We start from the raw sequence: 72089 nt of genomic DNA, 5'->3' as shown, positions 1-72089 counted from the left end.
ATGAGGACAGATTGAGAGTTGGGGCAGTGCAGCCTGGAGAAGAGAAGGCTCTGGCAAGACCTGATTGTGGCTTTTTAGTATCTAAAGGGAGACTATAAGAAAGAAGACAAATTCTTTGGTGGGATCTCTTGTGATAAGATGAAGGGAGATGGTTTAAAACTAAAAGAAGAGAGATTTAGACTGGATATAAGGAAGAAGTTTTTTACAAGGATGGTGAGGCACTGGTACAGGTTGCCAGTGGGATGTGGTGGATTCCCCATCCCTGGAGACACGCAAGGTCAGGCTGGATGGGGCTCTGAGCACGTGATTGAGCTGTAGGTGTCCCTGTTCACTGCAGGTGCGTTAGACTAGAAGGCCTTTAAGGGTCCCTTCCAACTCAAACGATTCTATGATTCTATGATTTTTAGGTATTAACTACCTTGCTAGCATCAGTTTGTACCTAAAAAAAAGACATCTGGCCCTCTCTCTATTTGTCTTTCATTATTTTCTTCCCCTGCTCAAAGTGGCAGAATAATGTGCAAGCAGGGAATCCAGTTTTCATCTTCCAGTCCCACACAGCTGGAATGCAGAAGTATCTCTACATCCTCTGGTCCCAAAAATAGGCCCATGAACCATGAAATTTGTATTGGCCAAAGCAGCCCCAACAGTGGGAGTATTGATGGGAAACTATACTTTTCACTCTGTGCTGTTGCCTCTGGACCTCTAAGTTTGTTCTGCTTGTATTGTGAGAACCAACACTACTGGCTTTATGGGCCTCAGGGTCTTCCTGTGAGAGATATGTTAAAGCAATTACAGAGCTTGAACAGAGCTCTGCATGTCTTACCCTTTTCTGTAGTACCTTAGAGTATTGTTGCAGCTTGAAATCTCTGCAAGATGGAGAAATCACTAAATAATGCTGTTGTACATGACACTTGACTTATTCTTCTGGAGGGTGTGATTCCTGTTGTTAGAAAAATGCAACAGCACTAAATCATAGGGCCATCCTCTAGTTTCTACCTTTGTATAATTACCTGTCTCATATACGTTGTATATACATCATTATAATCTGACATCAGAAGAAAGCTTGACACCCAGGCACTGTTCCATTTCTCAACAGAAACAAATCGTGTAAGTTTATTGCTGCCATAAAAATAAGTGTAAAACAGAAAAACAGCTTGATTTTGCTATTTCATAATGAAAAATAACTTGAAAGCCTCTGCCTCAGTTGTTTCTATGTCCATGGGAATGTTGCCAAATCCTGTAGTGACTTTCCCATTATCATTTGCATACATTAAAAAATATAGGGCAAACTTCTTCAATACAGAACAGAAACTGTGCCCATATACATCTCAAAGCAGGCTTGAGAGCAAGGATTTGTTACGTTCTTATCTTCTTTAACAGTTCCCCTAGAAGTTAATGTTCCTCTTGAACTGAAAAAGGTTTTTTGCATAAACATCTGTGCAAAAAAAAAAAAAAAAAATTCACTGCGTAAATATTGAAAACTGAGCGATGACTTTAGACTTCTTCTGAATTTTTACAACTATAAAATATTTTTTTTTCCTTTTCATTTCTTTAAGTAAAAAGGTCAAAAACCTCTCCATCTGAAAATTTTCTGACTCTCTCGAAAGAGAAACCTTAGTGGCTGCCTTTCAGTGTTAAATGATTAGTTTTATATAAAATCAGTTCTATTTTATTCTAAGTTATGTGCAAAGAAAAGACAGAAGTTTTCTCTTGTTTTAAGCAATGAGGTGCTCAGCTGATTTATTAAGCTAGTCTGTATGTATTGATGCTAACTATTCTGCTCTTTTTTTCTCTTAAGCAATTACTTCTTGAGGCTGTGTAATTTCAGGATACTCTGGACTTTTTTAAACAAACATATACTTTAGACATGAAGCAAGTGCAAATTTTGTGAATGTAAACAAAATTTATCGCTAACGTTGTAAAAAAACCAACAGAAGAACAACTAAAAGAGGAACAAAATATAACCCACATCATCTACTTTAACAAATGTATATTCAAATCCATCTTCTGATTTTATTGGGTCTTATTTTTAGTTTACAACAGTTTTAGGATTATTTTTTAAAAACTAGTAAATAGAAAGTTCTCATTTTTAAGTTCCTAAATTAACTTTAGATCATTTTGAATAAAATAGTCTAAAAATATATAATTCTATCAAGATAAAAAATAGATTAACTCTTTTTTGAACAATACTCTGTCAACAACACTCCTCAAAAAATCATCCAATCTAGAAAACAGACAAAACCAACATAAATCATTGGCATCAGAATTATAAAGTGAAAGTGTAATATAAAATTCAATTCTCAAATTTGTGGCAGTCAATTACTTTCTTGTGTTAGTTTATCAGTGGAAATCAGTAAATAAATATCAGCCTTTTCATTCACTTTAAGTATCTGTCCAAGAGAACAAAAATCATAGAATCACAGAATCATAGAATGTCTTAGTTTGGAAAGGACCTTATAGATCATCTAGTTATAAACCCCTGCTGTGGGCTGGTCGCCTCCCACCAGTTCAGGCTGCCCAGGGCCCCATCCAGCTTGGCCTTTAATGCCTCCAGGGATCGGGGACCAAAAGCTTCTCAGAGCAGCAGTGCCCTCACCGCCCTCTGAGTGAAAAATGTCTATCATCTAATTTAAATCTCCTCTCTTTTAGTTTAAAGCTATTCCCCCTTGTTCTATCAATAGGGCAATTTATTGGAAATACAGTAAACTGTAAGGATTTGTTGTTGCCTTTTTTTTTTTTTTTTTTTAATTTAATTGAGGGCAAAAGTGATTTTGGAAACTTGACTTATGTGTTTGTAAGAGCGATTTCTGTCAGACTGGAAAGTTTGTATTACATTTTCAGGCTCCCTGTAACTCAGGGCTGCCATTCTCTGGCATTAGCGAGCACTGTTGTCCAGCTCCACAGTAAAACACTTTGTTAGACAATTTACCACATTGTTTTGGGCAAGGGCAGCAGAAAATCCTCTCATCAGTGGTTATTATTGTCTGCTCTGTGCTAGAAAAAAAACAAGTTTTTTCAATGTCAGAGAAAAATATAACTAGTTGTTTGGTATAAATATTTCAGACTGTTTCCCTGCTTGCAAAGAAAACTGCCCAGCTTGGAAAGATCTCTGGAAGCTCAGGCTAGAACAAAGGTTGAACCTTTGGTCAGTTTGAAGTGTTGTTTGTGACAATATTTTTCTGTCATAATCTAAAGACCACCTTGCAAATAGTTCTGTACTAAGAAATCATCTGACATAGCAATCATCCATACAAAGACAAAAACTTTTCAAATGCCTTGACAGAAGCTATGAATGTAACAGAATGTGTCACTACAGGAATCTTCAGGTGTTACCTCATTAAATGCCCTATTACATACCTGGCAGAATTTTAATAATGCTTTAAATAGCCACATGATCTGAAAGAATTATGACAATTAATTCTTCAAGTTAAAATTACTTATTTTGGTTTTCAAACTGTGATTCTCTAATCAAAAATAAAACCAAGAAAACCTCTCCTGTTCAATCAGACAAAAGATCAAAAACCAAAAGCTGCACAATACTGGGTGGATATATCATTCTTCTAAGCAATAATAATGGGGTTGGCAATGATTTGGCAAGTCCCAAGTCTGGAAAGGAGTAACCAGTGTATGGGATGTTATACTGCCAAGAGCAGGAGCCAGAGTTATTTTCCACTGGATGAAAATTGCTCATACGAAACATTTTCAAAACAATCTTAGATCCTATCTTCTGCACCTAGAAGTGCAGAAGAATACACACTGTACCCCATCAGGGAGGGAGCTCAACCTTATTAGGTGTCTGTATAGACTCAGTGTAGACTGAAAAATGAATAATAATGTTCATAACTGTTTTCCTAGTTTGGTGAATCACAAACTTTGTTCCCTCATCCAGATCAGGATAATCTTTCTTACATTTCTAGTTTAGTAGGTGAATTGTTACAGTGAATAAAATTGCAAATAAAAATGATCACATTCATCCCTGCACTGGATAAAAATATCTGGTTTCAAATGAAGTTACTATCAATGTAAAGGCTTGAAAATTATTAAATGCCCCTTCCTTCACTTCCACCTCCCCCCCCCCCCCTTTCACCCCCAATCTTCCCCCCTTACAATTTCTGAAGATATTTTAGTCTTAACATTGGCTTAAGGGGCAGGCCTAAATTTCACTCTAAAAGTGATTTACTGTCTAGTTACCCATTGCCAGGAAAATTACTATTCTAGTCTGCCTGACTGGCTGGAGTAGTCATTACTAAACTGTAGGCATGACTAATTATTAGGAAAGTAGAGTGCAGAAGCAGAATTTTGGAGATTTATGTTGCTTGGTACAAACATTTCCTATAATAGCAACAGTCCTGGTTTAGCATTCATGGCCATATGAGGTACAGAACCATTAAAAATAAAATAAAATGAGAGAGAGAGTGAGAGAGAAAAGGAGTATTTACTGGAAGAACTGAATGCCGAGTAAGAAAACCACTGAGGTTAGCAGTCCCGCAGCTTCAGTAACTACTTAGTCATACAAGTGTGTTCTAACTGAACTACTCCTAGCCAGAGGACATAAAAATGCTTTCTCAAGCAGCTATGTGCAATTTTAACTAATAAAACCAATAGTACAAATGGGTAAACCTCAAAAGATTCACAGTCTGGACTCAGTTCCAGTAAGAACACATACACATTTGAGAGATTGTCTCTTTCATATCTGCAAAATTGGAATGGAATCATGACAAAAAACAACAAAAAACAAAACAAAACAAAAAAACCAAAAACCCAAACCAACAAGCTCTCTTCTTCTTGGACAACTCAGCACTTCTAGTAATGACTAAGAAGTAACCTTGCATCTCCTGGGATAATTCATCAGTTTAAATTGTGACTGAAGAAGGAGAGGAATATTTAACAAACAAACAAACAAACAAAAAGCATATACATACATAGGAAAAAAATCTTCTGAAAAAGATTGCACATTTTTTTTTAATTAATTCAACCTTAGTCTAACATTATAAATATTGCTGAAAATTAAGAGAAGCCTACAAGTTCTGTTTTCCAAAATATTTAAAGTACATACATACAGATGCTTATCCAATATGAAAAACAAAAATGAATTTATGATTTCTGGAGAAAAGAGGAGAAAATAATCAGCGTTGATGCCTTTTCCAAGCATTTTCTGTGTGTCTGCAAACTTGATAGCTGAAGTCCAATCAGTTATCAAGATCAGGAGACTCCTAAATATTAATACTTCTATTAGTTCTTTAAGAAGGAAAGGTTGTTTTACATGGTAAGTCATTTGATTTTGCATTCAAACCCACCATAAAAGATTATATAGTTAACTGTATAGATACAGTTACAAGCATTAGACTATCATACAATTTGATTTGACTATTTGGCATATTTAGAGAAAGAGTTTGTATATTCACAAGCCCATAATAAACATTGTGATCACTGAAAACTTAATATTTGATTGAAAAGCAGCACCAAATACACAATGAAACTATTCTGAATAAAACTCAAGCAACACACTAACCTTAGCCCTATGGCTTCTTTCTAGGAAAAAAATTTATTTGGTTTACAACAACAAAAATAATAATAAAATAATATCTAATACGAGTTTCACTGAAATCTCTAAGACCTTAGTTTATTCACCAAATTGTATACAGTTATCTGAGTCAGAAACTCAGGAATAGGACCTTCCAAAATATCTCTACCCATGGTTAAAATAGAGATAATTTCAGAAGATGATCGAATCTCTCTTCTACAGACATGTACTTTTCTTCTTAGATCAAGGAGATGGTCAAGTGTAAGCACTACCAAAATGTGTTTCAGTGAAGCACCTGAATTGATACTTAGGAAGTCACAGATGCAGGATAGATCCCTAACAGCCTTGATTTACTGTAGTTGCAAACTGTGGAGGTAATTATGCAGAATTGGAGAGGAAACGCTACGTATGTTAAACAATCAATTGTTTATAATGGAAACTTTTACCCTGATTGAAAATATGTGGGTATATCTGGATCTGGCTGAGCAAACTTATTTTCAAAAGAAATGTAGTGTTCCTGCTCTAGAAATAAACATGTTTCTGTAAACTGTATCAGGCACCAAGGGCAATTTTTTTCTCTATCTTTTTGAGAGTCATGTTGTTTCAGAAACATCATATGTGAAAATGTATTCACAAAAGATAAAAATCTGTCAAACTGTGAGATCAGTGATGCTTACACATCCTCTGTGAAAGTCATGAGACCATTATAAACTAACAACTACAATTAGATAGACCTGATGATTTGGGAAAAGTTGCAAAACTTTGCACAAAGCTGCAAAGCCAGAACAAGGTATTTTGTGGGTAAGGTTTGAAAAATTTTTCAGGGTATTGACATTTTGAGAGGATTTGAGGACAAATAGTTAATGGCTGTTGCAATGCAGGAAAATAATGAATTGTAATTAAGAATTACTGTAATGAAGAAAGAATGATGAGTTCAAAGAACAAACTTAATCTTTGCAAAATCCTGACAGAATGGTAAAGAGATCTAGAGAAAAATTTGCTTGAGAAGTTTTCCAAACTAATGACTGCAGTGACTTGAAGGATAGATTACTGTTATTCAATATAATTAAGTATATATATAAATATACTTATTTATATAGTATAGAAATAGTCTGTGAAAGCTTACAGGAGGGATTTTTAGTCCTGTTGTGTATGAATAGATAAACATATCTATATGATAAGGTGTCAGAGTCTGAGATGCTACAGTGAACAGGAGGCAGTCTGAAGGAGAGACGGAAACTGAATTTCCATCTCTAGACGGAAACTGAATTTCTGCATAATATAATTCAAGTAAGTGTGTAGCAGAAGGTCTGGTCCATAACCAGAGACTTGAGTAGTCTGTAACAGAAGGTGGAATGAGGAATTAAAAAATTCAAGGATTACTCACATAAGGAGAACCATTTGTGTAGTTGATGGGAATGCTTCAACAAGAGTTTCAGAACAAAGATGTATCAAGGTCACGAAGATCTAAAGAAAGGCATGAATTCTGGGTTCTAGGGTTTGGATATGAAAACCCAGTAAGTTTGGGAAAAACTAATGCAGGAGGATATATAAAATATATATAAAATATATAAAAGAATATATACAAATATAATATATATATAAAATAGTTTTCCAGGTGGCATGACAAAAGTATGAAAAAGAAAACAATGCTACACCTGTTTCAATGTTGTCTTTGGGTGTTTTCATTAGCTGTGAAATACAACATGCTAACATAAAGTCATTTATAATTAAGGTTTTATTTCAAGATTCCTTTTACCAATAAACAAAACAAAACAACAACAACAAAAAAATAGGGATGAAGATTTTTACACCACAGCTAAAATATAGTATTTGTTAGCCTTGTGGAAATAAAATAGTCTTGAGGCTTAGTGACAAATTATTTTGATTAAAAGTACTTGTGGACTCTTCTGAAGTTCAATGACAGGGAAATTATTTGAAACATCACAGAAAACAACATTTCCTAGAATAAATTATCACAGATTACCTGAAGTTAGAGAAATTACAAGAAGCCTCACTAATGAATGACTTAGTCTTATATCAGTATGGCACTTTCATTATTTCCTTCCAATTTCAAAGAAAATAGAATCTCCTACTCTGCTATGAGATGTTGACTTGGTCAAATCCAAAGACAGACTTGCTTCTTGAGGCTTTCTCAAGCCAAGACCACTTTCTAAATTCTTTTTTGCATCTTCTATTTCTTTAGATGTTTCTATAGGTCATATTAATTTCCTTAAAATAAACCAAGATCAATTATTCAGACTGTACATCTGGACCCATAACATGAAACTTAACAATCAAAGGGGAAAATAAAATAACAAACCAACAACAGATGTATACTTCAGACATGAATTCTTGATGCAGACAGAGAAAGCATATTCAGATTCTACCTAAAACCATTCCCCTCCCAGTTCTGATGTTCTTTGTTCCCTTGTGCATGACACTGGAGAGACCACACCTTGAGTAATATGTTCAGCTGGGGGCACTTCAGTCCAAGAGGGAATGCTGAATTGCTTGAACCAGGGTATCAAAGCTGGTGAAAGGTCTAGGAAGTAACACACGTGAGGAGTAACTGAGGGAACTGGAGTAGTTTAGTTGGGAGAAGAGGCTGAGGGAAGAGCTTCTTGCTCCTGAAAGGACGTTGTAGTAAGAACAGTGCTGGTCTCTTTTCTCATGGGATGAGTGATAAGAGTAAAGAAACAGTCTCAAATTGCACCAGAGGAGGTGTAAATTGATCATTAGGAAAAAAATTCTTCATGGAAAGAATGATCAAGCATTGAAACGGTCTGCCCAGAGGAATGCTGGAGTCTCTATCCCTGGAGGTATTTAACAGATATGTGGGTATATGTAGTTTAGTGATGATACCCATGAGATACATAAACATGCATGTGTACATATTTAGGAGAAAAAAAAAAAAAAAAAAAAGTAGAAACACAGGCACTATAATGATCTTCATGATTCTGCATTTCCAAAATTACTTTCTCCTCATGTATTTGTGAGTGACAATAGGCAAAACAACTGTCTAGATACACTGTCAGCTGTCCAAATAGATGTAACTATTTTGTGTGCTTTTATTTTTTTACCGAGAGTAACAAACAGGCCAAGCATGTAGTCTCCTACATGTTACAAAATCAATGCAGTGTGGGTGGAGAGATAATTTTTGATTTTAACTCAGAATTCCCACACAAAACCATTATTTTCCTGTGTTCCTGCAAGCCATTTCTTGCACAAGATGATTAATGTCTAGAGCACATTACAAAATGAAACTATTTCAAAATGGCAAAAGCATACTATAACTATATACTACACATGTATCAAAATTAGATAATTCACTGGTGACATTTAGTTACAAAATGGATTAAAAAAATCATTCTTATACATTTGATAAGTCACATATATAAGAAATTTATTGTTTTCATTTACCTTTTCTCTTTGGAAAGAGGAATAGATAAGCTCAAGTTCTCTTTTGGGAACAGTCTATTTATATAATGATGTAAAATTTAAATCAGTGTGTCCCACAGCTGACCCTCAGGTCTGTGTTTTATTTTAAAAATAGATCAGCAAAAACCAACCAACAATAATAAAACAAAATAAAACTCTTTTTAAATTCATATATGAGCTTGAGGTTTGAGTTGGATTCACCTTTCTCGAGCAATGCCTCCCCAGCTGGACAGTGTCAGATTCAAGCTTTTAGTAGAACTAATTAGCTCAATCACAGCATGAGCGATTACAACTGGATGGGCTCCAAACCGGAGCTCCCTCACACTCATCTGTCTCCAAGAGCAGGGAGAGGTCTGCTCTGTCTGGGTGCTGATTTCTCTTAGTCCTGTAACATGTTTGCTTCTAGCTTCACGCTCCAGTTTTTTGTGTGAAATGAGAAGTGTAAAAATCTAAATGAGATACAAAACTATGAAAGTATTTTGGTTTTGTTAAGAGGAAATCGTGCTTGCCTTTGAAGGAACACTTGCTAAGCTACATTTTGTTTTAGATTAATTGAAAGTACAAACTTTGGCCAGTTTCACAACTGCACACAGCCAATGCTTAGTTTTGTGTGCAATTTTCCAGATATATTTGTGGTACAAACCGAGAGATTGGCCAGGTTTATTGCATGTAAAAGACAACAGTAACAACTTGCCTCAAGCTACAGAAAAATTCATTACAGAAAAATGACTGGATAGTAGTTGTCCGCTGATACAATAATTTTACTGCCGGAGGCATTAGACATATAACGGTCAATCAGAAAAAGCACAACTAAAATTAGGAGCATGATCAGCTCCTGCTGAGAAAGAGGAGGAAGATCTGGAATGACTAGATTTTAGAGGTAGATTTTTAGCTCTGTTGGTTACCTCAAGGTCTTTCTAATGGGAATGTGCTAGGAAAATACAGCAAGGAGGAGGGGAGCAAGGACAAAAAATGCAACCTGAACTCCACTGAGAGCTTTACATTACCCAGGGCTGACCAAGCTGGGAATGTTCATCTACAACTCCCAGTTGGTGTAATGTGGTTCACTGATATCCCCTTCTCATTTGCCAAGGTCTCCAGGAGAGGAGATCAGTAAACTTACTTCCCACGAGAAGTACAATACTCACTGAAAAACAGCTGCACTCCTAAGTAGATGTTATTTGAGATATAATTGACATTTATAAAATTCTCTTAAGTCTTCAGATTAACGGTACAGCTCACACTGAAACATAAATGACAGCACTTTAACTGCAAGCACCAATTTGGATCTTCCTCCTCTCTCTTTCTCAAGCCATAACTATGCAAATAGCAATGGTTGCCATAGTTTGTGATCCAACCAAAAGCGCTGAGTCCATCTGAAGAATGGTCACGTTGCTGCAACTCACAGCTTGCTTGAGCAGCTTAATGGAGAGTGCATTTCTGTCAGACACTTTTGGTTTCCCTTCCTCCCCCTTTCCCCTTGCTTGAATGGCCGGGCTGCAATCTGAGACAAATAGTTGCACTGTGTCTGCTCGCTGCATGAGATGAGGTGAGCTGGGGAATGGCGGCTGCCAGGTTCCAGATTGATGGTGTGTCGAAACCCCAGAGCAATACACGCTGGCAGCAAAGTGATCCTCCATGGGGAATCCCGTGTAATATGCTTTCCAGATTACTGGGCCAGCTTCCAGCTTCTCACTCCTATGTAAGCAACAACTATCCCTCATGAGGGAGAAGAAGGCCCTTGCACTTGCTGCTGATGACTGCCTTAATAAATGTGTTTAACATATGTATGTTTATAAAGCAGCCATAGGGAAGCAATTTGACTACCTCTTTCCACATATATCTTCCTTCTGCCTGCCTGGGGGCTGGCTGCATGCCAGCCTGAAGACAATGCAGTATAACTTGACAGCCACATATTTGTGCATATGGTTGGACATAACAGTGCTCCTTTGAGATCACTCCTTCTATGCTAGCTATTTCACAACAGGAAGACTGCAGTGCTCTATCCATTTTATGATAGAAATAATCAACAATATAATATTAATGCTATCTCTGAATAGTAGAATTTTCTTAGTCTCCAGAGCAACTGAGCTATTGTGACTGCATTGTTCGCTGTGAGCATGAATCAGTTCTTAGATTAAACTTTGACATTAATGTCACGCAAAGTCTTGAAAGAGTCATACTTACATATCTTGTAGGACTGTGAGACTCTGCACTGAAAATGGTTCACGTGACAGAATCCAATTTTTCCCAGTGTCTCTTAAGCACATTTCCCCAGGAGTAATGGCAACTTCTTTCCTCCAAAGTCTGTAGTAATTTTACCATGTTACGACAACTGTCTGCACTGGATATTGGCATCTGAATAATTCTCTGATGGAACCTTAAAAAAAGGAGAGTCCATCATTTCCACTAATGGAAAGTAAATTATTTGCCATGTAACTGACAGATGATATTTTGGTGTAGGAATTTAGGATGCCCTAACTTTATTATTTAAAATGTCCAGACTGTTTCTGTCCTCAGAGAGATACAGACATCTCCAAAGGCTGAATTATCTCTCTTTAGAATCTCTTTAGAGGTTGATGTCTGAAATAGATAGGTTGAATTCTCTTCTAGGAGGAAACTTTCCACTGATTTTACAGGAAGTTTGAACTGACTAAAAGTAGATTCCTAGGTTTTAGATAAAATTTGTTGAGTTTAATTCACCCTAGAGCTGTACTACATTTATAAAAGCCTAAATTTAGCAGATCTGAATCAATTCTACTTACAAAAATATTTCTATTCTTTGCCATAGGAGCTCTTGGGATTACCTCACATGTAACTCCAGGGTTGAGTAATGAGTCTGCATGGCAAGAAAGCAGTCTAAGCTCAGCCTACTTCTTTAAAGAATAACATCCTTGAGCCTGTTTGCCACGGTTACATTAATTTATCATATTCCATTATTGTAACTAATTGCATTGTGTTGGAAAACATCCTTACCAACTATGTCAGTGGGAGATGTGACTGGAAATTAAGGAAAAAATAACAAAATCAAAGCTGGAAACTTAGTCTTGGATCATTTTACACACACGATGAGAGACTTATGGCCAGATTAGCCAAGAAAAGTTGACAAGAAAAACACGTTTTCTGGTTCGCAGCAGTATTAAACATTAAGAAAGGAGACAAAATATAACCCAATAAAGCCTGTGGAGATACTTAACAGACTTGGGATGCAAATACCATACCATATGTCTATTCATGCATTATCAAAAATCATAAAAAGATTTACAAATACGGGTTTGCATTCTTTTCATCAGACACAAGTTAAATTCTGAGCCTCAGGGTATCACATATTGATATTGTAGTAGTTTTAATACCAGCTGTGGCATATATGAAATAAGATACATTTATTTCTTACAGTTATTGCAAAAGATGTAATGTAAGATGAATACATACTCCCAGAAATATGCACAAATTGCAGAATCATAGAATACTTTTGGTTGGAGGGAACCTTATAGATAGTCTAGTTCCAAACTCTTGCCATGGGCAGGGATACATCCCACGAGATCAGGCTGCCCAGCGCCCATCCAATCTGGCCTTAACACCTGCAGGGATGGAGGATCCACAGCTTCTCTGGACAACGAGTGTCACTACCATAGCACTCTCTCTCATCATTAAGAATTTTTTGCTAGAGTCTAATAAAAACCTATTTTCTTTCAGTTTGAAACAATTACGTCATGTCCCATTGCTGCACTCCCTGATAAAGAGTCAATTTTCATCTTTCTCTTAAGCCCCATTTAGGTACTAAAAGGCCACTGTAAGTTTGGACACCTTTATCAACCAATATTTTTCCTGTTTTCATGAACTTCTGTGTTCATAGATTCATTGAATCATAGAATCACCAAGGTTGGAAAAGACCTAAAAGATCATCCAGTCCAACCGTTCACCTATTACCAATAGGTCCCACTAAACCATGTCCCTCAACACAACATCCAGTCTTTCCTTGAACACCCCCGGAGTCGGTGACTTGGTTCACTACATAGGATGAGGTATTTTTTTTCTACTCGATTTTCAAGTTGCAATTTAGGATCTATTGCCATCCTCTTCAGTGTATGTAGGAGTGAAGAAGTCCCCATGGAATAGTTGACTGATCTTTAAGAATTCTGGGGGGGAAAAAGAATTGTCACTTAAATGAGGAAGCAATAGTAAATGAGACATCCAGAAAAGATTTCAATTCAGTTATCAAAATACCTACAGAGAATAAAAATATAGAAAAGAAAATAAAAGACATTTAAATAATGTATTTCTCTTTCTTTGATCTCTTAATAGTAAGTATGAAAGGTGTTCTATCACCTTTCCTGTGACAAATGACATGGAGGTGAAAAGTTGTGGAGGAGAAGCAAGAGCACTTATAAATTAATTTAAATATTGTTATGGTATTTTTTGAAACATATTTTCTTAAGTGAGTGGGTATGCAAATAAGTGCCAAGTGATATTAAACTTAATAAGAATTGTTAGGTACATTTTTTTTTTGCTTTTTAGAACAATCTACTAAGGAACAGTCAAACAAAATATATTTAAAAATTGGTGCATGCGTCCTTCTCATCTGTATTAACTGAGTGCTTGAGCAATATTAAATGGGAGTTTGAACAGAACAACGCTGCATGAAAGTGTATTCATACAGTATTATAAGTGACTTATAAGTGACATTGTGCATAACTCAGTTTAATCAACAAAAGCTCAAAATATAGTATGAGATTTTGGATAATGAGTATAATTCCACAATATTTAATGTATACTCCCTTTGTTTTCTGGATTAATGCATTTTATGACATTAGCAAAAATAATTGAATAGTGTGACAAATAATGGGTTATTGGGATATTTTATTTTATAAATACCATAATTTACTGAGTTCAATCACAATCCTTGACAATTTTTTTACCTTTACGGTATAATGATCTATTTTTACCCTGTTAAACTGTGCTGAATTACACGAAAGTAAATAAATAAGTACTGTGTAAGCCAACATCTTCTATTCACAAAGAAAACCACCTTACTCTTACTAACTTATCCTGAATTTTTACTAATATTCTTATTGATATTAAACATATACAAAATACATACATATAAATGAATCTATATTATATTTATCTGAACTGTTTCAAAATCTGAGTTAGAAATGAAGAAAAATGATTGACCATTAAGATAAATTGACATCCAGAGACGTCTGATCAGATTTCAAAATAATAATGAAGTCATTAATAATGTCCCTCTCCTCCCTTCCCTTCCCCTTGTGCTTTAATATATTGAGTTCCCTGAAAAACTCCTGTCTCCTTTTAACACTGGTGGCAAAGCCATGGCAGGCTGACTAGATAGGTATACTGAAGCTGTCTCCCGTGATAACCTAATTTGAAGAAAATTGTTATTTAGCCACTTTACATAATGAAGAGCATTGCATTTAAAGTGAAGAAGTTAACAGTAGAGTTTTAAAAAACTAGTCAGCAGTCACAGACTTAGCAGCTGAGTCAACCAGGTGTTGCTTCCCTATACTATATATAGATGTGGCAAACAACAGTATGACAAAGATCAGGTGTTAATCAAATACATGGCTTCTGGCATGCTGAAACATTAATATCTACTTAAATTCCATTTATTTATTTTTTAATTACAAAAACAATGGATAATTATAGCAGTTCCTTAATGTGTAAGACTTTAATTCTTGGTAGCAAGCTGTTTGGTTTTCCAAAGTAATAAGTCGAGCACAGCAGAAACACTGGGTTTCAGTTGGCTTAACTCTCAGTGAAATGTGAGGTCCTCTTCCAGTTATTATAGAAGTGGGAATGCAATTTGCTGCACTGTTAATGTATTCTGTCAGGAATATATATATATATATGTAAATATTTTCTATATGATATTTCTCTTTTTCTCCTGTATTCCACATTGTTTTCTGGAATCTAAGATATTTATACAAGATGTCAGCTGAAAGCTCATGCACAGATTGAAGTAGACAGGTAGTGTAAGCTAAAGGGAGGTGATTATTCTGCTTATTGGGAATTATGAACATTGAGTGTTCTAGCAAATATTTTTGCATGTATTTTAAAGGTACTATATTGGTGAATTTATTTGATGTAAAGATGAGAATCTGGAATCCCTTATTTCTATTCCATAAACCAATTTATCTCTCAACTACTTCACAAAAAAATCTGTTAGCAGGGTCACTTGGATTTCAATTCTATCATTTTTGAACAATTCATATTAGATGAATAGAAAGAAACCGTCAGGTTTAACGTTTTCTTTGATTTTTTAGAACAGCCATAAAATACACAGACTTGCTTTCTATAAAAAGAAAAATAAATCATGCATATTATCTAGGTGAATACTTGTTTTGGAGCCAATCACTACTAAATGTCTATTGCTCTATTCTGTCCAAGATTAACTCATCCTTCCTAAATAAATATTACTCAAGTTCTGCTTGGCTGAAGTATATAGGCATTATATATGCAATGTGTCATTACAGGAAACAGTATGACAGTGTAAGGGAAGGAAATAAAGGAAAGAGCTGTATCTTAAGAAATAACTCACCCTGGACTTATGATGAATTCTGTCTCTCATACCATTGTATAAAATGGTAATTTCTAGCTCATGCTTTATCATATGGGTTTGGAGTTATATTCATTAATTTACCCAAACAACCAATACTGATAGATCTTATTGCATTTGCTGGATACTAAATTAGAGTGACGATGACCACATGGCCAATGGACATTTCGGAAGAATGCATTCCTTAAAATACTTATGCTTTTTAGCTGAATGCTATTTTTTTAAGATTCCTTGTTTCAAGCAAACCTCTAGAATTGATAACTGAAGGACAGCAAGAAGCATTTGTGTGCAAAGAGGCTACGTTCAGCACAGAGAAGGCCAACTTTGTTGTCAGAATGAGTAAATATATATCTGTGTAGTTTGCACAGTGAAATACAGACTTTAAACCAGGAGTATGTAAAGGTACCTCCAGATATACTTTGCTTTCATTTTCTAAATAATTCACATTTCTTGTTCAAAATACTTTAAAGTACAATTTTAAAATGGCAATTTGGCTTGAAGAGAAGACATTAGTCAGTCATTTCAATGAAACAAGAATTGTTTCTCTAAAAGCTTTGTCTTCCTTCTATTTTAATTTGAACTATACTCTGTCCCAGATTTGACAGGACTGTCAAAAATTGCCCCCAGACATAGTACAATTAACAAATGTTAAAGCAAGGCATATAATCTTGTAGTATAAAAATGTTATTCCTTTTGTGCTCATTTATTGGATGACTGTACATTTCATTCTTTTATTCCTCTTCTTTTATATTCTTTCCTTAAGGTACCAACTGAAATGACGCTAAATGCTTATTCCACTCAATTACTCATCTCTATCTTCATACAGGGGTGAGGGAGATAGAATTCAATAGAAATATAAACAAACAAACCAGCCATCCCCTAAAATGTTCCCACAACCTACGTGCTTTATTCAGTTATCCATTTATTTTCTGATAAATGCTTTTCCACTGGAATGGCTTCTTAAATGCCTTTTTCTGAGCAAAGGGCTGTTTAGCCAGCACACATACACACAAAAACCCTAATCACGTTTCTCCTCTTGCTCTTCAGCGAGGTCTTAAGTCGAGATAAATGTGATCTGTGGCAGATGGTGGTGCGGCTAATAAAGCCCAGGTTGGCGTGGGGCTGAGTGAGAGCTGCCACCCAAGCCAAGGTCAGCTATCCTGGCCCCAAGCACAGCTAATAGCCACACTGAGCTATGCTGCTGTTTGGCACAGCAGTAAAACCCAGCCCTCAGCTCCAGCCCATATGCTGTGAAGAACTTTCTTCACCTGAGCTCTTTTAATAACCCTCCATCACTATGAGATCTCTGACCACCAGGGACTTGCCTGGCAACTCTAACAAATTAGGGCTGTCGTTGCAAGTAAACAGCTCTGCCTGCCAGTTATCTCCATCTGCCCGGCACTGCTAGGTTCATTATCAGCATCAGGAGATGGAGTTAAACAGATGGCAGGAAATGTGCCTGGCCCTTGCACTCAGGAGAGGGGGATGAGAGGCAATTGCTTTGCATAACATCTCTCTCTTCGTTACTTTACATTATAATATGTAAATAAAGATACCCCAGGAGCAATTTAAAAAGCACTTAACATTGCAATATAAGGGTGCTATATGGAGGGACAAGGAAAGGAAAGGATTAAGTTTCAGTTGTTTGCTAACCGTAGTATGGTTCTCACCTCCCCATCCCCAAGGAGATTTCAAGGGCTGCTTTTATTTCTGATATAGTAAATGGAACTCTTTCTGAACACAGCTCTTTCCCATTTTCCCTAGCTGTCACCAAGGCCTGCAGAAACCTGTCAGTCAGGCAGTTTGCAGGAAGCAAGGCCTGCAGTGTGACCAAGAGAGCATGAAGAGTGCATGGCATTACACCACAGTGCTCTGCTCAAGATCCTCCAATCCTCTTCTTTTTTTTTTGTTGTTTTGTTTTGTTTTGTTTTGTTTTGTTTTGTTTGGTGTTAGAAAGGCAGCAAGGCTGGTACGTATTTTTATAGGGAAACACTAAAATGTGTGGAATAAAATGGGGACACAAATAATGCTGCATGGTGCTGAAACCTCAAGGTATGTAGGTCTCTCTGAAAGTAATGTCTCGTGTATTTCCATGGAAGCTAAAATAGATACGAAGAGCACAATAACGCTGTTTGATAGAGCAAATTCTCTGCTGCAAAGAACTGTTCTTCAACACAGTCACCACCATTAGCTATGCATTCTCACCAGCCTTTCAGTAAGAGCCTGCATGCTGTACATGTAAAATCTGTGTGGCCCTCTGGAACATGACTTGTCTTTCATGTCACTGTTAACATTGCTGAAATGCACCACCGCTGACCTCACTGTGCTCACATCCACTCTTTGGTCTCCATAAACGTACAGCAAACATCAGTGAATGTTAGTGTGCACCATTTTTTCTGCATAGAGGAATGCAGTACCACATCTTTGCTTCATCTGCACTTCCATGTCACATGCCATTGTTTCAGACTGCCCTTCTGCTGCCATTTCTCACACGGCTACCAAATGGAACAGAATACTGAAGGGAAGGTTCAGTCTTTACAGCCATACCACTAATATTCACCTCTGACGTTATGGGCCAATAAAATAAAATAGGAGGCATTACTTTCAGAGCAATAGAAAATGTAACTCCTTGGGTGCCCTGACCCAAACCTACTACAGGATGCTGGCTATTTCAATTTCAAATTTGGGGTCTAAATGAAGAGAAGTGTCACCTAGAAAATCAATCAACATGAGCACTTGTGCAGGATTCATGTTGTCTGAGCAAGCATCCAGGCTTTCTAGAAGAGGAGGAGTCTTTTTTACCTACTTATACTTACCACACTAAGAGCCTCAACTCTGCTGATTCCTCCAGTTGTTGCTATAAAGTAACAACCATAAAGAAAGTGTGAGAAGAGAAGGCTAATGTACAACAGGAAGTGAAAAAGCTTGGCCTCAGAGTGCTGAATCAGTGTGAATATGATGACCAGATTCACCAGGTTTTATCCCTCATAACATTTTAAGGGAATGGATTACACAACAAAAAAACAAGTAGTAATGCAAGATACAGCAGCAATAATTCATCAACCAAGATTTTCCTCTAACGAAACATCTGGAGTGCACATAACAGGAAAATGTATGTTATTCAGCAAGATTTAACCAGTAAAAATAAAATTTAGGCAGCTTGTTGGAGGGAGGGCACCTCAGAGTCTGATCATACTTGGTCCAGAACAGGTTCAAGTCATATCTCAAATCCTCAACTAACATTGAAAAATAAAAAGCATGTGATATGATGCATGTGAACACACACATCAGGAGTAATAACATCTGCCAGCACCTTCTCTTCAAAAGGAAATTATATACCTCAATTATATGCCCAGTAGTAGCTCTCTGGTGTCCACCCTGCTCCAGCTGAGAGCAGATGTTCAGAGTTCAGCAATTAACGTTGTATTTTAAAAGAATTGTGAGAAAAAATATTTTATATACAGAAGAATAGGAAATAAATATTTCCCACTTATCAGTTTTCTGGGTCTTGATGCTATACTGTAAGATTTCAGGATAGCTAGCAGCCTGGCCTACCAGATGTTCAAAAATCCTAAACAAATGACCTTGGTGTATATAAAGAGCAGCTCTACTGAATACCAAGGGGAAAGCTGTTCTTCTGTGCACAGTCCAGACTTGTCTGTGATACATCAGGCTTGTCATGTACGTGCAGATGTACTGTGTGCATATTATAGCTCCAAAAATGAGACACATAAAAACTGCTGCCTGTGGACCTGCCAGTTTTGACAGGTCTGAGTCTGGAAGCAGAGTACAGAGTGAAAGGGTTCCTCTGTGCTTAGAGTAGCAGACGCTGGTACATCCAAATGTGAAGGCTCAGACATTCCATGACTTCTTGGTAACAAAATTCAGAAAACAGAAGTTTTCCTTTTGATCATCTTTATCATCTTAAAACAAAAAAACAAATGTACTCCATATCCCCTCATAAAAACATGGTGCTAGTGTATTTTTCATAAACTTTTTCTCTCTTTCTCCCCTCTCCTTCATTTCCTTCCCATATTATGCTGTTTCCTACTTCTGGATCACAGCATTCATCAGATTGAGTCTCTGCTTTTAGTAATGATATTTTAATTTACGGCCTAATTGTTTTATCCTACACTTTTATTTGTTAGGATCTGGCTTGTTTTTTGCTGCTTTTACCAAAACATATTTTCATCTTTTGAAGCATTTCTGCCCAACAGCCCTGGCTTCCTGCACACCACTGCTATTAAAACTGGTAGTGAATCTTTTCACATATCCTTTCTCGCAAGATTCATTGGCCCTCATGTCCTGTGTAGGAAATGTTTCTGCAAATACAGGAATCAGCTGACATTCTTGCTTCCAATTAGTAAAAGGGTTTTTTTGCATCTTTTAGACAATTCTCATTTACAGTTTAGCATTGTGGTTATTTTTGTTATATACTCCTTTCTCATTCTCTAAACTTGTTATATTGTGGCCACTATTAGGAGGTTGACAACAGTTCATAAGGCAATTCTTTTTATTTTCATTTGAGACCAGAGCAAACTGAGATTAGGCTCTCTTTTCTTGTATTCTGCTTTCAATAGAAACTGCTTTCCTGCAGCTGCTTTTTGTGGATTTTTTCTTATCCCACTTGCTATACTGTGGTTCATGGAGCTATTGGATTTCAGGCCGAAGTGAAAAGGAGTATCCGGATTCCTTCTCCAGCCATCTCAGGGGTATGCAATTCCAGACAGAGATGCTGGAAGAGGGTTACCACCAAAGAAATTACTTTTTTTTGGAATACATAGTGCTAGTGTTCACTTCTAGCCATAAAGGTCTGCATCTTTTCCTCTTTGATGACTGATAAAAAAAGAAGGACATGAATTTATTTACAGGTTTATACAACTGATCCAGGCAAAGAAAGGACCTGCATCTATAATTTCAGTGACATCAAGTAGAAATGGTGATGTGGTCAGTATTTGTTTGCTCTTCAATTGCTTTGTGCAACTTTGCCCAGAGCACACAGGCTTTCATGCCATCCTTCATTGTATCAGCATCTGACACAAACAGCATGCTTAAAGATAATTAGATAAATAGAAAGGTACAAACACGTAAAGTGCTATTAGTTCCAGTATTTGTATTTGAAAAGACTGTTCCAAAGTATTATTTATGGTAAATCAATGCAAATACCGTGTGAAATTTCAACCACATAAAGACCGTAATGTAACTCTATTCAGTCAGGATCTAGGAAACGCTTGCAGAAGTTTCCATGCATTCCAAACAATCCTTTGCAATCCTCTGTAAAAATCAGTCACAAACCTTGCTGGCTTCTAATGATTTAAGATTTTTTTTCTAGTTACAGTGGAGTTGTTTGCTTGAAGGTTTCTTGGGCAGGCAGCAGGTTTTGATTTGCCTTTAGCAAGGTGTTGGGAACTGGGGGGGGGAAATCTTCTCATCTGTTTTATGGTCTCTGTATCATCTTTCTTCACAACCTCCAGCTAAGACTCTTACAGCAAAAGTCTTTATCTGCACTGTTTCTCACTACAGGTAGCTTCAGGTTTATTTGTGTTTTATACTAGGAACCCAACGAAGGAAATACAAACATTTGGAGCAGGGACCAAAACATGTGTCTATCTTTCCTGAAATAGCGATAGACTTTTGAAAGCATGAGCACATTTTTGATAGCCTGACAGCAGCCTTAGCAGCCTCAGTTTTTCTGATTGAATAAACTTGCATTCAATTATCAGATAAATTGATATGATACACCTGAAAGTCAATGCCTACTTACATGAAGCCATGTACTGTAGGTAAAAGTCAAGAAATATATGTTTTGCATTGTTTAGATTAATCATAGGTATTGCAGTTTCCTTAAGTAGAAATTTTTTATAAAGAATATATTCTGGTTCTTATGTTCATCATCAGAAGACAGCAGCTTCTATTGTCCCTTGCTCTGCAGCTTTATGGGGCATGTCAACATTGCCTCTTGTGCCTCATCATTAGCAGGCTGAAACATCTATTTACAGTTGGGATTAGCTGCTCTGTAGAGAGGAGGTTTTGCTGTATCCCTATCTGCAGAGACAGCTGTAAAGGCTACGTGCACCTGTGGCACAGAAACCACCAGCAGCCAGCTAGTATTGTTTATTGCAAATGAGGCGTATAATTGCTGCAGTTAATCCAGCTTCTGTGGTTACTAGTTAGAGGGAAGAAAACTACAGTGAAACCGGATAGGGTAACAGAGTGAGCAGAGTATCTCCGGCACTTAATTTAGCTCTAACAAGGCAGTTAGTGTTAGATCTCAGCTGATTGTTAAGGAGCACTTACTGATGTTAATAAGCATAGTAATCTACTATAACTGGCATAAATTAATTTGGCATTACAATGCACAAGTAATAGAATGGGTAATCATTATGCTTTACAATTATATTAATGTGCACATTCAACCACATCAAATGGTTTAACTGTTCACCAATATAGCAATAGTAAATTAATTTGAAAGAAATGCAATGCAGCAAACAAACCCTAATTGCCATTTAATAAGTATGGTACTTTCTATTTAATTTGGCTACACTGCCCCATTGAAAGGCAAAAAAACTGCAGTATGTAGAGATGGGAAAAAGAAATGCTTAACCGGTAAACATGACTTAGTGACAGAAAGCTCTATGGTTCTGCAACTCTCTCACTTACCTAGGTTTTGTTCTTTATATGCTATAGTCCCCTTCAGCCCTCCAAAGTCAATCTTGCTCTAGATTTGCCTTTGGTATTATCCAGCCATAAAGCAGTTGGCTGTGAGTCCCCACGTCTCAAGACAATATTGACTGAGTGTGCTCAAGTGTTTCATTAATAGATTAAGGGACAGGAAGAAATACAGACATGCCCTGCCTATGCCCTCCACCCAAGAATCTCACAATGACAATACAAATCATTCTAAGAAGCTACTTTGAAAGAAGGTACATTTTTTTGTATAGCTGAATGTACGTTCTACTCCCAGCCAAACAAAAGCCAGGGTAAACAGAACATGGATCTCAGCCTTCACTTAGCACTGAAGCTACAACACACTTCTTTTAAAGCTTTGCTGCTGTGCAAATAAACCGAAAACAGTGAGATATTAATTAAAGAGCCAAAGCAAAGAATCTCCCTGCAAAGTTGCTCCTGCAGCAGTCCATAAGAGGTCCAGATGCTGCTAAGCTTTAGTATCAGAAAATATAAAGGTTGCCATTTATAATGCTCGTGTCTCAAAAGTTTTTTTTTGCCTTTCTTAGGTGTTTCAGTCAAGATGTTGGTGACAATTCCTTGTCCACACTTTTGTTTTGCTTTTAAGTATCACATTTCACATATCTCTATATACTATCCTCGTTCTCTTTACACATTTCAGTGTTTGTATACTGGCAGGCCAATTGATCACTTTTCCATAAAGAGGAAAAGCATTTAAGGAAAGCAACAATACAGGGAAAGAAAACAAGTGAGAGGCTGCACTGCAGAGCAGTGGAGAGGGAGGGAAGGGCAAAATTCTGAATTTTCTCTGATCTGCTCCTACCAACCTTGTAAAGCTTTGGGATCCAGCTGAAGTGTGAACTGGTTGCAGGACAGATGGAACCTCGTTGAGGTAATTTGGTACCAGAGCATTAAAAAGCTGGAGAGAAACAATAGATCTGCTGTATAAATCTTCAAGAACAGGTTAAAACATCTCTTAATTCTGCCTACTATTTTCAACCAACTGGAAAATGCATTTGGAAAAGTCTTTGTTCTCAGAACACTTGAAGTTTCTACTTGCTTGCGGTTATGTCACTTTCTGCAGCTAAATCTCAAGATGCTTATGGGATTTGGAGTTGCTGATCGTAACCAGTTTAGATGAAGCTGCTGAACACCAGTAATCCAGCAAACTCCTTTAGCAGTCAGGTAGTTGTTCCTCCTAGATTCTTCCAAGCAGCCCCTAGGAATAAAAATCAGAGGGGATTCTCTTTCAGTCAACAGGACTAGATTAACATTTAACCATTTCTCCTGAGAATGAGGCAGGGGGGAATGTGTATAAAATTAGCCAGTTTTGGAAACAGTTAATCAACCTCTTTTCTACTGGGGATTTAGGAAGCTGGTATTATTATTATATTGTCATTCTATATGTTCAGTAAAACATATTTTAATTCCCAGAACAAGATTTAAAGTTCTCATTGAATTGTTTTGATAGTAAGACCTATTCTCTATAACTTGAATTCATTTTTTCTTCAGAAAAACAGCAGCATGTAAATGTATTAGAATTAGTATGAATTCATATTACTTTTGTTAATAAAAATGTTTAATATTCTGCTTTTGGATCTTTCATAGCTATTCTACCTGGTGTAAAAATGAAGCACAGCTGCATTAGAATGCTACCACCTTTATTTACTGTTGGTCTGAGCCTATTGTTAAAGAACATACCATGACATACTTGCGTATTTTATATTAGCAGTATAATAAATCTGTTTTGCCTTGTGAAGTTCTATTGTTGTATTTATGCAGAGATCAGTCTATTCCTGGCAGTTTATGCTGGACCAAGGAAAGAATCCACAGCCTTCAGATGATCCACCATGAGAATGTCCTCATGCACCTCGCAAAAAATATTTCTTACTGTTGTCCTTATAGTAGCACAGCTGTTGACCTTGACCAAAACTGTGTCATTACTGTGCAGTCTGATATAATTTTTTTCCTTCAAAATCACCCCCCGTATGTTACCAACCTGTATCAAAGGTTCATCAAATGAAAGCAGGGATAGGTGAGCTGTCATGGTACGTGGTACATGGCCAAAAATAATTCCCTAGCCAGGAAGAAGCTACTATTTCAAAGAAGTAACTTTCAGTTACAGTCATTCTCCCTTCCCCTCTTCTTGTTATTATGTAGATGGGGCATTAATCTCACGTATATTGTGTACTAATTTAATTATATAATAGTCCATTCAAAAATGTTCTGACAAAGGATTTATCAGATAGGCTGGATGGGGCTTTGAGCAACCTGATCTAATGGAAGGTGTCCCTGTCCATAGCAGAGTATGGAATTAAGTGACCCAAACTATTTTATGACTCTACAATCCTATGAGTCTTGGAATTTTATTAATTCAAAGCTGGTGAACATCAGGCTTTTTTTTTTTGTTGTTGCAAAGCTGGCCCTATTGACGGGTATTTACTACCACCTAGTGGTTTTTCAAATGTATAGTATCTAAATGAATAGCTCTGCTGTAGTTTTAGAGGTGGAAAGCATCATGGCTCTTTGTGATAAGAGTGGTACAACTTTTTCCTTGTGGAATCACAGAATTGCCTGGGTTGAAAAGGACCTCAAACAGGAGGGGAGTCAACTCTTTGAAAAGGTAAATAACAGCAGGACAAGGGGAAATGGTTTTAAGTTGAGGGAGGGAAGATTTCGGTTGGATGTCAGGGGGAAGTTCTTTACTATGAGAGTGGTAAGGTGCTGGAACAGGCTGCCCAGAGAGGTTGTAGATGCCCCATCCCTAGAGGTGTTCAAGGCCGGATTGGATGGGGCCCTGGGCAGCCTGGTCTAGTATTAAATGTGGAGGTTGGTGGCCCTGCATGTGGCAGGGGGTTAGAGATTCATGATCCTTGAGGTCCCTTTCAACCCAGGCCATTTTGTGATTCTGTGATTCTGTGATGGGGCATCCATAACCTGTCTGGGCAATCTGTTCCAGTGTGTCAGCACCCTCTCAGTGAAAAACTTCCTCTTAAAATTTAACCTAAATCTCACATGTCTCAGTTTAAAACCATTCCCCCTTTTCCTATCACTATCCACCCATGTAAATAGTCATCCCCTTTCCTGTTTACATGCTCCCTTCAAGTACTGGAAGTACTTGTCATTTTTGCTATATTTTGTTCTGAGTATTGTACTCAGTTCTGTCTTATCAATACACCTTGAAATGATACTGTTAAGAAAACTGTTGTTTTTTTTTTTTTAATTTTGTCTGCACACTAATCTTGAAAAAAATAGTATGTCAGAAGTGATACTCTTTATTCACTGTGATGTAATAGGTGTAAAAATCAAGTAGTTATTTTTAGAAACATGAAATTCAGACCAGTAATTGAAAATAGATTTTTTTGGACAGCACCAAACATATTAATCACCATTTCTTTTACACCACACATCTGTATCTTTTTATTACTGTTATCACACAGATTCTGAACTAAGATGGCACAGTTGCTATACAGCTTTTCTTTTAGTATTTACACAAAAGCAACAGGATCTTGTTATTCCACTAGTTTAACATCTTATCATCATACCAGAACAAATCACTTCGTATGATAAAGGCAGAACAACTCCTTTATGCACTGGGCTCCTGAAGAGCTTTGATCAACAATGTCTGTTGGTCTCCATTTTTAATTGCACAGAAGTACAAGTATTTGCCCAGTTCTCAAGGGTGCACTCTCACTAAGATCTGGCAAAACCTCCAATGTAAGCAAGTATGTGTCTTGCCGTCACTGAAGATTTTGATCTCTTACCCACTTCTTCCTAAAATGTGGGGTGCACAGGACAAAACCTTATGGCTAGGAGGCACTGACAAGGACTAATACACATCTGTATGGCCTACTATGGTTAAATAAATTTCCCATTTCAGGCAAGCTAAGGCTAAGAGATGAATGGTTCTTCCCAGTAGGAAACTATTACTTTTTGTCCTTTCAGCAATTCTGTATGATCACTGCTGCTGATATGGATTACAATTTTAACACTAACACATTTCTTTGCAATCTCCTTACACTGGCCAAAATAACACCACCTATGTTCTAATGAGCCCTGCATTATAGCAAATTGAACAAGGAATTAAGTGATGCTGAGCATATTAGGCCATTTTTGTATCATTTAGAGACTCTCTCATCTAGGAAATTTCCTAAATTTCCTTTTAAACCTCCTATCTCTCCAAATATTTACACATTATTAAAGAAAAAAAAAAAAGTGACAAATCCCAGAAAGTTGTGATTTATGGACATATAATAAAAAAAACTACAAATAAGTAAAGTATCTTTTAAATGATAATGTTCCAAGCACTGTATTTAAATTTTATGGGCACTAACAGTGAAAAATTATAGAAAAATTATAGAAAAATTATTTAATTCATTTCTGTCTTAGTGAATTGGTAAATTTCAACAGGAAAATGAACAAAAGCAAAAAATAAAGGGTATCGTTTTTTAATGCTTGTCTTGGACCTAGAAGTGTTTTTATTGTATGTGAAGATTCAGTCATTCCTATTTTTTATTTCTGATTGTAAAACAGAAAAACACATAAGTAGAAGATCTGTGAAAATGGAGCAGCATACAAATTTCTACTTCATAGAATCATAGAATTATAGAATCAAAGAAAGGTTTGGGTTGGGAGGGATCTTTTAGATCATCCAGTTCCAATCCCCTGCTATAAGCAGGGATACCTCTCTCTGGACCAGATTGCTCACAGCCCTGTCCAGCCTGGCTTTGAATGCAACCTGTTCCAGTGTCACGTTTCTTCCTAATATCTAGTCTAAATCTACCTTCTTCCAATTTAAAGCCATTTCCCTTTTTCCTGTCTCTATTTCCTCTAACACTTTCCTAGATGGTAAGCCTGAGATCTTCTCCCTGTAATTTCTATGAATTCTTCAAATGCAATTCTTCGTAACTGACCATTTCAAGAATTTATCCCATTCTTTCTAGTCTGTAAGAAAATGACCTTTCACAAATTCTGTTGATCTTGGATTCAGGAGAAGAAATCCTAAATTTCCAGTGTTATCTTTAAATAAATATAAATATGTAATTCTAAAGTCTATATTCTATGTATAATCAAAAGGAAGGAAAACAGTATAAAATTACATCTGCAGATACCATCCAGGATATTTTATATATAATTATATTTTAAATAGCTAATGTAAAACCTCTTCAAACTGATCCATGGATTGCTGTCCTCTCTTCTGTAAATGATTTCCAGTACTTAAGAGGTATGGTGTGTTTCTCAGGCACGAGGAATAAAGAGAATGGACTTTGGAGGCCAGTCTCTTCCCCATAAATACACAGCAAGCCACACAGAAGTAAGGCCCGAAGCATTAGCAGTAGTGTGAACATATATGCCTGAGGAACAGCAGGAAAGTTTGCACTTAGAAATTAAAAACACCCAGTCTTGATTGTTTCCCCTCTGCCAATTAAAGCAATCAGGATTAAGAAAAATATTATGAGAAAAAAAATGTAAAAGACACATCTCTACCCTCACACTTTATCAAGTTAGACTTGTATAAAATTAGGTCTGCTCTGAGAAACTGTTCCTCTAATAGGTTGAAGACTTTTCCCATGAGATTCCATAGACATCTACAGCAGGTTATTTTTCCACTGATCTTTTTGAGGGCTCCCCTATGATAGACATTTTGAGCTACTGGCTGAACAATGCTCCTAACACGTAAGCCAAGACCATCTTAAAAATAAACCTTCTCAAGCATGCACTGAAAAACTCACCTGCTTGGTAGGCTAAGTAGAAATTTACAGATTGTTTTCATCTGCAAGTACAACTGTCTGCTTCTTTGTTGCCCTGGGAGCTGTTTTACGTTTCCCAAAGGAATAAGTTTTCTGTTGGAGAACACTAATCCAGTTCACTTTTCTGTTACGATAGGCCCATATTTTTCATCTTGGAAAAAAACAACAGCAATAAAACTTGCTCAATAAATTTGCTGGTTATGTAATGTTCTTTATACAGGTTTGGCTACATTTCACAAGCACTCACCATTGCAATTTACCTTTTTCTTTTCAGTCATTCCTCACTGTCACTCTGGCATGTAGTCTTATTACTCTGTGTAGTAGATACCCAACGCCTTTCTCATCCGAATATGCTGGAAAAGTATCTGATTTACATATCAGATTTTAAGGCAAGTTCTGAGAGCAGGGAAGTATTTTATGAGGATATTCATCCTTCATTAAGCCTCAAGAAAATATCTGTGTGTTTGCTTAGTCTGGTGATGTTCCCAATGTATTAACATGTGCAGAGGAGTCTCTCTGGGAAGCCATCTGGTACGTTATAGCACAGTATGTACTATCTTCCCTTGTTGCCAAATACATGCATTCAATTAATGATAATCATCTGCTACTTCTATGCAGTCATAGGATGTTTTTCCCCCTTTCCTGAGTAGTCTTAGCCAAGCTTTGCATAATCACCTTAGGAAACACTGATGCTGAAAATTTGATTTCCTTCCCAGACAGCAGCATACCAGAGGGGTCTGACACAACCCTTGCTTGTAGATGAGGAGGAAGTGGAAACACAATAGCATTGCTTTTTCTCACACATTCACAGCTGGTCTCCCATACTCAGTCAGCAAAAAAATATTACATAGCCTGCAGAAATGTCATCAGGACTTGAGAGGTGCTGAACTAGGAGCAACAATTGCTCAAAGAACAGCTGTTATCATCCTCAGAGACTTAGCAGTTCCACCACAGAAACACTTTAGCCAGTTTTCCTCCCTGCTATGGAAAAACTTATTTCAGATGTGGCTGTGAGAGAAGGCAGAAATAGCTATTTTAATGCTAAAGAAAATGCACAGAAAAACAAAATTACATTTTAGACTGAAACAAACCTCCAGTTATAAGTAGTCTACATACCAAACAAGAAACGAAATTAAAATAAAGTTCAAAATGATCCAAAAGATAATTTTTACACACTTACCTTTTTCAGCCTGTCACTATTCTCACAGATACGCTGTTTCTGTGGGAAGTAGAGTGAGGAAAAGAGAAAAATATGGCCTTTTATAGACTGCAAGATTAATGCTTCCTTGCTGTGCCCCTGACCTTGCCTGGCCTGTGGCAAGAGCTTTGAAGAGATTCTGGTAGGACTGGTGCATTCCAACACACATGGCCCATATGTTGCTTTTTCATTTTTTTCTGTCGGCTCTGACACCAGTCTATCTCCAGTATTCCCATGTAGCTGTATGTCACTTCTTGACCACCAACAGGGATTTACTGAGCTGAGCAACTGCTTGTCCATGTGGCACATGGAACTCTGTGGTGTTTGTGTCCTGGCTCAATTTTCAGTCTGGTGGGAAGAAGTGTGAAGGTTCCAGTGGTGCTGAACTGGTGGTGCTGATCCTGTTGCTGCTATGACCAGAAGTTTCTGTAGGTAGCAGATTCCTTAAGCTCGGAAATCCAAGTTCAATCCTGCATGGATCCTCTCTTACCAGTACCAGATCCTTTGGGTAATTAATTGGCAAGGCTGGATGTAGCTTCTTGTTGCTCTAAAAGTCTTTAAGACAGAAACATTCAGTTTAATTACCATACTTGAGAAGTCTGAATGTCTATTGACAATATAGAGCTCACAGGAAATCAAAACACAGAACTGAAAGTGATTGACTGTTTTGGACACTGTAGAAAGCCTGAATAAAGAAAAAGAGTAGGAAAATAGTCTTATCTCTACTGCAGAATACAGTAAAGAATCTTTAGAATTCTTTAGAATTCTTTTTTCTTAGAATTTTTTAGAAATATTATATAATATAATATAATTTATAGAAATATGATAGAATTTTAATTCTATCATTAGTTGTAACAAAGATGGATAAAAAAATGGTCAGTTTAGGATAAACCTCTGAGCGTGCAGTTGGTTTGTAAGTTTCATTGTGGCGATTTTTCTCAGGTCATCACAGGCAAAACAATGTTTTCTCAGTGTAGAAGCACACAAAATGTGTTGTTACACAGATAGATAAATCTGTTTTCTCAAGCTAATGCTGAACTTGAGTAAAGAGTTTCTATTTGTACAGACGTAAGCTGCTGCTCTCATATTAAAACAAGATAGAGACGAAAATTCAAATGAACCATTAATATAAGGTGGATTTCTGAAGTCCTATTAATTCTGAAAGATGGTTCTAAGCATGGTAGCAGTGACAGGCTTTGGAGTCAATCTTCCAGTTCCACTTGTTCCATTTGCTACTCACAGCATGCAGGACTTTGCTCACAGTTAGGTTTGCACTTTACAGACTGTATTTCCTAAAGTAATTCTTTACTCCCTCTGGTGGACTTCTAGCAAAATGTGTTCCTTGTAGATGGAATCCAATTGCAATTGCATTTTATCTACCTGAAATTTAGTTGATGTTAACTGTAATGGGAATAATGTTGGGTCATGAATCCTGTGCATTAAATATGCTTCCTTCCAAAATACTTTAGATCAATTATACATTTAAGTCTAAATATATATGCATATCTGTTTCATATTTCAATGACCTTTTAAAGTAAATTGAAATATATTTCAGCAGAAATATAACTTTCCAACAAGGATTAATGAAAATTTAACCATATTTTCCAGAAAAATATCTTTCAAGAGTAGATTAGTGCCCTTCAAACAACATCGAATTTTATTTTTTTTCAATTATATGAGAACAAACATATCTTTAATATATTGCATTTTTTGGTATAATTGAGTTTTCAAGAAGTAAAACACAATTTCTGGTCTGTCTGCAGCAGGCACAAATTGCATCGCTTCTTTTCTGGTGCGGGCTGAGTATGGGGACATATCCTACAAGTGCAGAGAAGGGGAATGAGCTGTGGCACTAGCATGATGACAAAAGTGACAATTCATTATTTCTGTAGCATGTCAGTCATCATGCTCCCTTACTGCTGGCTTTCACATTGCACACATCTCCCATGGACTTAGATGGAAGACACTCTCTTTTTAGCTTTGTTTCTCTTTTTCTTTTTACATAATACATTTCTAGAAGGCAAAAAAATAACAGGTACATCATTTTTTTTCCCCATTTTTATTTCATTAAATTATGCTAGTATTTTAATTTGTTATTGAAACACTTCTCTATAAATTAGTATGCAGATAAAGAAAGGCCAGAGGCTTTGAATAGCATGTGGATGACAGCTGAGTCCCCCTAACTCAAACTATGCATGCTAATAGTTGACACAAAGATATGATGTTAAAACAATCTTTTTTCAGCTATCCTAAATCATACCATTTCTCAACTATCACCAGCCAACAATGTACATGTGAGACTAACTTCCCACCTGCTATAACTGCTGATAACATTTTAAACCTCTGTTGCACGATCATATCTTTGAGTGTTATGTAATTTTGCTAGTAGGATCCAAAGAAGTACACATGCAGGTAAGCTGTTACCAGATTTCATCTACTGTAAATCAATTGATTTCAGATCACCTGGCTGAGGCTTAATCTTTTCCTTCTCCAGATTCATTCTCTGGTTATTGATTTACCAGTTCATATACATGATAGCAGCACACAGGATCCTCCAGATTCTTATCTATGATGCCTTGAAAAACAGAAAAATAAGAATTTTTGCAGCGATTAGAAGCTATTTGATTTGCATTTAGATCTGTGTAAAGGGAAAGATGAACATTTTGGATATTCTGAGTGTTTTTCTTCCTTCCTGAGATGAGTGCTCTAGGGAAAGAAGAGGTGTCTTCTATTAGTAGTCCATGCAGCAAGCCTGGAATTCAGAAACTCCTTCTTTCTGCTCCTAGTTCAAAGACATTTACAAGGTATTAGTGAGTAAGCAGTGCAGTCTATAAAGCCTGGCTTCCACAGAAATACTCAGGCAGTAACCTTCCAGGACCTGACAGTGTTCATTTTTTTTTTGGTGATAAAATAAGCTCAATTTTGATTATTTTTTTTTATGAGCCAGCAGTGTGCCCAGGTGGTCAAGAAGGCCAATGGCATCCTGGCTTGTATCAGGAATGGTGTGGTGAACAGGACTAGGGAAGTCATCCTGCCCCTGCACTCAGCACTGGTGAGGCCTCACCTCGAGTACTGTGTTCAGTTTTGGGCACCTCAATACATAAAGGAAACTGTGGTCCCAGAGCAGGTCCAAAGAAGGGCAACAGAGCTGGTGAAGGGCTTGGAGAATATGCCCTACAAGGAACGACTGGAGGAACTGGGGCTTCTTAGTCTGGGGACGAAGAGGCTGAGGGGAGACCTTATTGCTCTCTTCCAGTATCTGAAAGGTGCTTACAGCGAGAACAGGATTGGTTTCTTCTCACTAATGACAGGATGAGGGGAAATGGCCCGAAGTTGCACCAGCTGAGGCTTAGGTTGGATATCAGGGAAAACTTCTTTACTGAAAGGGTTGTTAAGCACTGGAATAGGCTCCCCAGGGAGGTGGTTGAGTCACCATCCCTGGATGTGCTTAAAAACCATTTGGATGTGGTGCTCAGGGACATGATTTAGCGGAGGGTTGTTTGTTAGGGTAGTATGGTTATGTTGTGGTTGGACTCCATGATCTTTAAGGTATTTTCCAACCTGAGCAATTCTATGATTCTGTGGTTCTATGATTTCTGGCTGTAAACCTTGCACTAAGGAACAGGAAACAAACATCTCTTTCCTTGTCCATACCTCAGTGATTACTAGCTATACAGGACAGAAAGCACAGAATGAGATAATATTATCTAGTGAATTTCTCTGAAGCCTTAAAAAGAGGGAAAGAAACACCACTCACGTTTAATGTTTCAGACTTTGAAGAGAACACTCAGCATGGGTTGGTTTATTCCCATGTAGATGTAAGGGCAGCATTTCTTCAACTTTGCAAAGTAGGACTTCATTTCCCATTATGCAGGAGGTCTGTAGTCATTGCATTTTAGAAAATCACATCATCATCATCATCCTGTGAGCTTCACCATAAATCATTTAACACAAAGCTATCCTTTCAGAGCTCCTCTGCTGACATACTTCTTAGTTTCTCATTTCTGCACATTTCAGAGTAGACGCACCATCATTGTGGCAGGATGTAGTATCCTTTGGGTTATTCAGTAGGGGAGCAGTACAAATAAATGTAATAGTACATCAAGATGCTCAGGTATTCAGGAAAAACTTTTCCTTAAGGAAATCTCAGATACACTTTACTGACAGAGCAAGTGTATGGTCACTGTGTTACTTATTAGAGAGCACAAACATGGAGGATTACACTAAAGAGCCATCCCTAGTTTGGATTATTTCTCAGAAATGACAATTCCATTGGGAAGAAATAATTGATCTGAATTACTTTAGTTAAAATTGTTAGTAGGAAACTTTATAATAATTCTGAAAGTACAAATAGAGGCTCAGTCAGCACAAGGGACAGGAAGTCAACTAGGATTAATACAAAAAGGAAGAGATGGAATCATCTTTTACTAACTTCTTTGCAGGAGAGCTTCTGCAAAAAGCTAGGCTGTAAAGTAACAATCTTATTTATTATGTTCACTGCCTCACATGGACAACTGTAAAGGAAATGAAGTTGTATTCACTGGAAATTACAGTACAGCAACAGCTATCATAAGGCAAAGGGGCAGGAACAGTCTGTGCTACATGCTGTTTTTTATCTTGTGATAAACAGTGATTGAGATACCTCACTTCTCCCTCAGCAAATGCCCAGTTTGGTCTGCTGTAATAGCTTTTTCTTCCCAGTTCTCCAGAAAGTCCCCTGCAAAAGAGCAAAAAAATTAAAAGACAATTTTCAAACACAGTGGCCTGGTGTATGAGAACTGTTGAATCACAGCCTGAACCTGAGGCAAGCAATGAGTCAGCCACAGGAGCACAGGTGAAGGCAATTCACCTGTGTGATTGGAAGGGGTGGAGCCTCTTTCCACCTCTCCTAGACCCCATTTAAGGACTGACTGGCTGTGGGAAAGAGTTTCTTTCTGGAGATCACTCTGCTTGGAATTTTTCCTGTGAGCTCAGGATGTGGGTAAGTTTTTTTCCATTAATTTCCAATTATTTCTTTCCAATGTGATAGTCTTTCCAGCTATATTCTCTCTAAAGACCAGCCTAAGTTCTCTGTATATTTGTCAATTATACATCTGTATACTCATAGCTTATACGTGGGTGTTAAGTCAGAGTGAGAAGGGCCTTGTAGCAAAAAAGTAAAAGGCAAGAAAAGGTCTTCATATGGACTAAAAGTAAGGGTAGTTAGAGATAGTTTACAGAAGCAAGAATGTAGAGCTTGTTAGAAAAATAAGGAATGGCAGGCACTGAGTCTGGGATAGTGAGGGGGATGAAGGCCATACAGATAAGGGTTTGAGAATGGCCTGGAGACATCTGGCAGGGAGGTGATTAGATGTCCACAGGGCAAGAAGAAACTGGTTTGTGGGGCTGAAGTTTACAGTGAGGAAGATAATAAAGCCTTAGTGAGGAAGACTACAAATCTTCATCCCATGACCCACTATGTATGTGCGAGGGGGAGAGTCTGCATGCTAATGAACTCTTGGGAGTGTAATGAATATGTATCTGAATTCCTGGAATACTATTGATTATGTATTAGTTCAGCCTACATCTGTAGCATGTTTTTTCCTGATGGTGTGCAAGTTTGGTGGAGCTATCCCCCTTGCAGCTGGTGTATGCACACTGCTGGAATAAACATACCCGCTTTGTAATCTTACTTGGGTTACAGAGTTTGATTCCACATGTCAAGGGTGGACTACATGTTGTCTAGTGTGGGATTCAGTGTAGAGTACTGTGGCTATTTCCCTACTACATAGTATGTGATGAAAATATCAAATAACAACTGCTTAAAGAAAAATATGATTGGAATCCATAATCTTGTAAAATAAATAAATAATGGTGAAGAGTGCAAATGCGTAGTCTGAATTCTAAGATAAAACCTAGAATATTACCACATGAGACAGATTCAAGAAAACTAAGGGGGAGAGCCTATTTCATTCTCTATTAAATTGTATAACTTCCAACTCCTACTGCCCTCTCTTTGTTGTCCCCTTCTGATGCTGTCACTCCATCACTGAAGGCCACCACATCGGTACTATCTGCCCTTAGTGAAGCTGGGCTAGCTGTCTCAGAACACTTCCTTATTTCACATGTGTCTTAACATAGTTTCTATGCCATTCCCAGCCGCAGACATAAGACTCACCAGCCTGTAACTCCCTAGGCCTTCCTTTTTCACTTTCTTGAATATGAGAGTTTGGTGAAGAAAAAGCTACAAGTAGACGATACATGCTGCATTCATATACCAAATGGGTATTTGCAGAGGAACATGGCATATTCAGTGTTTCTTATGACTGCAAGTTGCAATCAACTCTTAAATGCTGCATGTTTGCAGTAGATTTCTTTCCCTTCTTATTGTGTATGACAGTTGGACTCTGCTTGGTAAATTAATGTTGAGTAGGTAAGAAAAAGGAAACAGAGGAAAGATGGACTTGTAAAGTAGGGGAAGTAGTAAGAGAACTAGGGACTATAGCTAATATATTTTCTTTTATAACATGGAAAAACAAATTACAAGAAAACTTAGAATTAAAACTAGAGAAGTTTACAGAATACCAAGAAAAATAATAAAGCAAATTTCCCAGCAAATAGTGACTGGTGAGGACTGTCTGCTCTCCATAATGATATTTAAATACCCATTACTCTGCTTTATTTTCAAGTTAATTAAACTCCAAAGTCCTTATTCTGCAAAATATTGGAAAGTTGAACACAAAATATGATTCAAACCCATTTAAGCTCCTAGCTAAAATAAATGCATAGTTAATCTGAACCCTTGTCTGCACTGACATACAAAAGAAAAAGATGACATGACTTGTAGGCAGACATTACCAAAAGCAGAACTTACACATTCAAACATGGGGAATGAATTAAATTTTGTATCTTGGAATTTTACTCTTCAGTGAGAAGTTTTGAGATGCTTTAAAACAAGATCTGAACTAATTTCAGAAACTGGCATTCAGAACCCACAGGCTCATGACCTATCCAAGACACCTAAGCCACCGTTTTGTGTATGGGTAATTAAATTTTTTTCAGTGACAGGGTAGAATATTGATAGAACTCTTTCCATGTAAGCATTACTTCTGAGCTGAAGAGCTTTTTTTCTTGAAGGAATAAACTTCCATCTCCCAACTTATAGATAATCATCCTATTGCATATAGTGAAATAATCAACAGAGAGGATATCAGAGCAGAATTAGAGCAAGTAGAAGTGTGTCAATATTTTAATGGTTTAAACCTTTAAATTTGGTAGCCTTGGATTCTTGTCCCTTTTCTGATAAATTATTTTAATATTGTATTAGAAGGTCTTTTGTTAGTAAGTAAATAATAAAAACCAAACAACAGCAACAAAATATAAAAGAATAAGTAGAAGTATTTCTCAAACAGAAATGTGACTGTGTCCCTTAGCCAAGATAATGATCACAGTCAAGAACACAGCAGTTCTGGACTTGTGTTGGGTCTCTGGAATGAAGATACTTACGTACTTACTTTTTTTTTCTTTTTTCCCCCCTCCATGGTAACCACTCTCTTGGACTTAGCCACATTAGGGTTGTATCCAAAACAGATAAATAGCACTTTTTGTGATCTAAGCTTTTCATTCTTCTTGGTTAAAATTTAGGGATTTTTATGAAGTCTTTCTTTTCGTATAGGTTTCTACCTTTTGTTATGCTTATTTTTATTATGCTCACTTTGAACTACCAATAGTGCTGTTGCTTTTCTGATTGCGTTGCAGTAATAAACATTGGATTAAAATGTTTAATTTTACCTTCTTTTGTTGAGCCAAGATTAACACTTGGGAGCTGATAATCTGTGGTTTTATATAGGTGAATAATATATATACTTTTTGACAACACACGTCCTGGGAGGATTATGTTTCCAACCAGAAATGTTTGGCTTTCCTTCTTTCACTTAGTCATAAGTGGATATATAGGGAAAAAAAAAAAAAAAAGGAAAAGGAAAAAAGAAAAAAAGCTCAACAAACCACAATTTCATAGGGAAGCATAGTATTTCAGAAGTATTTTTTCACTGAACTAGTGATTATATTGCTTTGGAGCATAATTGAATACTGAAATTTTCAAATCCAGTGAAAATTCCAATAAGTTTTAATTTAAATTTACTTGAAATCCAGGGGACTTTTTCTACTTCAGCAGATTTAAGGTTGGGGAAGCAGTTAGAATTATAAAGCAGATACAAATTACATAGGTTACTCTGAAGGATAAGTCTCCTACTGGTTTCCACGGAAGCTGCAACAGATACAAAGAGCACAATAACACTATTTGATAGAGCAAATTCTCAACTGTGGAATACTTTTTCGACAAAATCACCACCATTAGCTTTTCATTTTTGACAACAATGAACAAGAGACTGCATGCCATGCTTATAAAAAAACAAACAAACAAACAAAAAAAAAACTGCTCTAGCGGAGATGAGCCATTGCTGCTGTCATCACTGCTGAGATGCACCACTCACCTCCTCACTGTGCTCATATTCACTGTTTGACTACCCCTCTGCTGCCATCTGTTGCGCTGCAACAAAATGAAATGGAATATTGGCTGAAAGTTCAGCCTCATTGCCATTCTGCAAACACCAGCCTCTGACATTGTGTGCCAATATAATAAAACAGGAGGCATTATTTTCAGAGCAACCCTCAAAAATAACTGACTTTATATAAAGTAAAATCAGATATATTGGAGGTGTATTTAAATACTGTAATAAGGACTATAAAATATCATTAATGTACTTCAGCTGCTCTTCCTGTATTTTTAGTTGTACTATTCAGTTTTCCAAAAATAATGTTTATGGGACACATTACAATGTGGGTGATGGAAAAATGGCTACAGATTAAAACATCCATCTGTTTTTGGTTTTCCAGTGGCAATTTCTTGTTTATATACAGTACTCCAAAACCAGAACTCTTGGCAGATCTTTCTGTGGTTCAAAATTCAGTTAGTTTCATCAGAAATAGATGCCTTAATGGAAATATATAGAAGACATTTGTGAGACAGATTTTACTCCCTCCCACATAGTGGAGATATTGTCATATCTTACTGATTTACCTAGGGCAAAAGTTTGCAGTCTGTCTACAGACTGCATTTGTGAGTGAGTAATATCTTTGCTTTCAAAGATCTTAAGAAAGAGACAAAAACTAAGTCAGTATTAGGATAAGAATTTATTTCTTACTTTTTTAAGAAATCTTCAGTATTAGTGCAGTCTGGATGATGATACTTAGGTCCTATAATTATATTAATAAGATTTCTGGTTTAAACTTTCAAACTTTCACCAGTACATCCTGCTGATGTGTGACAGCAAGGCAATACTGATTTTCTTTTGCAAGACCTATGTAAGTTTTCTGTTAGAAACAAAAAAGTTGAATACATAGAGGTTGGAGGGGCCTTAGTGTTCCATGTTTGAAATATGGAAAGAACAGAACAATTAAAATCACTTTCTTTAAAGGCAATTGATACTTCCTAATTCAATCTTTTACCTGGATTTCTAGTTGATGTGACATGAAAGTATAGGATGTATAAGGATGAATATAGGAAAGAAAAATACATCTAAATATCTACTGTGAATTATAAGATGTGGAATCTTCTGTGTAGCCTAGGATTAATGTATGTAATGTGCATACTACTAGGCACACTTAATTTAGATGTGAAATATCATTTTTATTGAATTAATTTGCTTACCCATTACTGTATAACTTCATTCTATTACTCCTTTTGAAGAAGTACAACAATTACACTCTTGGCTATTTAAATATACCCAGGCAATTAAATGGGTTTCTCTTGAATGAGTACATGTATTTTACTTTCCAGCCTAGAAACTCCTTCACTGTCTCTTCCACTATCTCCCATCTCCAAGCTATTATTAGTGTCATATGGCTATGTCTATGTAAGTTAAAGAGCCTGTATTTTACTTAATTAGCTTTACACAGCCAGCATGCCCTCAATGTTTTTAATCCCAGCCAGCTCTTTTTCAAAGTCAGTCTGTTATTCTGTAAGCAGGAGCTTTAAAACACACTTGTCATTGTTGAGTGTTGTCTGGATAGAAGAGCAGAAAGGTACTGGAAAAAAAGCAAAGCCATAGATAAAATATGAAATTATTGAATCATTATGTACTTAAATATATTTCCTGTTCAAATCTGTATCTTCGGAGGGTTCTGTTCATTCCTTCTGCTGCAGTGCAAGTTTTTACATCTCTTATTCTGTTTGCGTCTGACAGGCATCAGTCTACTCACTTGAAGACTTCTAAGAGACCAAGGTCTTTAGAGAAAATCCTCAGTAGGCAGTCTGCACAGTTTCCTTTTTTAAATACTGTTTTTTTTTTCTATCAGTTCTGTTGCTGACAATAGGATATTTTTTCCTCCAGTCACTTTTGTAGGAATCACAGAATCAACCTACATCTGTCCATTCATGTTCTCTCCACTCTTTTTAAGGTAGTTTAAATTCAAATAAAAAATGAATAGGTATTTGGCTCCGTGACCCATTGAACACTTAACATTTAGCTTCATGTATTTTATCCAGTAATGCTGTCTTGCTCTTATAAAACTTAAATTACTGTTATGCATTCTGGACATGGCAAAATACATGCTCAGTTTTGGTATTGTGTTCTGTAGGATATTGGACAAATGAAAAATTTACTATAGGTTAAACTAGGTCCCTTCCCCCAATCTATTGTGCTATAAACCAATATTATAAAGCCCCCAAATATTTAGACACTGTGCCAAATGAGAAATGACAGACTGCTGGGGGTAATCATTATCTTGTAGGTGCAAACATTACACTTGTATACATTTTGGACAGTGTTTCACTCAAGTCTGTCTCTGAAGATCATCAATAGATTCTTCTGAGTGCTATTATTTCAGTATTTCTATTTTAACAAAGATGTTCAAAAGTCTACAACTTAATGTGATCTTCACCACATAGACAATATAAAACTTGTCCCTTCAGAAAAAAGACTGAATGCTTTTATTTGTGCTTCTGATTCCTTATGAATACTAATGCTTAAAACTGCAGATTAAATTAATCTCAGCTGCCTCTGTCACACTTGGCAAATGAATCATAAAATAGTTTCATCTTGATCTGCTAAGTTGTCCTTGACAGCAAATTAAAATCTTTATAAATGTCCTATTCAGAAAACACACACATACATGTATTCTGCATTCCTGTAAATCATGTTCAGAAAGCAGATTCACTTTTTGTTTAAAGAAAGGTGAAGATAATTGTGTTATTTCTGCAAGTCTTTGTTATGGTATAACAGGGATTTTCAACCTTAAAGGAAAATATTCCTGGCACAGTCTGAACATTTTGATAAGGAAAGCTTCAAAAACATATTGAAAGCAAAAGAAAAAAAAAAAGGAAGAAAAAGGAACTCTGGATCTTGATAGTGTTTAAACTAATGAAACATAAACATTTTGTAGAATGCAGTTCTTATTTCTTCTGATTTTTTTTGTTGTTGTTATTTTTAAAAGGAAATTGATGTCTTTATCCTGAAATAGAACTTAGCTTCTGCAGACTTTTGAAGACAAAGGAAGTGTTTTGTTGGACCTGGTTGGTTAACCAGGGAGGGCAGTTTGCACTAATTACATTTTTTTGCCTATGTTTGTATAGTAGTTGGGATAAGGAATGAATGAGTGAAAAATGGAGTCATTCTTTTGTACAAGAAAGGTGAGTAACTAAACAGCCAGAACTGTGTCTGACAACAGTTGGAGCAGATTCAGTTCTGTTCATATGTTAAGTGTTTCTAGGACTAAATTCAACATATTTGAGTACAGTACGCAATTTTGGAAATCATAAATGACCTCTTACCCTCTAAAAATAAAATAAAAAAAAAGCCAAACGTGTGTGTGTATATATATATAAAATTCTGGTGCTATAAAGTCAGAATTTAAGATAAAATCTAATTTTATTATTTATATTTTGAAATTCAAGGTTCATTTTTGTATGTGTAAATTTGTCTGTTTTTCATATTCACTATAAAGACTGTACACTTTCACACTTGCTGGATTTTGATGACAGCAGATGTTTGAGCAGCTTTCATTTCTTTTCAGAGCTCTTTTATCTGTCCATATATGCACCATATTTCACCAGCTAATTTAGAAATTCTAGGTGGCCTACTAGTTATGTCCATGCAGTATCATATACAGAGTATTAATTATGCAGTGTAAGTCTGCAGATGAAACAGTTCTCATGAATTTCTAACAAAAAGTAATTACAGCACACATGCAGATTATACTTTTCTACATGAAATAAATCTAGGCTTTTTAATTCATTTTGTCTAACAACTAGCTCACATTCTAGACTAATGATCTGTAACATTTCATTTGTAATGTAAAATAACTCTATAGATGGGATCTTTTAAAATCTTTGTGGAAGAGTTACTGGCATGTATTTCTATCATAGCATCTACATTTTTATAATGGGAACGGTGACAGTCCTTTTCAATGAGAGAGAAGCAGCTGAGTGAGTAGTGCAGCTGAATAAACAAGGGCAACCAAAGAAAAATGTTCTGTCATGGAATATGCATCATTGTTCAGACTCAGCACAATGTTGCCACACTTAAAGCAATCTGCAATGAAGAATAACAAGATTTTGTTAAAATAAATGAAAATAGTAATGTGTTACTATCCTCAGCTGAGGCTGTGGCAATTGTAAGTCATAGAAGTTATAAAATATAAAGAAATGTGTATGAAGCTTGTTTCCATAAAACCTTCCTGATTCAGTTTAGTAAAGATGATCTTTCTCTCTTGGACAGCCACACATTTGTGATTTTTCTTGTACTGACCACAGATCTGAATTGTACTTCAGACACAAACTGACCCATCTTTTCACAGGCATGCCCTGTACTTAATTATTATAGTTCTTTGAAAGATACTGAATGTAATGTCACCCCTATGACATAATTTAATGAACCTATCCATAGTCTTTGAGGTAGAGAAATATGAAATATATATAAATTACTATTAATAATTATTAATAGTGTTATTAACACCCGATAGCTATCGGTATTGAAAATCGGAGTCCTTTTTCAGGTTTTCTGACAATTATTCTTTTTAACTTTGTTTTCCATTTTTTTTGGTAGCTTGTCTTTATAGTTAGCAGAAGAATATATAATGCACATTTAAGGATTAATGAATTTGACTTTTATGATTTGACTGTGAAGCTTTCCTTGACTGAATTCACTCATCATACACTTCGGCTTCTGAAACAAAGCTGAGATCTTCTGGTGATGACTTGTAAATCCTCTGCAGGGATGCAGAACAGCAGCAACCAATATGCTAGGAGGTAGGTCACAAGGTGGAAGTTAAGGGGCTGCAGTCTGAACACTGGGCAATTCTTACTTTTCTTATCACTCTGCTAGTATGTGCTTTGTTTTGGAAATGAAAATTGTCAGTCTGATGTGAGTTGTTACTTATGCATGTAGAAAAAAAACTAAGCTTTGCCAAATTTTAGAGATTAAGAAGACAGAAGTCACAAATACTTGCAAATCTTTCCAAACACACAGTTTAGTTCTCTAACCTATAAAACTAATTGATGATTTGCAATATTTAAAAAAAAAAATGTAAACCACATATAAAATTAATGGAAGTTTTCAATCAAATGCTGTTCCTGTGATCAGCTCTTTCAAGTTTTTCTTTCATAACATTCCATTCTTATTTGAACTTTGTCTTTCTCCATAGGACAGACAAATCTGTTAGCCTGATGTCACCATCAGATGTTTTTGTTGTCAAGTGTTCAAGGCATGTGTACACTATGGTCATGCAAAATGGGTTTCGTTCCTCAGTACATGTTCTAAGTTTGCACAGAGAGCAAAGCACTCTTGACTGACACACTAAAGCAGTGTGTGTGGGGGGGGATGGATGGATATTTTAAAAAGAATGTATAAATTTCATTTTTCTTCTAGATGGGGCTATGCCTCAGTGAGCAGTGTAGACATACATTAATAAGTCTCCGAATAGGTGAGAAAGGCATTTACAAGAACAAATTCCCTCATCCAGTGTGTTTCTTTCTACATGAGCTGTAATTGAAATAGGCAGTACTTTTTTTTTTTGTATTGGAGGCAGAAAATGTTCCTTTTGAATTTAGTCAGCAATCGCCACCTATATCTGCAAACATTTCTATGCCTGGAAATATGATCTTAGTGGAAAGTGCTGGCTGACTTGATATATTTTATTGCTAATTTGCTGTCTGCCTGGAAAGAAATCCTGAGATCAGTAACTGACAGTTATCCACTGCTTGTGCTGACTAATATTTCCTGTGCTCTATTCTGCAGCTTGCTCTCTGTGATTAAATGACCACATATAACCATATTTGTTAATGAGCTCATAGTATTTTCCTTAGTCAGTTAGCTAAACAAATACTTCATATGTTTGAAGGCACGGATACACTTTATCGCTTCCACATATGGCTCTAAAAGGATGTGATGTACAGGAACACAATGTGCTTAAGCCAACAGGAAATGTAAAAAAAGAAACATGTACAAAGGCTCTAACAAATCTGTATTGCTTTTTTCCCAACTGAGTTTCTTGCATTATTCACTCCAAAAAAAAAAAAAAGATGAGGGGGAAAAAAAAACTGTGAAGTTTTAAAATAGAAGGAACTGGATATATAAATATCAGCAAAAATAATAACAAAAATGATACAAAATATTTTTTATGCCAAACTATTCTTTAAATTTTGAACCAAAATCAAAATTGTAAAAGGTCTAAGCAGGTGAGAAGTCCTTCACTGTTTAGATAATGAAGCATGATAGCTGCTGGTTGTAAATGCTGCTGTTTTTCTGATGAGATACAGGGCTGATCTCTGCACTATGGACAGATTTACTCAATATTCACGGACAAAATGTAGGCATCATAATAGCCTTAAATTACTCCAGCAGATTGTGAGATTTGGTATTAGAAAAAATATATTCTCAGAAAGAGTGGTGAGGTATTGGCACAGGCTGCTCAAGGAGTGGTGGAGTCACCATTCCCAGAGGTATTTAAGAACCATGGAGATGTGGCACTGAGGAACATGATTTAGTGGATATGGGCACTGGATATGGGCTGATAGTTGGACTGGATGATCTTACTAATTTTTTCCAACCTTAATTATTCTATGATTCTATGATCTGCATGACTTTTCTCCAACAACCTCATTCTACAAACACACCTCTATAAGAGCTCTGAGGCCTTTTGAGAATATCTGAATTTATGGAAAAGTCTATGGTGGAAACATTCTTCACCTTGCATTTTGTATTTTGTTTGTTTGTGCTCTGTTTTTGTTTTATAGGTATTTCTCATGTAGTAATTTTTTTTCCTAAAGAGAAAATACTCTTCTCTTACTTAACTGTTATTGAATTAAACCATTCACAGTGTCTCAGTGTGAGCTCTGTCACAGGTAAGTAAGAGCAGTGGGCTTTGATTTTCATCAGCATAGATCTGGCAGAGTACTGATGGCAGCAAAGGGAAGCACCCAGGAAAAGTTACTGGATAGGAAACCTGATGCAGGCCAACAGCGTCAGATATTTTTACTGGTAATATATGCAGACTAATGAGTAGAAAATAAGAAGCATGGAGCCAGATAAACAGTTTCTGTGTGCCAGGGTCTCCATGGAGTGGAAAGCAAGGCACTACACTGGAGCAATTATCACAGAATAGTCTCATTTTATTTCTATTTTCAGCAAGCTGGGAGGGTAGGTTTTCTTCCTCCACTTCCAGCTGTCTCCCTTGATTTAACTAGCTGTAAGCTGAGTCACTGGGGCTTGGTGTGGTGCAGAAGATACTGACTTTAATTAGGTCTTGTCTAATCCTAAGCTATTCTGTCACAGGATTTTATTTGTTAATGGCTCCTATCAATTTAGTGTTTGCTATTCTACTCTATTGTGAGCATTTTATCAATTTATTTGTAAAAAAACAAAAGTGATCATTATATTTTGCATCTTTTCAGCAGCAGCATTAAAGATTTTTCTGTGGAATTCTGAATCACTGTAGTTTGACAGAAGTGGAAAAATTTCCTGCGGTTTATCATGCCTAGGGTAGTATTAAAGGTAATAGTGCTACATTTACCATTACATACTAATTGTTATTTGTATCTATTCCCTGCACTGGATTTGGTGTTATTCCAATTGTTAATAACTTGTTTGGGAATTCCTAACCTAAATCCAGATTATCCTCTTCTGTGGAACTGGAAGCAGAAAAACCTGATCTTCTTATTGGAGGAAAAGACAGTTTAAGGCACCAGAATGAGCAAATGGGAGTCAGAATCTACTGTGTTCTGGTTACTGTCATACTATTAAGATGTGCTTAAATTTAAAAGTGTTTGTGTACAAAATCTTCTACCAATCTGTAGAATACATGGACAGAGAATAATTTCTCTTCTGCAGGTTGTCATATGATTTCCATGTTTTTTTTATCTTGAGAAAAAAAATACCATTTCTAAACTCTCAGTGGCAGAAAAAATTCAGATCTGACGAAAATTGTCTGACAAAGTTTAAAGATTTTCTTATTTTATATTTAAAATAATAACAATAAAATTGAAAGGAAAAAGAAAAAATGAATTATTCTTTTAAAAAAATTTAAAAATAAAGTGTTACAATGTTGTATGGAATTCCTTTTTCCTCAAAAACAGAACAGCAAAGAAAATTCATGTTTTCATACCTTCATTTTTTCAACAAATATTGAAAATTTTATTTAACAAATCTATTTTGTTAGAAATACCAAAACCTACATTACATATGTTAAGTAGATCAAAATACATTCATCATTTCTTCCAGTTAGACATGATACATTTTTATCCAGAGCCACTGTCATTAGCCAAGACAAAAAGTTGTGGGCAATGCTTATGCATTACTTTGACCCTTAAATCAGGGATATTGCCCTAAAATAGCTTGACATGTTTAAAAATGTTCACGATGAGTATTTCACTCTCTTGGTAGCTGCTATCAGAACTGCCAGCAGATGGTGCCTTGGCTAAACCTCTACTGCTAAGCAAACACAGTATATTTTTAGAAACATATTCAAACAAATTCCCCCAGAATATCTGCTAATATTCACTTCTTGATATCTGAGATGATTGTGAACTAAAAGGTAAGCACTTTGTTATTTATTAAAGAAAAATGAATGCAAGCAGTAGAAGATACCAGAAGAATAAGTCTTAAAATGGCAATGATTTCTTTATCTGACTAAATGATAAAATGTACTGAATGAAAAGAATGAAGTATATGTTCAAGGATGTTAGTCAAGTTTCATCACCTTTAGATAGTGACCTTTAGAAAGTTTGTTGGTAATAAATCTGGTGTGGAGGAGGACATATGGAAGAGCAAGCGAGAATGTATCTATGGAGACTGACCATGAATGAAGTCAGTTTTGCACCTATCTTTCAAAATAGATGTTTGTAGAGTCTTTTGGCAGCCTGTTTTTTTCACATGAAACTCATACAACTGCCTTTTGCAATTTTATTCCTATTTTATTCCTTGAAATTTGTTGGTTAGTATAGCACTTTGTCATGTGCCTCTGTTTGCATGCAAGCAAGATAATAGAAATTATTAGAAAGAAGTTTAGAAAAGAATAAGTGAAATCATCATTGTCACCTTTATAATAACTCTTCTGATTTTTATAAGATCTACTTGAGAATAATTATTTTACTGATCAAAATGAAAAAAAGAGCAGAGAAATAACCATTGCTACAAATCACAGGGTGACGGTGGAAACTCAGTATAGAAAGGAAAATACCTTTTTAAGCACCATTTTAAGCCTAGTGCAACCTCATACAAGCTACAAGGTCGTAGAAGCTGTTTTCAGTTGTAGACAAAATGATCTCTGCATGCCATACCCAAGTTTAATAAGTATTGTAGGATTTAATGACATTTCTTCAGTCTGAGAAGTAGACTGCAATAAGTGGGACATCTATTAAAATATTGATTTCTGTTTCCACCAAGCTACATCATTTCAAAGTGAACTGTTTACCCAATCCACTGAACTTGTGCAATGAGTCTGAAAGAGATGCAGTAGAACCATCTTTTAGAGATAAATATGTTGTATCTATGTATCTAAATATGTGCCTATTCCTTGGACATCGAAAGGATGATTTTTTAAAATTTATTTTAAATTTATGGCAACTTCTGTTTTGGCAGTTTCTGAAAAAGCTTCTTAGTTCAGACTCATTCTGATGCAGTAGCTTTTAGAAACTGAGCTTGCAGGACAAAATACAGCCAGCATTAAGGAAAAGAATGTTATTTATGAACTGCAAGCAACAGTTCAATATTTCAAGTCCATTAGTCATTTACTCATATCAACTTTAAGTCCATCCAAGGCAGATTTATGAATGTAGCTCCTAACAAACAGTAGTCACTTTCCACTTCTTAAATCTGTTTAATATTTGCAGAAGTTTAAAAAAAAATTGCCAGTGTATGCACTGAGGGGATTGGCATCTTGTGTCTTTCATATACATGACATAACTACTAAAATACGCTTTAAAAGACTGGCAACAAGTAGCAGATATTTTGTTTTGACAAATTGCTGAAAGCTTGTAATTACGTGAAGATGTACAGAAAAAAAAAAACTTTGCTGGAGAAATTTGCTTGTTTGTTTGTTGTTCCTATTTGTAAGAATAAATATTCCAAGAATGGTGTAAATTTATTGGCATCATTAGTCATTCTTGCTATTGTTACTGAAGAATTGAGCATTATCAATAATTGATTTGTTTGTATTGCATTATTTTTATCTTTGGATATTCAGCATGCTTCAGAGGTTTGAGAGTGCTAGGCCATAATTAGTTTGATAATGACCAATAGTAATAAGGACTAGTAAGGGTGACTTAGCCACTAAAGCTGTTAAAGTGATCAGTGGGTCTCCACTTTGAACATTATGAATTAGTAGCTGACAAGGAATTCTGAAAGTCTAGAAGCAGAATATAACAGCAGCAAGATAATGTGGTTGGAAGGTATTACTAAAGCTGACATCATGTCTCTTAAAGCCAGACATGTAGAGCAGCACAGTACCATACATGCCAGATATGAACAGTGTTTGGAAAGGTGCTGGCATCATTACAGGTTTGAAATGAGAGTCTCACTAATTGTAGAATAATATTTCATGAGAAGCTTGAAAACCCCTGTACTCTGATTTTATTAGACTTTTCCAGTTCTAGCCACGAGAATAGTTCCCAGTAGCAGGAAACCACAGCCAGTTCCTGGGAATTCCCAATCCCCCTCAAGCTTGGAGATATGAGAGAGGATCTCTCTTGGATTTTATTAAGATTGAAAAGGCAAACGATAAATGATAATATTAAAAACAAGCAAACAAAACCAGTTTCCCTGCCTCCCCCCCCCAAAAAAAGACATTTGAAAAACTAAGAAACTGATGCCATTACATGGGTTTCCTGGTATTTTCACATTCCACTTCCTAGTATCTGAAGGGATAGGTACTCAGCTAAGGAGGATGTCAGTGTGTGTTTTAATACACAATTAATCCCACTGCTTTCAATAAAACTATTGTAGAACTAAGGAAATACATAAATGCATTTATGGCCTGAGATATAGGTGGCAGACACTCTGGTGTCTAGTTCACGCTTCGATTAACTCTGACTTACGTATGAATTAACCAGAAAAAGGGTAAATGAAAGGAAGCAAAGAAATTTTAAGCTGATTCACATAAACTAACAGTCTGGTCCACCAAGAAAGTTTAGAGTCCTTATGTCAGATTCTCTATCAATCTTAAAAAGACGTTAATTTTTTTTACCTATTTGTAATTTTTGTATTCAAATTGTTAATATTTAAACCAATTCTTATGATTTTCTAATTAATTTAAAACTTTAATAATATAAACAAAGATGAAATGAAAGAATAAGAAACACAACAGAATTTTGAAGTTGGCACAAATCTGGCATTACTAAGCCATGTTAATATAACTCCTGCTAGTCTATCTTCTGTTCTGAAATACTGCAAGCTAAGCTACTGAATCTCTAGTAATTGTGTTGGCACAGAACTACTTTCATTGATGAATAACATGGAATACTGTAAATGTTGGTGCTCCTAAGCATTATTTCAGCAGCCAATCTAGTAGGACTGATTGCAAAGGGAAGACCACTGGAAGAAGATGAATAATTACTAAATATAAATACTGTGGTAGGTAAATAGAACATGAAAGAAATAGTAATTATTATTGGTATTTATATTTAAAGGTTTTAGATAAGAAAACTCTTCTGAGGAAACTCTTCAGCAAAATCTGGGAATGTGCCACAATCCATTTCAACTTTAAAGTAGAGTGAAGATATTAAAAAAAATATACATGATAAAAGAGGGTTAAAAAGGAGAGGATTAGGGTAAATAACATTCAAGCGCTATAGAATTGCACTGTTCTCTCTGTGTTATAGTTCCATAACTTTCCTTGGATTTTCAATGATGCAGGTTGGAAAATCAACAAAAGGCTAAGAAATGGGTCCTTGCAGTACTATACTGTCATTTTGGTTACTCAGAACTAATTTTCTGATGTTACAGGTTCTTCCCTCTGTGTCTCTGCTATTGATTACAATGTGATGCATTTTGCGGTGGAGAGATTATTGTAAATTTCAAGACCAGGCTGAAATATTTTTAAATTGAATTTCAGACATATTTTCAAAAGTACTCAACTAAGCATGGTAAGCTACACTCCCATGAAGTGAGTGGGAGGTTATTTCTGAAGGGTTGATAAATGGGATTGGCTTTGCTTTTAACGTTACTCTCTTTATAGCTAAATGATAAGAATGGGCTCCTACAGTTCTTATCCCTGTTTTCTGGAAAACCTGGAAGACAAAGAACTATCTTGGGGTGGTTGAGGAGCAAAAAGAAACTCTCTGTAATTCTTCCTTTACGTTTCTTTTTCAGTTTGCTTTTAAATCAGCATTCAGAAAGGCACTGTATACTAACAGATCATAAATTACCAAATAACAAAATCAAAAAAACTCAATAGGTTAGAAACAGTTGCGTGCTTCGGGAGGGCTCTTTAAAACCACAATTCCATTTTTGCAAGATTGCTTACAATTAAAAGTATTTTACCATACTTTGGCTCTTCCTCCCTGAAAATCACCAGCTGGCTCACAGCTGGGAGATTTGCTGTCATGGAGAAGGTTTTGAGTGACGTTGTATGAAAACATATGCCAACTTCATCATAAAACCTTGTTTTAACCATCAGCCTCTGCTCTGGGAACAGAGGTGGCCATTTGGTGCCTCCTGTCTGGGAGCTGACAAGCAGCTCCTGATTGCCAGGCATCTGTCACTGGCACACATGGACGGTGACATACACCATCCAGCTCCGGATTCAGAGATGACTGGCTCCTGCATTTGTGCAGAACAGTTCTGCTTTCAATAAGAAATGATTCTGAAAAATTTACCATCCCAATTCTCTTTATGTGAAGACAGACTGGCTGTTTTGAAAGGGAAATAACTCCAAGAATTATATGACTTTCATAGTGCCTAAGAGCACTTGAATGGAGGATTAATGTTTAAATATATAGGCCACAAATAGAGGCTAGGCTTGCAATACAGAAAAAGTACAAGGGAAATATTTTTTTCCCTTCTGAAATGCCAGTCAAGGAGGAGTGCTGGTGCCAGGGCTGTAGCCCAGCACATAGGAAGCCAGCACAGGTAGTGGTGCTCACTCCACATCTGCTCTGATTTCTTACACTGATTTTCTACTGATCATGGTACAAGGAGGCTTGGCTCTGCCCTGCTCCTCATTGTAGTGACCTAGAGACCTTTCAGATTCAACAGTTTTGCTCCAGAAGCTCATGGTTCTGGTGTCCTGATAAATAAAAGAAGCCCATAGCCAGAAGTGTGTTTCTAGGAGGGAAGGACAAGTACACGTGACACTTCTGGAATTTTCATAGTCTTTATCTATTTTCATTTCAGATATATCTTCAGTTCCCATTCACGACAAAGTACGTATTGCCTATGTAAGCAGATTTGGGGCAAGTTTTGAGAGGGTAGAAACTATAATGGAAACATATAGTTTGAATTGATCAGATGATATCAAATGCTCTCCTGTTGTTAACGGACATGAGGATTCATGTATGTGAAACACTGTTCAAAGCTGGTCATTATTATTCAGGTTTTCATTCTTGTTCTCGCCCAAAAATGTGTGTGTTTATCAATTTATGGTAAACAAGTGATTACAAACTTTGTCAATGTGAAAAGAAAATTTATTTACTTTTTTCACCTTTATCTGAGGTAATTTCAAAGATATGACAAGTGGTTTCAAAACAAATATTTAGTGGAAGGAATATTGAATTTTATAAAGCAGCTAAATTTTGTGCTGTAATTTTTCTTTATTCTTCAGATTATTTCCTTCTGTTCAGAAGGGGACAGTACTAATACTTCATCAGCTAAGATTGGAATTAATTATTAATAGCAGTTTTAGTAGTAGCCATATTATTTGATGTTAAAGATGAATAATGATTTTCTCAGAAATCAAACTACGTCTTCTGGAGCAAAACATATTGTTACTCTCGTTTATTTAACTGCTCTTGTTGAATAGTGATGAACAAGATTCACACAGTTATCAGCGGTAAGACTGAGGCACCAAAGAGTCTGGAAAACAGATTTTTGTCACAAAGTCAAATGAATAACTGTAACCGGTTTAGAAAATTTAGCTCCTCAGCAAATATAATTATGCTAATGTCATTGACATTCAGTTGAACTTCATCACTGTGAAATTTCTCAAAGAATTTTGTTTCCATATCTTCAATTGTTACAAATGTAAAACCTTGGCATAGAAGTATACTGTAAGATTATGCTCCTGATATCAAGTACATTTCATCAGTAAGAGTCACTAGCAGTTCAAAAGCTCTGGAGAAGCATGAAATTATTGATTAACTCCAAACACTAAAACACAGTGCTTACATTTCTCTGGTCTTGTGAACAAATAACAAAGTAAATAAACAACTGAAAAATAAACAATCAAAAAAGCCAACCCAACCCTGATTACCTCTGTGATGTTCTATAAAAATGGTAATAATTAAATAAATAGGCTCATGCTGGCAAGCCAGATGAGCTATTACCAGAAGATGGCAGTGATGTCTTATTACACCTTTAGTCACGATGACATTTACAAGAATAACCTAATTGCTGTATAGTTATATCATAGTAAAAAAGGAACACTGGCATAATCAAACCAATTATCTCCTGGTATCTTTAGCCCTCTATTTGATGTGGTAAATTTTTTCAGTAATTTTCAATTCTGTTACTTCTATTTTTAGAGAGAAGTTGTTTTTGGAATCCAGCAAAGCTCTAACAACATGAACACATTCTTTAGTTATAACATTAACAAACAGCTTATACACCTTAATTTCAATTATTTCTAAATTTGTGAAATCTGGATAGTGGCCATTTTCCTGTGACTCACTAAGTATGGGCAATTCTTATTTGCTTCCATTTTGTGCTAATTTAGGGGATCTGCGAAACAATAACGGAAAAACGTAGTAATAGTTATTTTCCCATAAACACTACCATTTATTTTATTTTATCCACCTTGTGTCTGCATGTGTAAGTTCCCAGATGCTAACCACAAACCATTTCATTAAAGAGGAATTCCCCAATCTCAGCAGAATAATGCTATACTTGCAAAATGTCTTTAATTTCATGTAGCAATGAGAGCCTGACAATCATTCTCTATCCCAGATGATGCAAGGAACTATAAAGAGAACATCAAGGTTTCTGTTTTTAATTTCATAGGTCACAGAATTATACCATCCGGAACTAGGTGAATGAGTGATTTGTGGAAGGTATGCAGTGCCTTTTGCTATAAATCCTGTCATCGTACACTCTTCATTGTCTCAGCAAGAATGAATGTGTCTACTATTGTAGCGCTGCTGTGAACTGGAAGTCTTTCAGACCAAAGGGGATGCTGCTTATAAACGATGCAACACTAATGACATGATCTGCCCATTTATATTTTTCTTAGCCAAACAGGTTTTAATTAGAAACTGTATGAATTATATGAATGAACTTAAACTGTATTATTTGCAATAACACTGACTTAAGGGCTTTCCTTTGCCAGTTACAGGTTCCCTAAGCTCCTTTTTGCTATGTAAATGTGAAAATCCAAACCTTAGCAATGGATTGGAAGCGCTGATTCTCCTAAAGTCCCTTAAGCAAACTGAACACTGAGCTTCCATGTCAAGCCCCTTAAGTCATTTAATGGAATTTGGGAATTCAGCACACTTGAGGTAATTTCCTGGCTATTCATCTATAATGTCTACAGCCCGTTCCAAATTTTGACACACAGTTATATTATAACCAACCCTGATCCACCTGCGCAAACAGTAAACTCTTGAAAACGTAAAATGTGAAGAAATGGGCTTTCTTAGTACATTTAGAAAGGAAGATAAATCATATTGAACTGGAAATAACAGATGATCAGATCTTCAATGCCTGAATACCTGTGCATGTTTTTATCTAAGAACTGAATGCAAAACATTGTTGATAATGCAACAGTGTTAATTCTTCAAATTATTATGTTTGCCAAACAACTAAACACTTGAAGCAATCCTACCGCACAATTAGTATTCATGTTTGTCTAACATAAGCTTTGCCTATTAATTTATACACATTTACTTTAGTTCTTTTCAGAGTATTTTTGGCTTCATTTGAATTTACCAGGTTGCTGGTGTATTTTAAATTATTCAGCTTTCTGAAGGAACAGATATGTCACAGAAAAGATTTAAAAAAAAAAAAAATACTGGGAATTGGAAGCTTTTAAAAGATCAAGGGTGGCAATGCAAAGATGTAGGTCACATAAAATTTAAAGTTCATGGAACACACTAAAGGCTTTTAAATACCTCTCAGCAGGAAATCTGTGAGTGAGTAGGACTGCAGGTCCTCACTGTATGGAAATGTCTTTATATTATGAATAATTCTGAACTCCAAAATGCTCATACAGCTCCAAATCTTTCTCCTCTTGCCAGCATCTGAAAATATGAAGTTTTGTTGGGCTTCTCATCAGAAAAAGCATATACCCAAGTAACTATAAAATAATTTGATATGCTTTCTGAAGTTCAGAAAAATCTTTGAATATTCTTTTTTAAAGATGAACAGAACAGCTTGGTGGCTGAGGAAGGCTGCTTTAGATAGATATTGGTATCTGCTGTATTTGAAATAGGAAACTTTTCCTTTCCAAATATTTTCATAGATGATAGCCTTTCTCAGCCTATTTGAACTAATACTAATATTTTTTTTATCATACATATTGTGTTTCAGAACCCACTTCAAGAATTTCATTTTCCTCCAGCATGGTAGCTAGTGTGATTGAAGCCATACAAGCTCCAATTATACAACTCAAAGTCCAGCGATGAAATCTAAAAAAACCATTTCCTTTACTGTTCTACCTCTCCTTTATTTTTCTTCATATTTTGAAAGCTCAGACTATTTCTACTCCCGGGAAAATATATATATTTATTTTTTGTACTTTTTTGGAGGAAAAGTAATTAAAAAAATGAAAATTCCACATAACATGAAGATTAATTTGTAGGTGCTTTTCAGAGAGATAATCAGAATTTCCCATTCTGGATAATGCTTTTGATTGTAGTTTTGTTAGAGAAACGTACTCATCCTATGGTTGCATCTGTCAGTGATGTCATTTTGAAGGAAGAAAGTTTAAAAGAAATATTTTGGTGGTTATGCATAAACTCAAATCATATAAAAAACTCTCTGGTTGGAATAATTTATGCCAGTTTCTACTGTGATTTTGTCTAATAAAACAAATGCAAAGTTCACTTTCTGATGACTGAAGAATTGGACTATGCAGAAAAAAAAAAACAAAACAAACTGGCAGAGCAAATCACCTCAGCTGTTGGCTGTAAAGGAAAATGGAATATAGAGATGGTCTCTGTTAAAAAGAAAAACTGTTACTGAAGAATCATTTCTACATTCTGGAGACTTCTTTTGAAAAATGATGACCCTGGTAACTGGGCAGACAAAGAATACGTTATTAGTGAGCATTAACTTCAGGACTGCAGCCAAGGGACAGATATTAGAAAATGAATAAACCACTAAAAATCTCTTTCTCTCTCAAGGTTGTGGAAATATAATGGCAAATTAATTAAGAGAAACCATACAATTACGTGCTGCTACCTTGTCAATTCATAAGCTAAAATGGTTGTATGGGGTCAACATTTGGATGCAACCCTTTTGTGGGAGCATATGAATCAACAAACTCCAAACTATGTAGACTAAAAGCTAGACACATTGTTCAACAGTATCAAAGGGACAATATCCTCCTTTTGGGCAGATTCTATTGCCTGTTTCTTAGGTAGTGTAAGCCAAGTTTTATAGTGGAAATTCATGTTCAGTACAGGAAAAGAATTGCTTATTGCACTAAGAGAGGGTCTACTAAAGAATAATAGGCTAAAAGCTGAAAATACGAAATTCTTCATGGTGACATTTACTGGATAGATTCCCAAGATAAATGGTAAGGCAGGATTTTCAATGTAAATCTTGGCTGCATTACTGAAAATTTCTAGAATGATAGAGACAATTGGAAAGGATAGATGGTACATGACAAGATATTAGCCCATGTTCCAGGGAAATATCTCAGCCATTTGTTTCCAGTATGAACACAGGCAAATATCTTGGAAGATATCAGTGTAATGCAGTGTTATGCAGTAGTATTCAACCTAGCTTGTGTTCTGTGACTCTGGAAATCTGACTTCTCTAATCATTTTAGCGTATGCTTTGGATACCAATTTCTGTCACCTTAATTAACCTCTTAAACTCATGTCTTTGAGCATACTTTTTGGACTCTGCCTAAAGTCAGTGGGAAAAGAGAGAGGCAATTTTTAAGTGGCGTTGGATGTTAGCATTTTTATACACTATTTGTGGACTTCTTTCCAGATGTGTCTGTTTTTCCGTAGACTTCAGAAGAAGCTTGATGAGTATCTTAGGATAGACGCATGGCTTGTCAAAGATTAATGTGAACACAAATCTCATCCTCAGTATCTCAATTCTCCATCCACCCTCAGGAATATTGACATATGCAGGACAACCTCATAGTAGCTCTGACATTCTACAGAAGCTATAGATGGGTTATATCCAAACATTACTGAGAATCGTATCTACTGACAGATACAATAGTAACCTCAAAGGAAAATTAGAATAGCATAATTTATTAGCTTGATTTTTTTTTTGTGGTGTTGTTTTGTTTCTCTGTCAATATTGTAATATAGTTCAAAAGGTCTACATGCACAACATAACTAAAATTGTTATTTCAAAAGCGGTCGATGATTTGTTATTAATAGCATTACTGTAGTCACCATAATTATTTGAAAAGAACAGTAATACAACTTCCCAGCTGTCTTTCTTCCTGTAGACTGTGTTTTAACTATATCTTTTGACATGGAAAACACTGACCAGTAATATGAAGAATAACACTATATGCGGGATTTTTTTTCACTGAATCCACTGGTTTAATGAGGAAGACGGTCGTTCTCTCAACTGCTGCAAATCATTCTGACAGTTGACAAAAAATGGAGGATGAATTCACTTGGTGCCTCTTCAGTTCCCTCTCTGATGTTTTTAAACTTGAGTTATAATAGTATCCCATTTCCCTGACCTGTATAAGGAATGTAGGCTCAGTTACTTTTTCGTTTTAAAAGTCAGAGATTCCAGCTGGTAACAGCAGCTTTTTGGCTCTTTGAAGTACAGATAACAGATAATATTAGCTTTACAAAAGCCCAGCAACATTTATTAAATTTTACAAGCCTTCCTTCTAAATACACAATATCTTTTAAAAACTTGATCTAAGGGGGATTATGAGAAATCGAGTGCAGTGAGAGCAGAGAGACTGCTGCCTGGTGCAGTTCAGAAGCAGTAGTGAACACATGGCAGAGTATTTGTTCTCCAAGAAATTTTCATTTGCTTCTTTATTAGTCATTTTTAGGTATTTTTAGGTACAGTTTAAAAATAAGAACAGTGCTAATCTGACAAGATATATGTGTCTGCTAGAACTGATCTACCAACTTGAGGCATTTGCTGATTTGGTGTCCCAGCTCTCTACTCTCTGATTTTTTTTCCTTTTTTGGAAATGATGATAAGGAACAGTCACTCTGAGAGGTAAAAAGGACAGCTTCCTTTGAAAAGGTGAACACACACCCTAACAGAGAAAATTCGATGGTTATATTTTCTCTTTTATAGACATAACTGAAGTTAAAAAAAAAAGGTGTTCTAACACTTTTCAGAGAGGTAAAAAAAGTAAAAACACATCTGCATTCTTAAACATAGGATTAATGCTTAGGTGGATACTAGGCCTCTAGTAAGAATATGGAGTAGCAATGATTGGCAATACTCAATTCCATTAATGTAAAATTATATTAATCCTTTTATATAGTAATAGTTAAATAATAAGAATTAGTTTGATTTTTCAGGTTCTAGGAAGATTACACAAACAATAGTACTGACTAAAAGAGCTAGGACTCTGAAAGTCAAAGATATTCTCCTTCTCTTCATTTTTCACTCCTCAGGGAAAGTCCTTTGTTTGCAGCAAAAAAGGTTAAGAGGTTGAAGCCAAACCTCTGAGAAGATGATGAAGGTACAGAGTGGGCATTCAATCTGTGATCTCCCTATGCAAGAGAAATATGCAAATTGGATGGTAAGAAGATGGCACAAAGGGTAGCTATCATGCCCATGCTCAGTCATTTATAAAATATATAGTAGAATATTCAATTTTATTTGATGTTTAAATATTTCTTCCAAGTCATACATTATGCCAGTGTACATCAAAATGTTATCAAGTACAGGAATGACTGTAATCAAATTGAGAGAGGACAAGTCCAATGCCCTTTTTTTTTTCCTTGGAGATTTAGGATTAATACTTCATTGTTATTAGAATAGAACATGAACAATCATCTGTGTAATCATATGTTCAAATAGAAAAGGTGTTTCTCTTGTGCTTTTTTGAGGGAGGGGACTGAGGGGTGGAGTAGTCTTTGAATAGTTTAGATAATCGAGTCAGATCTACTTTCATGTTAGCAGAATACTTTAAGATGCATCAAGCTTTAGGGCAAACAAATAATACAAGAAAAACAGTGATGAAAAAAATGTTCACTAACACTTTTATTAACAAAGCTTATTAAGACGGCAGTTGTAAAATAATTGACTGATGTAAAATTTCTGGTGAAAATGACTTTCAGAACACTTCAGTTTCAGATGGAGATGCCTGGTACATGTGGAATTCCCTAGCTGACCTGCTTATGAATACTTGACTCCAGCAAAGACACAAAAAAGATTGAAATGTAGAAGATTCATTGTACCTGTAAGGACTATACTATATGTATTCATCTTTAGGGAAATAGCTGGAAATGTAAAGTAATTCTTATGTCTTTTGCTCCATCTCTGTGTAATCAATCAGTAAATTAAGGATTTCTGGTGCTCATGGTCCCTGAAATCTATGTAAAGTTCTGTCATTAGGCAACTATAACTGTGGTTTCTGGCTAGCCCTAGGTCTAAAGGAGTACATTTTTTTCCTGGGTAATTTTTTCCATGGAAGAACCCATCACCCCTTCCAACACAGGCTTATTTGAATGGAAATTTGAATGGTACATTAGGTGCTTGGCTGAGCAATGGAATATCTGCCAGTTCGGCAATGCCAAATGATCAAATTCAGCACAATAAAAAGGGTAGTGAGCAATACATTACAGCCGAGTCACACTATGTTATAGTATGATGCACGCAAGACTTTTTTTTCCAAATTCAGACTTTCCTTTTGGTATTATTATTTTTTTACACATTGGTAGATAGATATGCAAGCTTTGTGATTACACTGCTCTTTACCACTGATATCAAGTTTACAGAAAGTATTCTGGACATAAGTCTGCTGAAGCTGCAGCAACCTTATTATGTATAAATGACTAACCACTAACAAATCTGTTTTACTCTTTACATTAGCTCCACTTCACCTAATGGTCATAGATCAACATGGGCAATTATATGTGAAATTGTAAGATTTCTTGATTTATTTTCTCATAACTCTCAACTGTACTCTATCGTTGCCTTAAAAGTAAATATCTTTTAATACAGTTTATAGGTAATTTTGTGTGTTATACATGAATTGCTCAGCTTTCAATAGATGCAAAGAATTGTAACATTTCCCAGTATTTATAACTAACATTACACTGTCTTGAAGTATTAGAGCTAGATACTTCAAAGTTCCTAATCATGAGTTTAAAAAATAAATAAACACAAAGTATGAAGATATATGCAGTTTTCTTGGATGTCCTACCTTTTCTTTCTTTCTTTTTTTTTTTTTTTTCTTTTTAGTCAACACAGTTGCTCATTCCTTCACTCTAGAATTACAGAAAGATTTTTCCAAAACAGGTGTCCATTTTGTCTTCTAACTAAATAAAGCCTAAAAATAGAACACAAAGCAGAATACAAAGCCTGGCTTTTTCCTCTTAAAATATTTTCAGCATAAAGTTGCCACCAGATTTCTTTTGCACTATGCTGTGTACCTGCTTCTAACAGTCATTTCTGTTATGCTGAAATACAGCATCAGCAGAGTACACAGCATGAATATTAGAACATTTCAGCATACTACCAGTAAGGATTTTCATATACATATTATAAATTTACAGAATTTGTATACTTATTGTAAATTGTTTATCACTATAGATATACATAGTTAAATTACCAATCAGAGAGATGGGCAGTCTACTCACGATGAAAAATGGACGCCGCAATTATAGTTGTTATTATTGCAACTAGTATAATTTCCTGAGTATATTTCTCTAAATAAATCATGAGATCGTACCTACCATCCAGGTATATTTCATGTACTCAGTTCAGTGAACTGAAAGCTATGACTATTTTATCATGATCTATCATCAAGTCACATATTCTTTTATTTATCTTAACCGGTTTGACTGTCTCAGATTTACAAATGACTGCAGCTTTTAGTTAGGCAATTAGGTTGCTAATGAATGAATGTAATAAAAAAATTAAAGTATTGCTAGCTGAAACTTTCTGAAATTTCAAACTATCCAAGGGTAAAAATCTGTTTTGTTGTTGATGTTAATGTGCTTAATATTTCTAGTTTTGTTCATTATTTTTTATTTCTTTTACATATGTATATGAAGTGTAACTGTAATAGGTTATGCATATGGATTTGCATCCTACTAGATCTTCCTATTCTGTCTGGCCTACACTTTCATACTACTATTTATGTAGAAAATGACACTCTTAACATACTGCAAATCATTGGTCATCAGTCTCATACTCTGCACCTTCTTCCTGTCAACTAATATTCTAACTTCCAAGCACAAATATATAAAAAAAAAGTATCAGTACCATCTTCATGGAAACCCTTGCAGAAAGGGACATAAATGTGTACTAATTTAATTATTGTTAGCAATCATGCTCATTTACACTTTTTCTATATTCAACAAGCTCTTACAGAAATGTTTGGATAAGATTAAAATAACAACATATGTAATTTGATTATCAAAAAGAATTTTGTATCTGTCATTTTATGTAAAATAAACATAAACTGAACACTGACAAAAATTTCATGAGGAGGAGATTGGCACTGAAACTGTTTCCCAATGAAAATGGAGCTGGAAACATTAAGAGATTAAAAGCTAGACAAGATAAAGAACAGAAAGGGGAAACACTGAAGTAACAGAGAGAGAAAATATATTCAATAGGTGTTTTTCAATCTCTCACCTCTAAGATTTTGTGATTTTTTTTCTGCTTGAGAAATTTTAAAAAGCTTCTTTTTGATAAATAGAATGATTCTGTTATCTAAAGCTATATGGTTTAAGCTGATGAGCAACTCGAGAGCTCTAAGTTAGTGCTCTTGAGGTGGCTCTCAAATGATGATAGAACAAAATGGAGCAGCAATTAAATAATTTTAAGGATAATTACAAAAATATGACTTTAATTTAAAATACATGGATGTTATCCTACCAACACCATATTAATTCTGAAGAACACTAAATATGGTCTGCTAAGCTTATTTATTAGAAATAGAATTACGCTAAAAAAAAAAAAATCTTTCCAGATGATAAGGTCTTTCCAACTGGGGCTGTTCTGTGATTATTTACTCTATAAACATATATGGTTACTTCTTTGTGTTATCTTTTAAATTCTCTTGAGATTTTGGTATACTACAGTTTTGCATGGTATTTGCCCAATACCTACCTTACACAATCAAGTTTTGTTCTAAGGAAACAGCAACCTAGCCTACCTTAGTGGTAGCAAATTTAGCAGAGTAAAGAGCATTTCTCAAAATATATGCTTCTAAAAAAAGTCTGTAAGGTCAAAGGTGTAAGGAGAACAGGTGTAATAATAAACATGGGACATCTTTAAGAAGAGGCAGAGTTGCAGTTTATTTCCAGACAAGAACTGAATATGAATCAATAAAAATAATAACTCAAGGGAATTCAGTAATTCTCACAAGAGATTCTTCTCATACCATGTAAAGCTAAAAGCAAGAAGACAATCAGCACCGAAGACCAACAAATAAATTCAAATGCTGTCTTATTTCTTATTTGCTTTTTCTTTTATTACTTATTTGCCCTTTAGCTTCATCTCTATTCAAAAACTATACTAACTTAAATAAGCTGATAGAAATGTAGTCAAATCTATGCAACCTTAGCAGTTGTATCCTTTTACAACCTGAATAACCTGAGTTATTTAAAATTTATTTAAGTAAAGATCTAGCTGGTTTACATGAATTTGTTGTGCAGTTAGTGTAATTTCTCTAATATTCACAAGGTTTGAAATGCAACCTATGAGAGTGATGATTTCAATTCAAGATGTACTGCCCGTTTCCTGTATCAGAAACACTGAATTTATTAAATGATCATTATATAATTAGGAAGAGAGAGTGGTGAGGTTTCATGAAGTCAAATGATTTCAAGTGTACTTCTGAAGTGAAAAAGATAGTTATTCTGCAAGTATAGAGGACCAACAAAGAAAGGGATAAAGAACCAAGAAAAAAAATTGCTGAAGGTAAACAGTAAGATCAAAGCAGGATAAGAACAACAAGGAGAGCTTTTGAAGTCTGAGAAGGCTGAAGAAATATTAGAGAAAACAGTTTTAGAATTAAATTAATTATTACTCAAAATGTATATATTAGTGTTTTTGTCTATTAATTTGTTTATACGAGACAGAGAAATGAGATTGACGAGAATTACATAAGATATTAAATTTATTATTATTGGTATTGAAGTTAGACTTACTTTAGGAAGTTTTATTTAGGACAAATAAATGTGAGGTCCTTTATTTCAATAAAACTATATTGATATTCAACAGCTCCCAGAATATCTTAGCTTTAATAAAATGCTTAAATTTTATTTTATTTTATTTTAAATCTCTTTTCTTGTCTTCCTTCAGAATCCAGCTTATTCTGCAAGACAAAATCCGTAAAGACAGCCAATTGTCTTCATAACAGTTCAGATTCATTTTCTCACCCCCATATTATTAGATGAATTATTGTTCCTATTTGAACTGAATTTATCTTGCCTGTTTGAACATTTTATGAAACTTTGATACCTAAATAGACGAGGAACCTTTCAAAGCTCAAATTCCAATAAAGAGGTATATTTGTTTTTTTCATCTTTGGTTGGAAATTTCAGGAGAGTTGACGCTGATGTGTGTCTTTTCTTTCTGTTCTATTACTTAAGACAAATTCTTACTTCTATTGCACAATGTTTGTTTGTTTATTTAACTAATTAATTAGTTAGATAATTTGGGGGAACATCTTGACAAACTTGCAATGTTTTTTTGTCTAAAAATAGAAATAATCCAATATTTTGAATTTATTTTATAGTGAGAATATTAGTACAAGAGTAATAAAAAAAAAAAAAAAAAAAAGAATGCATTCATCCTGGTTTACAAACCGATGGATCAACTATGTGAAGAATTTTACAGATAAGTAAGTGATAATTGCTTAAGTCATGCAGTAATACACTCAGTGGAAGAAACCTCATGCCAGCCCCCCAGTGAAACCTTTACTTAAAATTCTTTGTTTTCACAGCATGGAGTTCTATGAAGTACAGAAGGAATACTGAAAAGTTAGATATTTCAGGTTGAACATCATTTGCATATTTTTACCAAAGTGCCCCAAACTAGATGATTAAATCTTCAGAGGTTCTTTTACTGTCAGTGGAGAGCAATGGAGTGCCTTCCTAGAGGCTGACTCATTTTAACATACTTATCTGAGATAAATCAGATGTATTAATCTTGAATGCTTTTTTCTCTTTTTTGGCTATTCAGAGGTCCAAGGATGACTAACTCAGACATCAAAATATACCCTTTGGATATGAAAGATTAAGGAAGAGAAATTCTACTGCTAAAGTTTTGTTTTACAAAGCTTCACAACTGTAAAGGCATGAGGCACATACACAGAAATGATTCAGTGCATTTAATCACAGGCCAATTGCTGCATACATTTGCAAGGATGATACCTCTCCTTTACAGCAACATGTAGTTCTCAAAAAGTAATGCTCAGCTACTGTCAACTAAGCATAATTTTGTTCTCTCTCCATCTAAAATACTGAGTTATTAGCAAGCAGAATCAGAACAATATCACTGCAATTCCCTTAGGACTGCCATAAGACAGGGTCATTGGGGGTATTATAAAAAGTAAAATATCTCTCCTCCCCACACTGCTGTAATGCTGTCTGTACTGAAGAAATGCAACTCTAACAGTAATTGTACAATATGTTTCCATATTAATGTTATCCTGAATAAAGATGATTACATTTTAAAAAGACTTTTAACTAGAATATCTTCTTGATCAATGCTGATAATAGTTTTGCTTCTCCATCTGTCTAGCTAACTCCTGATTTTTTGTTAAAGGCAAGGAAAAAAAGGAAAGGAATGTAAGCAGATGCAGATGGCATTGGAATCCAGGATATCTACAAAGATTTGCATGAACAGAACAAGCAGCACATGGATAAGGTTACCATGGAGTGGATTTGAATGCCAAATAATTAAAACAAAATAGGAGAAAGTAAGAAGTAGCACTATGCGGTATATACCATGATCACACTAGACAACGGTATTTCATGTGCTTTTTGGGCATGCATATCACACCAAGTATTTAATGCCTGTAGAAACAACAGAAGGTGCAGAATTATACCTTTGTTTCCTGGAGTTCCTCAGATGCCCTAAGGGGTTAGAAGAACACTGGAAATCTTTTGCACTGTTAACACAATCAGAAAACAAGGATAAAACATTGTTCTTTTTATGCATATTAACAGGATTTTACCCAGTAGGACTTCGAGCTTTTGCAGCTTTATGGAATGTTATGTGAATGGAAAACATAGTAACCTAATAAATAACAATTAATTAAATAAATACTTCAGTCTATTTGATCAGTTCCATTGTATAGCTACAGTCTAAGCACTCCATTTCATGCTAATATATTCTGATTAATTTTCTTGTTGCTAAATGAGAAAATAAATTGAAGCTGAGAATTCCTGAGAATTATAGGTGTCTAGTGTAATGCAACAAAAGACCACACTTGCTACTAGTCTACATTCTCCTGGGAAATCAACATCAAAAGAAAATGAGGAACTATGGTTCCTTATAGAATGATATGCATATGGTTCCTCCTACATGAAGGTGCTGAGTTCTCACTAGATCATTCTCTCTTCCTGAATAGTTTCTAGCTAGAGTCTATATAACGAGAGAAAATATCACTAGGACATATAGTTGTAATCCAATGCTTTGAGAGTCGACTGTCACTGAAGTTTCTAGTTTTCCTTCTAATTCTGGTCTTGTACTGAGTACCTTGTTGACCAAGAAGGATTTATATTATTCCTTTCTAGAATAATACTTGCGAAGAACAAATGATTAATTCATGTTTATTTTGGGTGTCAACTGTATATTTTTTAATTCTATTCAGTTCTTACACTGAAATGGGAAGAGTTTGGTATGGGAAGGTATTTGGTATTGTAGTGTACCACGATCTACTGAATTTCTAACTGATATTCATAGTTTGGGCTAGTTGCTTAAAAGATATTTTTGCTTAATACACAAGATTTCACTTAACTGGTAACTGCTTATTCTCATAAATTTGTTCCAAACAAATTAAGAAATTTTCACTTTTTTGCCCTTTTACTGATCTTTTTTGTTTGTTTGTTTGTTTGTTTGTTTGTTTGTTTGTTTGTTTTCCTGGTATTTTACTGCATCAGCACATGCAAGTGTGTTGCTGCATCTTTTCCATGAGGATTCTCTATCCATGCTGAAAAGAAATGAAACAGTTGTTTTCTCTTTTGCAGTTGAATCACTGGTGGTATTGTGTACCAACAGAAACACACCAACTGTTCTGAGGCAATTTGATCAAATTGATGTGAACTTTGAATGTTTATCAGATCACGATCACTTGACCCTATTGTGACAATTCTGGCCTGCTTTTCAACCCTCTTTTCCTCTACAGTGATATATGCCAACATCTGAATCAACAGCATCTTGTCAGTCAAACAGAAATGCACACTTATATCTGCTGTGTTTTCACCAGAGCACTTTAACATCTTCATAAGGGCACTGTGAAACTTGCACTGTGAAGCTTGCAGAGCTGTTATTTTCATCACAGTTCACAAGATAAATGCAAATCAAATATACAGAGTAGAGCTTTATAATTTTTGCTGCTTTGAAGTTTCACGTGAATATCTATAGAGACATTTTACTCTGTTGAAAACAATTTTTACATGTACCTTCTGATATGCTTTGACAATCCTTGTCTGGCTTAAATAAATTTTGAAGTGTGTATTAGGATTTTTTTCCTACTAGTAAGACCAACAAGGTAATTACAAAATGTGCATACACAATGTCAGTCAAAGATTAAATTCTTAAATTCTGTTTTTAAATCTATCCTATCAACTTCTGATCTGATAATATTTAAATTAATGGGAGATGTTTATCAGCCTTTGTGTGATGTAGTTTCACTGGATTCAGGAGAGCTACTTGATTTTACACTTGGTGACGTTTTGACCCTTGGAGAAAATCACATTCAAGAGAAATAACTGTCAAAATGATGAAAAAAAAAGTCATACAAAGCTGATTGTCTTTCCTTAAATCTCCTCATGCAAGGTTTGGTGGAGCACTATTTCTTCTTTTCTCTCTCATGTAAAATTCTAATGATCTTTCAAGTTGCTAACAAAATAACAGCAGTTTAAACTATTCTGATAGAAATCCCAGCTCCAGGAAGGTTGGGTAAGCACATGAACATGAAGAATGGAAAAAGGTTTAGGTTTTATCTTTGGCATGTTGAAAATAAATTTTGATGCCTTGAATATTGCGGGAATATTGTATCTACATTTATATCTACTTATGACTTGTATCTACATATTTCTTTTTACAACAAATGGGTTAACGTTCATTTATCACAAACTTCTGAAGAGAGAAACAAATGACTTTCTATGCCCACTGTTGTTCTGTCATCCCACAGAATGCAGCCTGAAAAGCACAGATGTTATGACTGTCCCATCCCCAAGGACCGAATAACTCTCTGTATCTTCTTTTTCCCATTGTCTATTCACAAAAAAACAGCTACATTTTTAGCTTTACCATCCTCCTGCCTTAAAGAAAGAGGATGTGGTTGGCTTTAACTGGATCACTGTTTGTTTGCTCTGTACTTAAACCACATTAATCCCACGCTCTGGAGCTTCCACTGGCTCTAATGGCTGGGGGGAGGACAGGAAGATCTGATTGCTACTTTTATGACTTCTATGCCTTCCTTTAGGGCAAGGAGATGTGTCCTAGTTAGAAAGGCTATGAGGTGTTTAGAGATAGCTAGGAAAAATTTACTTTCTCAGAACATGACAGATATCTTCCTTATACTTTCAAAATTTAACAGAGTTGGGGTATGAAGGGAATTTTCCTACAGTGCAGATTGGAGAAACTGGGGATATTTCTTCTGTTAGGAACTCTGCTGGAGTGATCATAAGTGTTTTTTCTTTTTATTTACCATTTCTTTTATTATAGCTGGGGAAGGATCTTCTTGTAAAGCAATAAAAAAAAGCACTTTCTGGTCACTCCTCCCTTCCAGTTGTGCATGGGATAGGACACTTCTCTCCTGCACTGTTTCAGTGGAAAATTGTATTTCTTCCTTTGATTTTTCCTTATAGGTCTTATATTTTTAAATGGATGTTGAAAAGGAGTTTTTAGCCTTTGGAGTATAGAGACATCTACTGTAGAAATTATTTGGAACCTCATAAACTAGCTTTGAAGCGCTTTGTTTCAGTTGGGCATGAAAATGGCGTCAAAGATATGAGGAGAGAAAGGACCAGTGACAGGCTATGGTTAATTTTTATAGACATGGGCTTTTTCTGTCTGGTAATTTCTCTCCTAGACTCTAATGTGGTCTCCATTTCAACTTGCCTCCTCTGCACAATTTTTGGCCAATTTTATCTATGGAAAACAATATCATCTAGAAAAAATAAATTCTTTTTTGTTCAGATATTTCTCTTCACATATTTTTTGTTCCTTTTGCTTAGATATTCAGTTAGATGTTTAAAGATAGTTTAATGACAAGTATAGGAAACAGAGGGGAAAGATGGTTGTGTAGTATCACAATACAATTTTACATTTTCATTATTATTCATTTACTTGACCTGATCATATTCAAAGAATAGCAAGTGGTTAAAATGAGATAGCATTTCAAGGAAAAGATTAACACTTATGCTTTTCAGAAAGAGAGAAACAAATCCATAAAATCTGCAAAGCATCACCATTCTGAAGATATGTTTAGCCAAGCACAGAATATTTAAAAAGTCCATATGTATGCATTGCCATCCCATTCTTCAGCACAGATGTTTTCAGAGAAAAAATACAGAATGACTTAACTGGGAATTCAACTAACCCCTTGACTCTCATCCAAAATCTTTAGCAGGTGACTTGCTAAGCCTACTGTGGCTTAAATTAGTAGGTTGCAGCTGTAGATATATGATAGAAGAGCTATATTTGAATGTAATATCAGATCACATTACTCCAGATGTGTTAACTAAAGACATAAGCAAATCATCAAGAAAGTCAAGCGTGTACTGGTTTGTTGCTGTGCATTCACTGTCTTCTTTTTTAATATAGTATGAAAAAATATTCACATTAAAAGTACATAGTTTACCGACTTTCCCTGCAATTCCCTGCTGTGAGATCTGCAAGAATAATTTTGCATTTGTAATATCAAAAATGTAAACTATTATAGGGCAGTGACAGTAACTACATTACATCTCCTGAAGTTTATTATTCTGTCATATTAGACAGTAAGATGGATTTGCAGCTCTCTGAACACTAAAGTCTAACTAGCTACTTATAAAAAAAAAATTTCCAATGAGATACATAATATACATCAACTTCCTTTATTTTCCTTTATTATAATGCTTGGGTGGTAAGCCTAGAGGCTCTTCAGCAAGGAAAACCATGAGTGGAAGGTCCTAGTCAAATTAATGTCTGGATATGGTAGGATTGGAATTATTAATGGTCAGTGTAAATTCTGGGCATCATCTCTAAAAAGAATGCAAACTTCCAGAAGCAGTCTACCTGGATAAGGATGGGTTAGCATCCTTTTGCACTCTGTGCTTTTTTTGAGACTGACTAAAATCTAACTTCATTTTAAAGTTTCTGAAGTGTACTTGTGCTGGTGAGAATGCACAGAGAGCTGCATGCCAACACTGTTCCCTTCTGTCCCTGATTGTGAAACCAGTAGAAAGTTTCAGAAAGGATCTTCTTCAGTCCGATCTCTGCCTATCTTGGTCTTCTGGTCCAAGTAGAACAGAACTAGGATTAAAAATTTGTCTTACTTGAAATAACATTTAGGGTGCCCTTTTGGTAGCACTTCAGTGCTTTTAATTAATTTGATTTTTTTAATTAGAATAGCTAGAAAAGAAACAAGACTGAACTAACAAATTAGTCCCAATCTCTACAGCTCAAACTCTAATCTGCGATTTTAAGGATAAGGATCTAAAGCAATAGTTTCCTACAACTTACACCTAATTACAACCAGTGTGTTCAAACGGGAGGAAATAAAACATGTGTTGGCTTTGCCCACAGAATCCCAGCATGAGGCCAAATAAAAGAGTGGGAGCTCTGTGATATACAGTGTATTTCAGCAAGGCAAGCAAATGAGAGTCATTTTCCAGTTACTGTGCTGTGGAAGACGGGATGTAACAAGAATTGCTGAAACATTCAGCCAACTGACTTGCTATAGGCAGACACAGGTTGTTGTGGGCTGGTTATGATTTCTGATACTTGTTTGAAGTAGCACAGAAGCAATGCAACAAATTCTAAAGCTGGGTTTTAAATAGGATCATTCAGTGTGCTTATAAGATGTGGTGGGAAATAGAAGACATTATAATCCCTCTCTGGAACATCAGTGGTAGGGCAGGAAATTCAAAACACCTTGGATGCATTCAGCCATCTTGATTAAACCTGAAGAAAGTCACCTTTCTAAATTTGTAGTGGCAGACTTTGTGCATCTTAACAGGACAAGAACACCTAAATCTCTCATTATAGTGTGATTCTGGCCTTGTTGCCTTTGACATCTTTGGTATAACTCCCATGGAACACAGGAACACAGAAGCACAGGATTATGCCCAGTACAGAGAAATATTCTGAAGAGAAATGTTTTTGGAAATTGCAGATACTTCAAAGTCTGAGATACACAGGCAAGACAAATGGTCTGCGTGCAAGTGATTTGTCTCAGTACATGCAAAAAAGTTTGTATTTGTGTTCTTTACATGGTGGAAACCTTTCCTCTCTCTGACGAATTAGGATGAAGAATATGCTATTTCACAAAAAACAAAGGTTTTCCAGTCAATTACCAATCTAGTGTTCCTGAAATTTCTCTTTCCTGTTATAAGCCAAGAAGTCACTTACAATAGGCCAAGATCTTAGTAATGCCTTACTCTTAAGTCCTAGTTCTCTCCTGTACTTTTAGTCCAATATCTTTACAATGGCTCTCTGCACCTTTCCAGAACTGATAGTGTACATATAAATCTCATCTTATCTACAGGAAGAAACTTGTAAAAAACCATTAGTTTTCTACTTAACATCACATCTGTGTCAACACAAAGCATAATTAATGAGTTGATGATGAATTTATTGGCCACAGATTCTTATTTAAGGAACTTCAAAGAATGGAATATAGAGTAAATAAAGGGTAAAGAATTAGGTTACAGAATGCATGAATTTTTGAGGTAAGTTTGAAGACATTTAAATTGTAACAAAACACATCTAGTATGTTCACACTTCTTAATTGTTACCCCTTAGGTAAAATCTATTACAAATACTTTCACAAATAGCAATTTTGACTTTTTTTTTTTTGTCATAGAGGAAGAAATGTAAGGAAAAAGTAATGAAAGACATGGTACATATTGTACTTACTGAGTGCTAAAGAGTATGTGTTATTACTTAATGTAATTTATTTTTTAATAAATGATATGTGATTTTTTTTCCGTAAGTAGTCTAAACTAATAAGAGCAAGACGGAAGGAAAATAGCTGAAAATTGCACATTATTAATATGATAATATTTCCTCTAAATAAGTAGAACAATCCAACACTCTCTTATAGATCTGTCAAAGACTGCCAGAGTAAAGGGCTCAGGTTTGATATAAAGAAAATTATTCTAACTATGCTTTTTATTGTGAACATAATTCGAACAAACTGGCTGCAAAGGCTGCACTTCTCTGGAAGTTTGTCAGAGCAGGTTTAGACAAACATCTGCCAAGGATGTTTTCACACTATTTTATGATTGCCTTGAGGAAGATAGGATGACAAATTAATGACTCTACAGACTGACTTCAAATGAGGAAAGGGGAAAAACAAAGTGAAGAAAAGGGAGGCTGAAGTGTTCATTGGAGTTAAAAAAAGTCAGTGTATTTTCCTGGTGGTAGATGTTCACTTTTTTTTAATTTTTTTTTTTTTTTTAATTTTTAAAAGGTGAAGAATTCCCCATCTCTGTTAATAATGGAAACACTTTGCAATACTATATTGCCTTCATCTTAGGATTTCAAAGAACTTTAATGAAATGCATGTCTGAATTCTCCTCCAAGTAGGATAGAAGGGCTCCAAGTGCTTCCCTTTTTCTGTTAGTCTGGCTATCTACTTTCAAATGTCAGCATTCTCCAGTGGAATGAGGAAACATGAGTAATTGAGGAACAAATATCTTCCAAATTTACTACACGAAATCATAGTTTTCACTAAGGCAGTTTTCCTATCCCAGCAATTAATGCAAACACAGTGACCTACATATATTTAAAATGGGACTTACAAAAACTACGTTAACCATTTGGTTTGAAAACAGCAGCTGACTTCAAAAGAAAAGAAATGACACAAACTTTTTTTTTATAATAAGGGAGTACTGCCATATTCTCTCATTACTATGGTAAATAGTCACATCGTGCACATTTTAACACATGACTACTTTGAAGTCTGGCTTCAAAGTGGATAAGTAGAGCTACATGCTTTTGCTGTAAACTTCAGAGCAGAGAGCTTTCTACACTTCTGTCTATTCATCTGCAGGTCTCCTGAGCTATTTATCAGTCTTTTAGAATTCAAATATCTCTCACTACCATGTCACTAATTCATATAATGCTGATATGTTTATTATTATTTTAAAAAATATGAAAATGTATGAATGATGAATACAGATGCAATACAGACAGATGGAAAAGATCATAATAATAGATACCACTACAACAGACTTTTCTCATTAAGACGATTCCATGTGCAGCAAGTAAAATGCTGGGTTTGGGGATATTTGGGATACTTTGTTATTCTGAAAAGCTTTGAGTCTGAGCTAGCATGTAAACATTAAAATCCAGATATTTTTTTTACAGAAAAGGAATTGAAAGACTTTTTTTTTTAACTTAAGTACACTTTGATTTCTTTCTCCTTCTTTCCTCTCCCATCTGTCCATCCCTTCAAAAAGGAAAACAACTGACAAGATGGAAGAGCTGGTCT

The 72089-nt window shown here is 35.6% G+C and overlaps 1 long non-coding RNA gene across 2 annotated transcripts; it reads left to right on the top strand.

Moving 5' to 3' along the window:
- Positions 1 to 49655: 49655 nt before the first annotated feature.
- Positions 49656 to 63835, top strand: LOC116216736 (uncharacterized). Of its 2 annotated transcripts, XR_004160087.2 has the most exons (6): positions 49656 to 49794; positions 51044 to 51072; positions 52865 to 52914; positions 57646 to 57773; positions 58325 to 58436; positions 62516 to 63835. It is a non-coding gene; the product is annotated as an uncharacterized LOC116216736 (long non-coding RNA). The 2 variants fall into 2 exon arrangements; XR_014884169.1 differs by lacking the exon at positions 62516 to 63835 and having other exon boundaries at positions 58325 to 62007.
- Positions 63836 to 72089: the final 8254 nt, after the last annotated feature.

This window comes from Meleagris gallopavo, chromosome 6 (assembly GCF_905368555.1).
Source record: "Meleagris gallopavo chromosome 6, MGAL_WU_HG_1.1, whole genome shotgun sequence".
NCBI classification, from domain to species: domain Eukaryota; kingdom Metazoa; phylum Chordata; class Aves; order Galliformes; family Phasianidae; genus Meleagris; species Meleagris gallopavo.
The sequence above is the reverse complement of the archived record's forward strand: the minus strand, read 5'-3'. Positions and strand labels throughout refer to the sequence as shown.